Raw genomic sequence first — 72,089 nt, forward strand, 5'->3', positions numbered from 1 at the left:
ATGGGAGGGAGGGAGAGAGTTAGGGGGAGGGGGAGGGGCACAGAGAACTAGATAGAGGGTGACGGAGGACAATCTGACTTTGGGCAAGGGGTTTGCAACATAATTTGATGACAAAATAACCTAGACATGTTTTCTTTGAATATATGTACCCTGATTTATTAATGTCATCCCATTACCATTAATAAAAATTTATTAAAAAAAAATAAGATACAACATAAAAACAAATATAAAGTGCATGAAAAATACAACTCACCATTGTTATGAATATTGTAAGTTAAGAGTTATTTATTATAATGTTTATATAGAATGAGAGATAGTAACCTATCTCTCAACAACCATAACACTAAATCAGTGGGAGCCCTGAGCTTGTTTCTCTGCAACGAGACAGTCCCATCTATGGATAATGGGAGACAATGACACCTGAAGTGTGTTGCTTATGTCCAGTCTATTCCATAATTTTGTTTTGGTTGCTGTCACTGCAGAAAATCCTGCTTCACAGAAATAGGATGTCAGAAATGGCAACAGGGTTTTTAGTGCTTTTGTGGCGATCTTGGAGTATTCTGCCATGACTTTAATTCAGAACACCGGCAGAGTTGTAGTCTCGAACATATTTTTAAGGCCGCCATCATTTGTGATCTCTAGTAGTTGATCCTCTTCTTGCATAGACATGCTGGATTCACCTGGTTTGTTGACAAATGGATCACAGATTTATTCCTTGGAATTTGTGGGTCTTTTGTGGTTGTAAAGTAGTGTTCAAACTCTTTTAAAAGCAAATACAGGTGATCATGCACTAGCTGGGACAATGAAGGCTTGGGCTCAGTCTCTTCCAAAATTCCCGCGAATGTTTGAAACATGTCAAATATACCCCTGTTCACGTGTCGTCCCCACAAATCCAGTTTGGCTTTAAATGCAGCTACTTTATTTGCCAATTTGAAGACAGTTGTCATTTTCCCCAGAAGTGACTGATTGAATTCACTGAGGAGGTTAAATATGTCGCACAAGTGAGTTTTGCGACCCATTCCTCATCACTGAAATGTGCTGCTAGCAGTGACTTTTTTCTGAGAGAAATCTCTGCAGCGGCTCTTGTAATTCAAACACTCTGTCCAGGGACCTCCTTTGGGATAACCATCTTATTTCTGTGTATAAGAGAAGGTGTCTGTGCTCCACATTCCTTTCCTCACAAAGCTACTCGAACAGGCGCAAGTGAAGGGCGTGTGCTTTGATGTGGTTAATAACTTTAATGAAATCATTCAATACACTGTTAAGTTCCAGTGGTATATTTCAGCTAGCCAGCATTTCCCTATGAATGACACAGTGTGTAGACTTGCATTCAGGTGCAACCTCCTTAACCTGAGTAGTTAAACCAGACATCCTTCCGGTCCTGTCAGCAGCTCCATCTGTGCATACGCCGACACAAAAAGACCATTTCAGTTTTCCTGATATATAGTCATCCAGTGATTTAAATAGTTATGTGGCTATGGTTTTGGTTGGCAATGATAGTGCACATAACATATCCTCATGCACATCCTCTTGATAAAGATAACACATGTAAACAAGTAGCATTGCCTTGTTGTCAATATCTGTAGATTCGTCAACCTGGAGAATGTACTACAGTGATTTATTAATCCTTTCCAACAATTGTGATTCAATGTCCTCTGCTATTTTCTCAATGCACCGTGTGATGGTGGTAGCCAAAAGAGGCATCTGTGCTATCTTTTTAACTGCAGCTTCTCCTAGAAGTTTACAACAAATGTCTTTAGTGGCTGGAAGGATCAATTCTTCACCAATGGTGAATGGCTTCTTAGCCTTAGCAATACGATTAGCCACCAAGTCTGATGCTCTCAGTGCACCCACATTTATTGATGTAGTTGCCACCAGGGATTGTTTCTGTCCTTCTTGTTCATGCTTTTTTCTTTTGAAATACTCAGAAGGCTTGTCTTTTAAAGTAGGGTGCTTTGTCTCCAAGTGGCGAAGCAGTTTTAAAGGCTTCATTGCCTTGTTACTTAGCTGGTCACCACACATTATGCAGAGCGGCCTTGGTGCACAAGAATCATGAGTTGTGATTAATCCATACTTTAAGTAGGACTCCTGGTATTGTCTGTTAAATGAAGCCTTCTTTTTCTTCGAGGTTGTAGGTTCTTCTTCTGTCTCCTCACTGGCCCTTTTCCACTTCGCAAAAAAACTATTGATGAAATTTTGTTTTCCACTCATTTTGCTAGTTTATGGGTTTAATTTTAGTGGCAACATATCATGTGACTGAGACAAGTGTCAGGAGTGAGTCTTAGATGGATGTAACAGAGGGAATCTGGTTATTTTTAAAAAATAAAACATTGTTCAGACTTAAATATAAATAAAATAAAAATAATGTAAGTTATTTATTCTTTCTCTGCAGACCGGTACCAAATGGCCCACGGGCTGGTACCAGTCCATGGTCCAGGGGTTGGAGACCACTGCTCTATAAGAAAATGGAGAAAGGGGTGGGGCAATACACTTCTTTAACTTCATGCATATGAGCAAAGCAAGAAAACTTCTGGAATAGTATATTTATACATACTGCATGGTAGGAACTGGACAGGAATCTTAGACTTTAAGGCTGGAAGAACTGACTGATCTGTGATGGTGTTTGGAAGTCCCAGATATATAGTTTTCTCTTGCCATCTGATAGATGCTTAGAGGCAAGAATGATATAATCAGCTTCTACTGTCTCTCAGGGTCTCAAATTGCCTTTATTGTCACTTTGTTCTCAGGAGTGATTTGCTTCTTGTGCTATAAAATCCATGCAAATTTATTACCTCAATGTACCCACCAGTCACAAAACTTTTTTTTCTCTCCAACTGATGCTTCATTTGGCTCAAAAATCACTGATTAATTTGTTTAATTCCCTGGCAATAGGTTCTGTCAGTCTTTGGTGCAGGCAAATATTGCCTAATACTTTTCATACTTGTTTTATACAATAAATACCTACCTAGAGGATTTCATCAGCTCACTTCTTCTAATTTCTAAAATTCAGAAACAAAGGTCATTTTTATCTGTGGTTTACATTATTTATAACATTGGCCCTTCTTAGAAGCAAAAATAAATATGTAAGAACATACTCATAACCTAAAAGAAGAGTTATTCAAATACCTTTTTTATGAAAGGGCATGTAGTACAGAATTGAGAATGAAGAAAATTCTGTAAGAGAAAAAGTTGGGGATGGGAAAGATCAGAGCAGAAGCTGGTCAGTGAACTACACAGAAAAGAATTGAGATATGTGTCTGGGGCAGTGAATAGGGATTTGGTCACAGAGCAGGGACAGAGGCCTGCCGGATTAGAAGAGAGAGAAATTGGATAAGAGCTCTGGGTAGGTTTGAGCCTTAGCTGAAAGGCACGACATGTTTCTGAAAGGGGAGTTACAGTGAAGACTGTTGAATGGTGGCACAATCAGAATAAAGAGAGAAATCAAGATAATGTAATACTTCTGAATTGAAAGATAAAGAACTCCTCAAACTGTTCAGTGAACAGGACTGACAATATCACAACTACAGAGGTGGAGTGGATTGAAAGAACTTCTCCTGGACTTTATTTCCTTGCTCTCCTTGATTCTCTCACCAAAGACTCTAGTGATTACTTGTTGCTCTCAATACCCCCACCACAGAACTCAGAACATGAAATTCAAAAGATAATGGAATTTATGGGTAAGAACCTAGATAAGGAGACTGTGAAAAGATTGTTCAGAAAACTTCATTTGAAAGTATACAGAAAAACTCAGTGACCAGCTAACAATACTGCCTTCTGATAACATGGACCACTCCATCTCCTCATTTATGAGAAAAGGTACTTAAATCAACCAAGCCTTTTGAGTTTCAGAATGTTTCAGTTGTATAACTAATATTTCAGGAAAGAATATTAATACATTCTTTTAATTTTTAACTACCACTGTGCTGCCAATAATTTCTGAGATTTTCTCAATGTATTATTCATTGAAGGAAATAGATTGGATGTATATTTGTTATAAAAATTAGTACTCTTTATTTATTTATAAAATTTTACTCCAAAAATAAAGCATTAAGAACAGACTTCCCATCTAGTCTCTCAGATATGACTTCCTTGCCTTTCAGAGACTTTGGAAGACTGGAAGAATTATTTCAAAGTGTACAGAATGAGAGATTCAATGAAGATTATAAGAGGAAACTGGTTGACATTTCTCTGACCTTCCACACAGGACTCTAAAAAGACGTAGAAAAGAATCTAGACTCTCCAGGCACAATTTTTTTTCAAGGTTTTTTTTAAATTAATTAATTTATTTATTCATTATTAGAGAGGAGAAACAGAGGGAGAGAGAGGAGAGAGAGACAGAGAGAGAGGAGGGGGGAGGAGCTGGAAGCATCAACTCCCATATGTGCCTTGACCAGGCAAGCCCAGGGTTTTGAACTGGCGATCTCAGCATTTCCAGGTAGATGTTTTATCCACTGCGCCACCACAGGTCAGGCTCCAGGCACAATTTTATTACCTTATCTCATGCTTTCTGTGTTCATGATCACTGATTTTTCCTAGGAAATGACTTTCTGAACTTGTTCAAATTTTTCAGGTAAGAACTAGAAATCATGCACACTTTTTCTTTCTGCATGCACCTGGGAAACAAAATCATTTTGTTAATTAAAGGTCTGATCTTACAGGTCCTCAATCATAAATTGCATAGTTGTAAGAGAAACTGCATAACTTAGTTAAGGAACTGTGTTTATGTCTCTAAGACATGGTACAAAGTTGCTGGAGCCAAATTGCCAAGTTGCTCCATTCCATCACCTGGCCCTGACTTTCCCAATAGGAGTATTTTCTCTAACAGTGAAATTGGCTCCAGAATTCCCCCAAAAGCTTTGCTAAACTTTTTTAGAACTGAACTACAATCTAAGACTTTTCTGACCCAGCCTTTATTCTCTCCCTCTCTCCTCCATTGTGCCATGCTCTGACAGTCCCTTTCTCATTTTTCCTTCACAAGCATGTCCCCCAATACATCTATCTGCAAATCGTCTGCTTCTCACCAGAAAAGAGATGGTTATTCTTTTTTTGTTAGAGTGATCAATATATTTATGATGTACTATTACATTCAGATGTATAAGTAATTATTAGTTTAAATCAATTGAAATGGGCCAAAGAAAGAACAAAGGGAAGGAAGGAAGGAAAGTAAGAAGGAAGGAAAAGAACATCTCTGGGGCCCTGTTTACAGGAAGAAGCATGTCTATGTTCTTCCTCTTGTCCCTAGGTATTTTTATTAGTAGCTACTCAGAGTATCCAGCTGACTGAACAGAAACCTGGAATGCAGAGTTCTAGTATCTCAAAGAAAATCATGGAGTAGTGGACTTGAACATGAGAGGCAATAACTTAAAAACTGGGCCAGACAATATTTGACCTTTTTATATCTCAAAAGTGTCAAGGTAAGTCAGGTGGTCTTTTGATGTTATTCAGCTCTATTCTTATCTATGTGTTGGGAAACTGGCGGTTTCTACCCAAGTTAAACGTATCTATGACATAGCAGTTCAAATCCGAGACATACACCTAAGAGACATGAGTGTATATGTTAACACACAAAAAGAAAGTACTAAAATTTCATAGAAACTTTATTTATAATCACCAAAAACTGGAATCAGTCCATATGTTCATCAAAAGAAAAGTAAATATATTGTAGCACATTCATTCAGTGATATGGTATACAGTAATAGAAATAAGTTAACTACAGATGCTTGCAACCATATCAATAAATGTCAAAAACACTATGTTGAAAAAAAGAAGAGGGGATACATAATGATATAATATTGTTATATAAAGTTCAAGAATAAGCAATATTTATTCATGGCAATAAAAGTAAGAACACTGCTTGTCTTGGGCATGGGTTGGTGGTGAGAAATTGACTGAAAAGAGGCTAAGGGAACTTTCTGAGGTGACTGAAATGTTCTATGTCTTGATCTGTGTGATAGTTTCATGGGTGTATGTATAAGTACAAATTCATCAAGATGTAAAGTTAAGGTTTTTGCATTTTATGATATGTTAATTATGCCTTGATTTAAGAAAAAAGCTATCTGGTAATAGTCATCAAATAGCCTAACCTCACACTTACATAAAAAATAAAAAAGCTCTGGGAATTAAGTAACTCTCTAATTCAGACTTGGAAGTTGGAAGGGAATTCCAAGCTGAAGTATCCCAACTGGTGATATCAACACACACCTCTAAAACATGGCATGTTAAAAGAAGCTCAGTTCTGCTCATTTTAGGGAAGGCATTCCTTCAAATGTTCATGGATGACCAAGCTCAGAATGCAGAATCACTAACTCCAGCTGAAGAGAGGAAGAAAGAGTGGTTCCTGGAGACTGCTCCACATTTTTCCTTCAGTGACACCTCTCAATTCCCTATATTTGTGGGTAACCCAGGACCAGGAAGTGACTTCAGGGATTTGGGTAGGCACTTTAGCTTAGCTACCTTCCCACTGTTCTTCCTTCTGGCAGCATCAAGGTGTTGTCCTGCCAGAGCCTTGCCGTAAGGAAAGCATATTCTGGCGCAATCTGTGCATTTTGTTCAGTTCCATTCAGGATGTACAGAGCCATGCAAATGAGATCTCTTTGTTTGCTGGAACATATGTACCTATCATAAACAACTAGAGCTGCATGCCTAAGCACTGAGGACATAAAACCTATAGGAAGCCTTTCATTTACTTTTCATTTTCTCCTGCTTGTGCCCAAGAGAAAGATTTCAGGAATGGCTAAAAATAAGGTGGAAGAAACAAGGGAGTCAGAATGGAACTTGATAACCCCAGGAGAAATTTCCCAAGTTGATGGGATTGTTCTAGAGAAGAATCTGTGCAACATCTGGGATAAAATCTGGGACTTTCAAGCCAAGCCTGATGACCTGCTCATTGCTTCCTATCCTAAAGCAGGTAAGTAAATAGGTATGAGAAGGTGAAATGGAAATAACAGTGTGTGTCAGCTCCTTTTAGGAGGATGCAGTTAAGTTCAAGGATAGAGTAAAGCAGTATACTTGCTTATACATCAGATAAAAAGGCAAAAGATTTGAAAATTTTCTACAAAAATATAAGGGTTTTTTATAGAGATAGAATAGTTGATTTATTAAAAATATATACCTAGCCAAATCAGATTCCACAGGTCAAAGCACCCATACCAATCACTTTTTTTCATTCAATAATAATTTATCATGAATCTTATAAACACCAGAGACCAGCACCAGGCATAGTGATAGATAAAATGTTCATTATCTCTGCCCTGCTGACATTTACAATACAGTCTGGAGGACATTAAATCATTAAATAAATCATTGCATAGATCTTTGGTTACAACATGTGCTAAATGCTAAGAAGAAAACATGGAAGGGTTAATGAAAAAATACTGGCAGGTCCTAATTTAGATTAATGCAAGTATAGTAAAGAACTTCTGAACTACTGTGATCATTGCACAGGGAGTTTATTAATTTTCTAGGTAATTACAACCCAGTACCTGGTGGCTTAAACACCAGAACTTGATTGTCTTACACTGCTGGGTGTTGGAGAGCATCAGGGTTGGCTGGGAGAATAGATCCTTCCATTCAGAAGGGAAATCTGGGCAGCACATCCCATATATGGACTTAGGGCATAACTCTAACCACAGCTTGCCTGATCTAGAATACAACTTGCTGAGATTCTATTCAGGTCAACAATTATATATGGGAGGTTATTGAGTAGCAGGTAAAGTTCATGAAAGGGCAAATATCATATTGCAGTGGAAGTCCAGCAGTATGGGCACAGAATAGTGGAATTCAGCTCTCCTAAGGCTAGAGGGAATAGTTAGTGGTAAGTGTGAATCATGATGTGAGACCCCTATAAACAGGCTGGACTGCAAGGCAAATCCAGAGTGTGAGGCAAGGAAGTCTGGCAAAACCCCTTGGATGTTCTGGGCCAGTCACAGATGGAGTTTGTGTTTCTTGAGATGCTCTCGGTATCTACAACAGCAAAGCCAAGTCCAGCAGCAGAGTCTGCATGAAGAGTGAGCTTCCTTTGAGAGGCACAGTCACCCTCAGAATCCAGGAAAGGAAGCAGATCCAGCAGCCTGGACTGGGCAGAGGAAAACATATGGAGTTAGGATAACAAATTGACAGAGAGGCAACAAAAGTGTCAAGGATAAAGCTAATTCTGATTCCAAGGAGACAAAAGGAAAAATTGGTTCTCATGAAGAGTAGGAATCAACTAGGAGCTGAGCAGATATGGTACCAGAATATAGTCTAGAAGGGGAGCCATGGTACAGCACCCAGGAAGTGCTGGTACATCAAGGTACTAGCATCATCAAGGCCAGTGGTGGGATTCAAATAATTTAACAACCAGTTCTCTGCTCTAATGACTGTTTTAAGTATAAAAAAATGATTTGCCAAAAGGTAGTTAATTATTTTATGCATTTAATACTTAAATAAGAACAATAAAAGAGGTATGCAAAATTTGATTATGTTATAAGAGTTTTAAAATATTAAATAACACCTGACAAAAAACAATTAAACTGTTACTTAAGGTATTTCCAATGACAGCTTGTCACACCCTGGTTGTTTGTCAGTTTCTATTTATATTATATGTTTGTTTACTGAAATAAAAAAGGTAAGGGAATTAAAATGTAGGATTTTATCAAAAGTATAATGAGTTTTATGAAATGAATAAATAAATATTACAAGCATAGTTCCGTAAAATATGGACAGAATTAACGGGCACTTAGAATACACTATTGTGCAGATGAACATTAAAAAAGAATAAGGAATGTTAATTTGTGATTTCCACATTGGGTGGATACCAGGGCCACCTTGGAGAGAACTCTAATTACAAGTGCCATTTTAACAACCAGTTCACCAAACTCAACAAAAAATTGGGTATCAGTTCTGCCGAACCAGTGCCAACTGGTTGAATCCTACCACTGATCAATGTACTAAGGAAAGGGGAGCCAGGATCACAGGAAACCTGCATGAGGGTACCATAACAAGAATGGCATCTTCTTCCCCCCAGGTTACCTGAGCAAGATGCTCTCACATGTACTGGTTCTGGCCTTCCAGGTATACTAGCACCAAAACAGTAAAAAAAATTAAGACACTTAATGTTTATTTAGTGCTGACTGTAAGCTGGATTCTGCCCATTTTCTAAGTCTCAAAACACATGAAAATAATTGATGCTCAGTGGGACTTATATGATTTATCCAAAACCACCCAACTCATGCTTCCCAGAGATAGAATTAGAGCCCATTTGATTCCACAGCCCCACACAGATCCAAACCATCATGCTTCCTCCCAGAGAAACAAGACCAGGTCAGCCTCAGAGACCAATCATGGGGAGACTTCCTGGAAGCCTAAACAATGTAGAGCCCAAGAGTACTGAGATGTGAGGGGAACACCTCCTCACACCCCAATCACTAAAGAGCTAGTAGATGAGACTATAGAGAGAAACAAATATTACACTGAAATGTAGCAAAGGTTATTTTTCAACTTAAAAAATAAGTGTCTCCATACTTCTCACCAAAGAAATTAAATTGTTAACCCAGTATTAATTGCTTTCCAATATGAATGGCCCTAGTTTATCAAGTACTGTGCCCTCACGTGCACACTTCATTGTGTCTGAATATAATTATGTTAAAAAATAAATTATAATAAAATTTAACCAATTAAACTTTGTTGTAGAAGTAGTTTAAGATTACATTGAGTCTTTCTTTGTTTTTTTTAAAAAATTTATTTAGAAAATTAACTTTAACAGGGTGACATTGATCCATAAGAGAACATAGATTTCAGGTAAACATTTCTATAGCATTTGAACTGTTGATTATGTTGTGTACCCATCACCCAAAGTCAAATCATTTTCCATCACCTTATACTTGTCCCACTTTATACCTTTCCCCCCAACCCCTTCCATGTGGTGCTGTGCTCTGGCTGCTTTGATTTATCTTTTCCTCTGTCCCTCTATCTCACCACTCCTCCCAGCAGAAGGAGATCCAGTCACTCTAGGTTTTCCTCTTCATACTCCTCAGACAAAATCCAAACAGTCTGAGCTTCCCTCCTCCCCAAAGTCCAGTAGAGAGAAAAAAAAAAGTCACTCTGGGTTTATCTCCTCTCCGGAGCCCATGGTGATTGTGTTTCATCTTCTGCCCCCCTTTTCAACTCCTCTCACCTTTAGTCCATTTGTTGTGGGGATCTGTCAGGCATACCTGCAAACTCAGCTGGGGTTCCTTTGCTGTGTTATAGTTATTTAATTTGTTGACATATCAAGGGATGAGATCAGGGGTATATCTCATGCCATCATTATTCTGATGTCCTATTTCTTTACCTTTTAAAGAGAAATTAATTCCATCTAGATTTTTCCAGTTTGTGAATTACTGGAAGTTTTTAGATTTCTTTTTTACATGTCCTTTTTTATTTTCACATTGGATCAATTTCATGGTTCTAAAAGGAAGAATTAACAAGAAGGGTAAACAAGATTATTTACTAGCGGCAAGGGTTTAATTATAAAAGTGAGTGATTGTGAATTTCTGTGCTTTTTCTCAAACAGAAATCTTTTCTAAATTAACTCTTGTTACATATAATAATTATTTATATTATCATTTTCTAGAAATACCAATGTATATTCAGATCTTTAAAATACATCATTGGCCTGACCAGGCGGTGGCGCAGTGGATAGAGCATTGGACTGGGATGCTGAGGACCCAGGTTCAAGACCCCGAGGTCGCCAGCTTGAGCGCAGGCTCATCTGGTTTGAGCAAAAAGCTCACTAGCTTGGACTCAGGCAAGGGGTTACTCAGTCTGCTGAAGGCCTGCAGTCAAGGCACATATGAGAAAGCAATCAATGAACAACTAGGGTGTCGCAATACACAACGAAAAACTAATGATTGATGCTTCTCATCTCTCTCCCTTTCTGTCCATCTGTCCCTATCTATCCCTCTCTCTGACTCTGTAAAAAAAATAAAATAAAAAAAAATAAATAAATAAAATACATCATTGGAAGATAAAAACAAATGTCACAATTCTTCTCTTAAACTTTCCAGTGAGGAGAAGATAATCTTAATTTTTGGTTTCAATTCAATGTAGGAAGTACCATAAGTGTGATACTGATAGACAAATTCTTTCTTAGCATAAGATGTTTCTGAATTGTAAATTGCAGAAAATTTATAATTGGTTTCTTGGTTCTTTATTCTACTTTCTGTCAGGAACTACTTGGACACAGGAAATTGTAGATTTGATACAGAACAACGGAGACATTGAGAAGAGCAGACGGGCTCCCATTCACCTTCGACAACCTTTCTTGGAGTGGGTAAGAACAGCAAACTCTGGTAAGTCTCCAACTTAAAAATCATAATCTTCACATAAAGATGGACACTTTGGAAGTGAAGACTCTGAAAATCTACCACACTGAAAAAATAAAAAAACTTCCTTTGATCCCCAATTCCAAAGACTGAATGAAAGTTATCTTTTCTTGTGCAAATCTAGATAGGTCCCTTCACTTAAAAACTTATTTAGCCCTAATACTTAACAAAAGAAAGGTACTATTTCTCTATTAAATGAAGTATCGCCTGACCTGTGGTGGCGCAGTGGATAAAGCGTCGACCTGGAATGCTGAGGTTGCTGGTTCAAAACCCTGGGATTACCTGGTCAAGGCACATATGGGAGTTGATGCTTCCTGCTCCTCCCCTCTTCCCTCTCTCTCTCTCTCTCCCCCCTCCTTCTCTCCTCTCTAAAATAAATAAAGTCTTAAAAAAAAAGAAGCCTCAAAAAAAAAATGAAGTATCAGTGAGTTACAAGTGCCAAGGAATATCTACCTAGTCCTCCCACAATGGAGTTCCTGTTTTCACATGTGGGACCCCAGTGCCAAGGAATCTGGTGTCAAGGACATCAGTGTTCAAAATAAGAATTCACAATGCACTTTTCATGTAAAACTATAAATGGTATGGCCACAGCTAATACATTTATGGTACCTACCACAGGCCAAGCATCATTCTCAATACTTTCCATGCATTAATGTATTTAGTCTTTACAGCACACTTGTGAGGTAGCTGTTTTGTTGTTGTTGTTTTTATTTTATTTTTAGTGTGCATGCACACATGAGAGAGAGAGAAACAGACAGGACAGGAGAGAGGTTGAGAAAGATCAACTTATAGTTGTGGCCCCTTAGTTGTTCATTGATTGCTTTCTCATATATGCCTTGATGGGGGGCTCCAGACATGCCAGTGACCTTGAGCTTCAAGACAGTGACCTTTGGGTTCAAGCCAGCAATCATGGGGTCATGTATATGATTCCACACTCAAGCTGTGACCCAGCATTCAAGCTGGTGAGCCTGCACTTATGCTGGCAATATTGGGGTTTCAAAGCTGGGTCCTCAGTGTCCTAGGCTGGTGCTCTGTCCACTGAACTACTAGGACACTGGTCAAGCATAGGTGGCTGTTATCTTATACTCATGTAGCAGATAATGAAACTGGAGACCAATTCTGAAAAGTGTTTAGGCTACACTAAGTAATTTGGGTTTGCTCTTAGAGGCCACTTGTGGGCACATTTTTAGGATTCTTCAAGACCTCTACAACAATTTCTTGATTATTTTATTTAGAATTAAATGTAATTTATAAATATAATGTAGGCATGCTCTGGAACATCTAGATTAGTGTTTTTCAACCACCAGTCTTCAGACCTGTCAGTCAGCAATTTTGTGCTGATCCGTAAAAGAGTTAACTACCCTGATGTTGTATGAAGATTATAGACTCAATTATCTTAGTTGAATTTGCTTATGCTCAGGGTGATTTTTGCCTTAGTCGTCACCAAAATATTCTTCTATTTTTACCAGTCCCCAAGTATAAAAAGTTTGAAAAACACTAATCTAAATGATCAATGTAACCTGCCACGCAGTCTCAGCATCCTCATTTGTATCTGTGTCAACAACCCCTGATGCTGAGTGGTAAAGCTATAATTATTGAAGGTTAATAGGATGAGAAATGGAGAGGAGGACTCAAAGTAAATAAGACACCAAATGAAAGCCAATATATCAGAAGATTTTAACATACAAAATGAAAATAAATTACAAAGTACTAAAATTAAACAGGAAAGAATGTTTTTATCATCTAGGAGTGAAAAAGGGCTAAACATGACCTAAAACCCAAAAGCTGTAATTGAAAAAAAAAGACACAATCAATTTCAAAAGAAATAAAAACTTATTAAAAATGAAAGAATAAGCCAAAACAATTTTTTCAGGAATTGACCAGGCTAACGCAATGCCTTCCCCAAGGACGCTGAAAACTCATCTTCCTGTGCAACTACTGCCTCCATCCTTCTGGGAGAAAAACTGTAAGGCAAGTTTGAAGCAAAACACATTCAGAGATGAATTTTCTTCAGAGATAAATTTTCTTCATAAGAATATTGTGTTAGAACCATGGCCAGTCATCCCCATGCTATGTCTATCAGGAGCACTGAGGAATAGATTATGGGTCCTGTAATTATCTTTCATGTTAATCTTTCATTGATAAGGATGAGCTCAGTATATACCTACATTGAGAAAAGAGAGAGGACCAACATCTATTAGGCTTGGTTCTGAGCATCCTCAATCCCTGAGTAATGCTACAAGAGGAAAATGCAGCTCAGAGATGTTACATAATTGTCCAGTGATAAACACCTGGAAGATGGGCTGCAAATCCAGGTCTTCCTGACCTGACAGGCCATGATCTTTTCACTACCCTATGCTGACTATGTTATGCCTCCTACAACCACAATATTCTTCCTAAGCTTATACACAGTTGGTCAGCTCCTAGCCTTAAAGTAATGAATGTTTAGTTATTAGAAGATTCCACTGGAGGAATCTTAGGAACCATGTGTTCCACCATTCTTTCACTTTATTTCACTTGTGGCTAAATTGTTGTTTTCAAGCATCTAAGGGTGCTTACAACTTCTAATCATTCTGAGACTTGATAAAGCCAAATAATTTTATCAAATTTTTATAAACAAAAATTAATTTCTACATTGATGTCTATAGATTTATTTTTATATACATTTTTAATTACAGTTGAAATACAATATTATATTAGTTTCAGATGTATAACAGAGTGATTAGAAATTTATATAACTTACAAAGTGATCATTCAGCTAAGTCTAGTATCCATCTAAGACCACACATAATTACTACAATACTATTTATTATAATCCCTATGCTATACTGTACATCCCTGTGACTGTTTTTATATCTGGAGATGTCATAAATCTTGAGTTGGTCACAGAAGAACTCATCTCAAGTCTTTCAGAACCCCAAGAGACCATTTAGCCTTATAGTCTGAAGGAATGCTTACCTACAGAGACAATCTTCAGGTGGGCTCTTGGCACTTAGCCAAAGCACCCTTTGGCCTTTCCTCTCCATGGAACAGTTCTGTCTATGCTACCAGTCTAATAATACTTGCCTTTGGTCATTACTTTTCTATCCCTGGACCCAGATCTACAGAGGAAGATATGCAAGGGAGAGTGATTAAGTCTCTGGATACACTTTAGAAAACTAAGGATGATATAAGGTTAAAGGGCACAGAACTGTTCCATGGAGAGAAAAGGCCAAGAGGTGCTTTGGCTAAGTGCTAAGAGCCAGACAGAACCAGCCCTGGGTTGGGCCACAGTAAAGCAGCATCAGCACTTTGTAGAGTGCTCTGGAAAGCAGAAAGGTAGGAGTATATAACTCCTTGACCAGGAGGTTTGGCAAAGGTGATAGAGAAGTGGGGTCATGAAGCATAAATAGGGAATTGCCAAGTGGTAAGAGAGAGGAGAGCATTCTAGTTTACCAGACGAGCAGAAGCCATGACTTTTGCATGCAAGATTAGAAATGAGGCCTGGAAGGTCTGAGCCAGATGTGAAGGGCCTTGTTGCTGTGCTAAGTTCCCCTGAGGACATGGTAAGGTGGAGTACAAAAAAAAAAACCAAAAAAACTTCAAAACTGGGGCAAGACTGAAAGGATACCAATGAGGAAATGGTGGTAATATTCTAGAAAAAGAACTAGAAAATCTCAAATTAAGGTGAAGAGGGTAACAGGAGTCAAACACATGGTAACATAATGGTGAGTGTACAAAGGGTATGCAGTTGACATATTATAGAATGGTACACCTGAAATTTATTTTATTTTTTAATAAATAAACTTTTATTAATTTTAATAGAGTGACATCAATAAATCAGGGTACATATATTCAAAGAAAACATGTCCAGGTTATCTTGTCATTCGATTCTGTTGCATACCCATCACCCAAAGTCAGATTGTCCTCCGTCACCTTCATTTAGTTTTCTTTGTGCCCCTCCCTTTTCCCCTCCCCCTCTCCCTCCTTCCCTCCACCCACCCCCCGTAACCACCACTCTCTTGTCCATGTCTCTTAGTCTCGTTTTTATGTCCCACCAATGTATGGAATCCTGCAGTTCTTGTTTTTTTCTGATTCACTTATTTCACTTCATATAATGTTATCAAGAATCCACCATTTTGCTGTAAGTGATCTGATGTCATCATTTCTTATGGCTGAATAGTATACCATGGTGTATATATGCCATGTCTTCTTTATCCAGTCTTCTACTTTTTTTTTACATTGATTAAAGCCTTTAAGCAAACTCTTGGCCAATACAGCAAGAATCCATAAAAGAGTAGTGTCCTTAACATGTTCACCAAGTCCAAGTTGGCCCCATCACCATGCCAAATCCCTGATAAATGCAACCCAACCCCAGTTCAGTCTATTAGGAGCTGTCACTAGGAGCAGGAGTTCAGGAAAAGTCCACATCCAGGAAAAGTCCGCACAGCACTGGAATTGTTGTCACAATTCTATACTTTGCAGCTCATGTCCAATTCCCAATGACCACTGCTTTTAGCTGGTAATGATTCAGGTAGATTGGAAAAGCCATCTGCAGCATGTGTGGAGATGGAGCTTCTGTTCTCCTCTGCCTGGAGAGATGAGACCAGGTTGCTTTTCCCTGGAGCTCTGCAACTGTGGCTTTGTAAAGAGAACCTTGGGATACACTAAGCTGGATTCATAATAGAAGTTAGCAAAAGGGGGAAAGAGAGCTCTAAATTAGGAGTAGGTCCCAGCCTGAAATATGAGTGGGGCATTGAGGTAGGAGGAATAAAGGAAACACTATATATTAAACAAAGCAACAGAAAATAGGACTATCAACACCCACAACAGAGATTTTCTAGGGAAGAATGAAAAACCTGACTATTCAGGCAAGACATAGTTAAGTGGCCCTTGTGCAAATGAGATCAGTTTACCTGCTTCTAGGAAGAAATACCCTAGGCTTGTCCACAGTGTCATAGATGGGGCCAACAGTCCTGGGCACCTTCAGCCTTCAGTGCCAAGCCCCAGCATTCTGGGCAAGGTTAGGTCATAGGTGGCTGGAGCAGGGCTGGAAGAGACTGAACCCTCCCTTAGAGGAGCGAGGGGGAAGCCTACCTTCCAGTGTCCCTTTTTTCTCACAGCAGAGGCATGGAAGTCTGGCAGGCTTTAGCTCAATGACCTTCCTTTCCACTATTGAAGCAGGAACCAGATGGCATCCTATGAGACCCCTTTGGGGTGTTGGAGCCTTTAAGGGTGTATCCTAAAAGCTGGTAGTTCCCCTGATCTCTGTTAGGCTTTTTCTGCTTCTTGGTATCTTAAAAGACATGCTCAGAAGAGTAGTAGTTTGCAGGAGAAAAAGATTTGTTCATCAGCATTGAAAAGAAATTTAAAAATTTTTTAAGTAAAAAGCATGATATGGTAGACCTGTACGAGTTTCAGGATATGACTCCCCCCTTTTAAATTTTTTAAATTGACCTTAAAATATTTGCTGGTACACTTTAATAAAACCTTGACTTTAAAGATTGTAAGAAATACACGTAAATCGAAAGGTTTGACAAAATACAGTAAATGCTTTTGCTCCATATGCAGGAGCATTGTCAGTTTAACCAGTTTAGGAAATCCAATAATAGAAAAATGCATACAGAAAATAAGCTATAACATGCTTAGCAGCCTCTTCTGTTCTGACAGAGGTTACTATAAATCCAGAATATGTATCCACTGTAATGTGGACATAGGACTGTTTGCCAAATGAAGGTAAATGAGTAACATCCATTTGCCAAAGTTGTCCTGGTAGGGGCCCTTGAGGGTTGTTAACTCCAAATGAAGGGGCAGATTGTAGTATAGGACCCCTTGGACAGGATTTCCCAATCTGCCATACTGCTTCTCGAGAAAGTTGAAACTGTTTACACAGGGCTGCAGAGTTCTGGTGATGAATAGTATGAGATTGAATTGCTCAATCTGTTATGGTTGCTCCAAATAATTTTCTTTTGGGTAGCTTGATCAACAAGGGCATTCCTAGGCCCTGGCCAGTTGGATCAGTGGTAGAGCATTGGCCTGGCATGCAGGGGTCCTGGGTTTGATTCCTGGCCAGGGCACACAGGAGAAACGCCCATCTGCTTCTCCACCCCTCCCCCTCTCCTTCCTCTCTGTCTCTCCCTTCCCCTCCCACAGCCAAGGCTCCATTGGAGCAAAGTTGGGCCGGGCATTGAGGATGGCTCCGTGGCCTCTGACTCAGGTGCCAGAATAGCTCTGGCTGCAACAGAGCAACACTCCAGATGGGCAGAGCATACCCCACTGGTAGGCGTGCTGGGTGGATCCCAGCCGGGCGCATGTGGGAGTCTGTCTGCCTCCCCATTTCCAACTTCAGAAAAAAAATTAAATAATAAAAAAAAAGAAACAAAAGAAAAAAGGACATTCCCTTGTGCTAAATCTCCAGGGAGCATGGAGTGAGCTCGAGTATGTCCTATAAAACATGAAGCTCTATGTTGACATACAAGTCTTTGAAGAAGGAGGAACTGCTGAAATAGTTCATCAGCATTTGTCCCTAAGACAGCAGTCTTTATAGTGAAAACACCATAAGTAAATATTTGCTTCTGTATATAGATTAAAGGGGGAATATGGCAAATGCTGAAAAGCCATGATAATGGCATATAATTCTAGACTTTGAGCTGATTTTAAGTTCACAGTTTCAGTATAAAGTCCATTGATTTGCAAGAGTGATTTGCCATTTAGTGGAAGTTTCCCAGAGCCATTGTTGTCAATCCTTTGAAAAAAGGAACAATAATAATTTTGAGGCTCAAAACCTATAAGCTGTAAGGGTTGCCTATGCCCCTTGATAATTCAGGAGACAACAAGATCAAAATATAGAAGTGTATTCCATGGGCTATTAGATGATTCAATGTGCCCAAGCTGTAGCTGCTCTTATACCCATTGAGCAGCTGCCCTAAGTTTCTCCTGAGAAAGGGGCCATTGGTCTACCCACACAGGATTATCTGATTTCCAAGTAATTGGGTCTGCACAATGCATTTATTGAGGTAGCAGGAGCTACCAAGTCCCCTATGCTAAATTTTGAAATCTTAATCCACACCTTCTGGTATTGGGTGCCACTTCTATGGGGGTGAGAATTCCTTGCTCTTCTTTCCCTAGTCCCTTGGTGGGAAAAAATCCCAGATCAAGCATCTGAGTACTGACTAAACCATTAGGACTGACAATCAACACTCCCATATTTTTCAAAACATCTCTACCTCACATATTAATTGGCCATCCAGGGAGCACATAAGGCTTAAAAAAATCCAGAATGGCCTCCAATGTAGAAAACTAGAACTTTGTTGAGGGGATTTACTCTGCCCTATGCCTTGTAATTCTGTGGCTGCTGCATAAGTGGGCCAGGAACGAGGCCAATGTAGCTTAGCAATAACAGATACATCAGCTCCAGTATCAAAAAGTCCTTTAAATTTATGCTCATGAATTGTTAGTTCCATTTCAGGGAGTTCCTGACCTATTTTTTTAAAATCCAATTGACAAAATCAGAGGAGCAAAATGAATAATTTTCTTGGGGCCCCTTTTGCAAAATGTGGCCGAGAAGCAGAATTAGCATCCTTATATTATTCTTCTAACTGCCTGAATTAGACATGAGACACATTCTTTTTTTTTAATTAATTTTGAAGGGGTGACATGGATAAAATTGTCTTCTGTTACCTTCTAACTGGTTTTCTTTGTGCCCCTCCCCTCCCCAAACCCCCTCCCTCCCCTCCCCCCCACCCTGTAACCCCAACACTGTTGTCCATGTCTCTGAGTCTCATTTTTATGTTCCACCTATGTATGGAATCATATAGGTCTTAGTTTTTTCTGATTTACTTTTTTTGCTCAGTATGTTATCAAGATCCATCCATGTTGTTGTAAAAGATCCAATGTCATCATTTCTTATGGCTGAGTAGTATTCCATAATATATATGTACCAAAGCTTTTTAATCCACTCGTCCTCTGATGGACACTTGGGCTGTTTCCAGATCTTTGCTATTGTGAACAATGCTGCCATAAACATGGGGGTGCATTTCTTCTTTTCAAACAGTGCTATAGTGTTCTTGGGGTATATTCCTAACAGTGGTTTAGCTGGGTCAAAAGGCAGTTCAATTTTTAATTTTTTGAAAAATCTCTATACTGTTTTCCACAGTGGCTGCACCAGTCTGCATTCCCACCAGCAGTACAGGAGGGTTCCCTTTTCTCCACATCCTCACCAGCACTTATTCTGTGCTGTTTTGTTGATGAGGGCCATTCTGACTAGCGTGAGGTGATATCTTATTGTGGTTTTAATTTGCATTTCTCTAATAATTAGTGATGTTGAGCAATTTTCATATGCCTATTGGCCATCTGTATGTCCTCTTTGGAGAAGTGTCTGTTCATTTCTTTTGCCCATTTTTGGATTGGATTTTTTGCCTTCCTGGTATTAACTTTTACATGTTCTTTATAAATTTTGGTTATTAACCCATTATCAGATGCATTGTCAAATATATTCTCCCATTGTGTAGCTTGCTTTTTTATTCTGTTCCTATTGTCTTTAGCCATGAAGAAGCTTTTTAGTTTGATAAAGTCCCATTTGTTTATCCTGTCTTTTATTTCACTTGCCTGTGGAGACAAATTGGCAGATATATTGCTGCGAGAGATGTCAGAGAGCTTACTGCCTATGTTTTCTTCTAAGATGCTTATGGTTTCATGCCTTACACTTAAGTTTTTATCCATTTAGAGTTTATTTTTGTGAATGGTGTAAAGTTGGTGGTTTAGTTTCATTTTTTTGCAGGTAGCTGTTCAATTTTCCCAACACCATTTGTTGAAGAGGCTGTCTTTACTCCAATGTATGCTCTTACCTCCTTTGTCAAATATCAGTTGTTCATAAAAGTGTTGGTTTATTTCTGGGTTCTCAGTTCTGTTCCATTGATCTATATGCCTGTTCTTATGCCAGTACCAGGCTGTTTTGAGTACAATGGCCTTATAATATAACTTGATATCTGGAAGTGTGATACCTCCTGCTTTATTCTTTCTTTCCAAGATTGCTGAGGCTATTCGTGTTCACTTTTGGTTCCATATAAATTTTTGGAATATGTGTTCTATATCTTTGAAGTAAGTTATTGGTATTTTAATCGGTATTGCATTGAATTTATAAATTGCTTTGTGTAATATAGACATTTTAATAATGTTTATTCTTCCTAACCATAAGCATGGTATATGCCTTTGCTTGTTTGTAACTTCCCTGATTTCTTTTATCAATATTTTATAATTTTCTGAGTACAAGTCTTTAATCTCCTTGGTTAAATTTATTCCTAGGTACTTTATTTTTTTGGTTGCAATGGTAAAGGGGATTGCTTCCTTATTTTCTCTTTCTGACAATTCATTGTTAGTGTATAAAAATACCTCTGATTTCTGAGTATTGATTTTATATCCTGCCACCTTACTGAGTTCATTTATCAGGTCTAGTATTTTTTTTACTGCAACTTTAGGATTTTCAATATACAATATCATATCATCTGCAAATAATGATAGTTTTACTTCTTCTTTTCCAATTTGGATGCCTTTTATTTCTTTTTCTTGTCTGATTGCTGTGGCTAGGACTTCCAGGACTTCGTTGAATAAGAGTGGTGAAAGGGGGAACCCCTGCCTTGTTCCTGATCTTAAGGGGATTGCTTTTAATTTTTTCCCATTGAGTATGATATTGGCTGTGGGTTTGTCATAGATGGCCTTTATCATGTTGAGGTATGTTCCCTGTATTCCCACTTTGCTGAGAGTTTTAATCATGAATGGGTGCTGGATTTTATCAAATGCTTTTTCTGCATCTATTGAAATGATCATGTGGTTTTTCTCCTTCCTTTTGTTTATGTGGTGAATCACATTGATTGATTTGCAAATATTGTACCAGCCTTGCCTCCCAAAAATAAATCCCACTTGATCATGGTGTATAATTTTTTTCATATATTACTGGATCCGGTTTGCTAATATTTTGTTGAGGATTTTAGCATCTAAATTCATCAGGCTTAGTAGCCTATAATTTTCTTTCTTTGTGTTGTCTTTGTCTGGTTTTGGAGTCAGAATTATGCTTGCCTCATAAAAGGAGCTTGGAAGTCTTCCTTCCTCTTGAATATTTTGAAATAGCCTGAGAAGTATAGGAGTTAGTTCTTCTTTGAATATTTGGTAGAATTCACTTTTGAAGCCATCAGGCCCAGGACTTTTCTTTTTTGGGAGTTTTTTGATAACTGTTTCAATATCATTTGTTGTAATTGGTCTGTTTAGGTTTTCTGATTCTTTCACATTAATTTTTGACAGATTATATGTTTCAAAAAATTTGTCCATTTCATCTAGGTTGTCTAGTTTTTTGGCGTACAGTTCTTCATAATATTTTTTTACAATATTTTGTATTTCTGTTGTGTTAGTTGTTATTTCTCCACTCTCATTTCTAATTTTATTTATTTGAGTCCTTTCTCTTTTTTTCTTGGTGAGTCTGGTTAAAGGTTCATCAATCTTGTTTACCTTTTCAAAGAATCAGCTCCTGGTTTCATTGATCCTCTGTATTGTTTCTTTAGCCTCTATGTCATTTATTTCTGCTCTGATCTTTATTATTTTCTTCCTTCTACTAGCTCCAGGCTTTACTTGCCATTATTTTTCTAGTTCTTTTAGATGTAGGGGCAAGTTGTTTATTTGTGCTTTTTCTAGCTCTTGAGGTATGCCTGTAATGCTATAAACTTCCCTCTCAGGACTGCTTTTGCTGTGTCCCATAAATTTTGAGTTGATGTATGCTCATTACCATTCATTTCTAGGAATTTTTTAATTTCTTCTTTGATCTCATTGTTTACCCATTCATTATTTAATAACATGCAATTTACTTTCCATGTGTTTGAGTATTTTTCAGTTTTTCTGTTGTGGTTGATTTCTAGTTTTATGTCATTGTGATCGGAGAAAGTGCTCGATATGACTTCAATCTTCTTAAATTTGTTGAGACTGCTTTTGTGCCCTAGCATATGACCTATTCTAGAGAATGTACCATGAACGCTTGAAAAGAATGTATGTTCTGCTGTTTTAGGATGAAAGGTTCTAAAGATATCTATTAAATCGAGTTGATCTAATATGTCCTTTAAGTCTGCTGTTTCTTTGTTAATTTTCTTTCTTGAGGATCTATCTAATGATGTTAATGGGGTATTGAAATCCTTTGAGCATCCTAACAATATTATAATATTGCTGTTAATCTCACCCTTTAAATCCATCAAAATCTGCTTTATATATTTAGGCGCTCCTATGTCAGATGCGTAGATATTTATAACGGTTATATCTTCCTTTTGGATTGCTCTCTTTATCATTATGTAGTGACCTTCTTTATCTCTAACTATAGTCTTTGTTTTAAAGTCCATTTTGTCTGATATAAGTATTGCTACCCCAGCTTTTTTTCATTTCCATTTACGTGAAATATTTTTTTCTATCCTATTATCTTCAGTCTGTGTGCATCTTTTGATTTAAGGTGTGTCTCTTGTAGACAGCATATGTATGGGTCCTGTTTTTTTATCCACGCAGCTACCCTGTCTTTTGATCAAAAAGTTTAATCCATTTACATTTAAGGTTATTATTGATATGTAATTGTTTGTTGCCATTTTATTCTTTAAAACTGTATTCCTCTTTTGCTATATTCTTTTTTCTCCTTTGATCTGTTTACAACAGGTCCCTTAGCATTGCTTGCATCCTTGGTTTGGTTTTAGTGAATTCCTTGAGTTTTTTTTTTTTTTTTTGTCTGTAAAGCTTTTTATTTCTCCTTCAATTTTAAATGATAGCCTTGCTGGATAAAAAAGTCTTGTTTGTAGGTTCTTGTTCTGCATTACTTTGAATATTTCTTGCCATTCCCTTCTGGCCTCAAGTGTTTCTGTTGAGAAGTCAGAAGTCATTCTTATGGGGGCTCCTTTGTAGGTGATAGTTTTTTTTTTCTCTAGCAGCTATTAATATTTTCTCTTTATCACTTAGCTTTGGTATTTTAAATATGATGTGTCTTGGTATTGATTTCTTGGGTTTTTCCTTAATGGAGTTCTCTGTGCTTCCTGAACATGTGAGATGTTTTCCTGCCTTAATTGAGGGAAGTTTTCAGCTATGATATGCTTGATCAAAGTCTCTATCTCTTGTTCTTTCTCTTCTTCTTCAGGAACCCCTATGATGCGGATGTTGTTTCTCTTCATGTTGTCACAGAGCTCTCTTAGAGTTTCCTCAGACTTTTTGAATTTCTTTTCTTTTTTCTGCTCTGCTTCCATGCCTTTATTTATTGTGTCCTCTAACTCACTGATTTTATCCTCCGCTTCATCTATCCTGCTTTTAATTTCTTCCATTGTGTTTTTATTTCAGATATTGTATTTGTCATTTCTGACTGATTCTTTTTTTATTATTTCCATGTCCTTTTTTATATTTGCTATCTCTTTATTTAGGTGTTTGTAATGACCATCTATTGTTGTTCTAATATCTTTGAGCATCCTAACAATCGTTATTTTAAACTCTGCATTTGGTAATTTGGTTATATCTGATTCATTTAGGTTCTTTTCTGGGGATTTCTCTTGGTTCATTTGTGTTGCATTTCTTTGCCTTTGCATTTTTTCTGTGTAAAGGAAGGTTTTGGCAACTGGAGTCCACTAATTATGGTCTCTGTTCCCTAGGTATGGTCTGTCTGCAGGCCCACCACCCCCTCTTCTGTTGCTGCCTAGGGCTTTTGGGTTTGGGCGTTGCCGGTACCTGCCCACTGAGGCTGTTGCTGTGGTTTCCACCTCTCCTTCATGGGAGTGACTGTGATCACATGCTTGGGTGTACAAGCCTTGTTGGCCTTGGCCTTTGCCCTGCCCCCATCGGTGGCATTATGCTCAGCCCTGAGGTCAGTGAAAGCACCTTTGCTCAGCTGCAGGTCTCTGCCTGTTTCCAGGCTTTTGCCCCACTCTTGCAGGAGGAGTCTTCTCATGGACCAGCTGCTAGCCTTGGCACTACTGGCCAGTAGCAGAACTCCACCTATTCTGGGTTTTTGGCTCCACCCTTGCAGGAGGAGCCGGCTCCCAAGTCAGGCCACAAGCCTTGGTTCCATGGGCAGGGCAAGGCTGTGCTCCTGTGCCCTTGCTCAAGGGTTGGTCTCCACCCCTTCCAGGTTTCCCGCCCTTCTTTTGCAGGCTGGATTACATGCTGCGGGCAGCTGGGCTTGACCGCTTTTGCCCACCTACTCCTCCCCTGCCGGGCAGGACTGAGCTCACACTTGGGCCCAGTGGCGGCCAGCAGGCTTCCACCCCTGCCAAGAGAACTGCGCCTCCATGTCCCACCACCACCTGCCCTCCAGCAACCCTCAGCCATGTGGGGTGCGAGCGCTGCAGCTCAGATCCTAAGACTCACTACTGTAAACCCGAAAGCTCCCTCCTTCTAAGCAACTCTGCTCTGAGTGCCGTGGGAGAACTTGTTTGGCTGCTCTCCTGCTTCCCTTTGCTGGTATTGCTGTTTCTGGGGGAAATGTTCACTTCAGATTTGGGGAGTGACTTGTCCCAGGGGTTAGGGTGGCTGTCTCCCAAAATGTTTCTCCCTGTGCCTCCTAGATTACACTCTCTTTTTGCTACTCTGGTATTCTCTTCTCTCCCCATCCCCTGGAGCCTCAGGTGAGTTGTTGTGGGAGAGGTTTTCTGCATGGTCCCTTTAAGAAGGATCCTGGGTCTGAGAAATCAGTCTCTTTCTCACAAACAGTATCCTGACTTGTTTCCAGCTAAATATTATCCTTATGCCTCTTCTGGGCTCTGGGGCTGCAGGCTGGGGCTTTGTTCTTGGGGCTCAGGACCCTCCCCTCTCTGCTAAACTCACTTCCCACCATGTGAGTCTCTCCCAGCTGCTGTTTGCTCCAGAGAGCTGGGCAGCCCTCTCCGCGTTTTTGCTTTTCCTACCAGTCTCGGTGTGGCTTCTTCAGTGTTCCTTGATTGAAGAGTCCTCTTAGTTTAGTCCAAAGTTGTTTTTTTCAGATGACAGTTCTTAAAATTATTCTGTAATCCACTTTGGTTCTGGGAGGTGGATGTTGGTATATCCACCTCCTCCAGCACCATCTTGTCTTTTTTTCTACCTGAAATTTTTTTGTTGTTGTTTGTTTCTTTAAATTCTGAAACCGGAAACGGGAAGAGACAGTCAAACAGACTCCTGCATGCGCCCGACTGGGATCCACCCAGCACGCCCACCAGGAGGCGATGCTCTGCCCACCAGGGGGCGATGCTCTGCCCCTCTGGGGCGTCGCTCTGTTGCGACCAGAGCCACTCTAGTGCCTGGGGCAGAGGCCAAGGAGCCATCCCCAGCACCCAGGCCATCTTTGTTCCAGTGGAGCCTCGGCTGCGGGAGGGGAAGAAAGAGACAGAGAGGAAGGAGAGGGGGAGGGGTGAAGAAGCAGATGGGCACTTCTCCTGTGTGCCCTGGCTGGAAATCAAACCCGGGACTTCTGCATGCCTAGCCAACGCTCTACCACTGAGCAACCAGCCAGGGTCTACCTGAAATTTATATAATGTTATTACCCAGTGTCACTCCAATAAATTTAATTTTTTATTGAATGTATTAGGGTAAAACTGATGAATATAATTATACAGGTTTCAGGTGCCCAATTCTATAGCACATCTCTGTATACCATATTGTGTGTTCACCTCCCCTCCCCGCCAAGTCCAATAAATCTTTTTTTTTAATAAATGAAAAATTAAAAAAGAGCCAGTGAGGAGATGAACAGCAAATGTAAAAGGACTGAATCTACAGATTTGGTCAAGGATTGGCTTGGAAAAGATGGAAAAAGAAACATCTAATACAATTTTGTGATTTTAATTGTTTGATGGTAGTACCATTAATGGGAAGAGTAAACGCAGAAGGAAGAGTAATTTTTTTCTGAAGATGAATTGAATTTTGAGCCCATTAAGTCTGAAATGCCTGCAGGGCATTTAGGTAGAAATATATGAGCATGTAGCTTAGGAGACTGGTACGGGTTAGGAATTAACTTGTCATAAATATATAATATTTACAGCAATGGGGAAAGATGGCAAAAAAAAAATGAAAAGTAAAAAAATGAGCATAAAATGTAAGCCTCAAGCAGAGCTCTAAAGAAAACAAACATTTAAGTTAAAGTGATCACTAAACTTTCAGTGATCACAAACCCACTGAGAATCTGAAGGAAGTTACTTCTTCATTTCTGGCAGAGTCTACACCTGCCCAACATTTTTTATGCTACTTTACAGAGAGGCACAGTCCTCTTGATGTTCATCACTGTAATACCTTCCGGTTTAAGAGAGGAATGGCAGAACAGGACACAGAAAAACGTTGGCCAGAAAGATTAGGAAACCACAAAAGAAGTTCTACTGTTGAAAGAAGTAAGATAAAGTGTAAGCTGCAGGCAATAAGCAAGAGGAAGTTAGAGACCTGGCTGAGAGCCAGTAATGCAGGGCCTTGTACATCAGGTTGAGAAATTTTACTTAATCTTAAAAGCAATGAACAGATATTGAAGTTTTATATAGGGGAGTCATCTGATCAGATTTGCATGTCTACAAGATTATACTGGCTGCTGGATGATGAATGGAAGAAAACAAGGATGTATTTGTGGCTTCCAGGACTTGCTTACTATAAACACAAACAGATGCTATGCACATTAAATGCTTGATTTGTAAATCCTTCTATCATTTACATTTTGGTATTTTATTATTATTATTATTTCTTCTGACAACTTTAGATAATTTATGTGGCAAGGAATATCAAGGACAACATGGTGTCCTACTACTATTTTCAAAAGATGAACAAAGGACTCCCTGACCCAGGAAGCTGGGATGAGTACTTTGAAACATTTCTGTCAGGCAAAGGTAAGCCAAATGGAAGGAACTGGTCTTCCCCTATGTCTGCAGAGGATAAGGTTTCTCTATAAAACTCTCCTTTCTGTAAAATTCTCCCCATAAAATTCATCCACAGAAGGAGCTCTGACTTATGGGGTTGGAAGATGAGAGGCAGCATCCCTGAGAGATGTGACATAACTCTGGCTACCTGTCAGTGCTGGTCAGTGGCTCTGTGTCCAATGATGATATACCCACTAATAAAGCCAAAACTGTATTGTGGGGAAACCAGCTATAATAAAAGGCAATTCCTACTGTAAGCCTGTGCTAAATGTTTCTCTTCCATTCACTTGTTTAATCTTTAAAGCATGGTAATACTATCCATAATTTACAGGTAGTGAAATTGAGACTCTTGGTTTGTGAAAATGATGATTCATTACACTATTAACAAGAGTGGGGGTTAGAATTTGAACACAGGCAGGACTAGGTAATCTTAAATCTTGTGTGCTTGGCCCTGGCCGGTTGGCTCAGTGGTAGAGTGTCGGCCTGGCATGCAGGAGTCCTGGGTTTGATTCCCAACCAGGGCACACAGGAGAAGCACCCATCTGCTTCTCCACCCCTCCCCCTCTCCTTCCTCTCTGTCTCTCTCTTCCCCTCCCACAGCCAAGGCTCCATTGGAGCAAAGTTGGCCTGGGCACTGAGGATGGCCCTGTGGCCTCTGCCTCAGGCACTAGAATGGCTCTGGTTGCAACAGAGCAATGCCCCAGATGGGCAGAGCATCACCCCCTCGTGGGCATGCCGGGTGGATCCCGGTTGGGTACATGTGGGAGTCTGTCTGACTGCCTTCCCGTTTCCAACTTCAGAAAAATACAAACAAATAAACAAACAAAATCCTGTGTGCTTGGCTGCCATGTTAAAGTCTTCCTGATTGCCTACATGTTCAATTGGAGGGAAAGGTTTTGTGCATAAGAAGTTTTCAACCAAAACTATCATGAGTTGGTGTTAGGCTGGCCCGTGGTGCTTTGGAATCATAAACTATCATGTGAAAAAATGTATGGCCTTGCAATCATGCTTCCAGTGTCAGAACCAAGTTTCTGCAAGTTTCCTGCAGTTTTTCTAAATTTCAAACACTATTAGAGCTTTAAATACATCAGCCCTTCTCCTGAAGAATATTAAAAAGTGATTAAGTTATTGAAACTGGGTAATGGGTTCATGAAGGTTCATTACACTATCCCCTCTACTTTTGTATATGTCAAAATACTTTCATAAGAACAAGAGTTTTCAAAAGTTAAGAAAGATTAAAAATATGGGTTCAAGGGAGGTACAATATAAATACTATATCAGATTGGTTTGCACTATAAAGTTGAATGACAGCTTTACATGATTAAAATGTAAACATTTGCACTAAATTATTTGATTATTCAAGCTCAAAATTTATGTATATTTGAAACCCTTTTCCTAATTATTTATCTTGCTATATGGCAAAATAATTGGCCTCTACAGTCCTATTCCTCTAAAGTAATTATGAATAAATTTGATAAAGTGTTCTTTTCCATTAGTTTATCAGTAAAGTATGGAAATATGATGCTTTTAAATGCTATTTAATTTTCATAATCCTAAATGACAAAATTTATTATTGAAATTTGCTTCTTATGAGATATATTTTGAGAATGATCCATTTATACCCCAAGGTATTTTTATGGCTTTAATGTCTTCAACAAATTTTATGGTAGATGTTCTAACAATGATTTTGGATACCTATGACAAAGAATGGGCCACAAAGAAGTTACCTATTTGAACAAGTTCAGAACATGGGACTGGGCTGATGTATAAATGGACCTTTCTAATCAGAGCTGAGTATAGTTGCAGCTCCTTGTCCTGCATGAGGTTAAGTTGTACACCATTCTGAAAGCTTGGAAATCAAAACCTTGGAGAGTACACCTCTAGAGCTAGAACTAGAGCTAGAGCTAGAGCTAGAGCTAGAAAGAGAAGAAGAAGGAGAAGGAGAAGAAGGAAGAAGAAGAAGAGGAGGATGAGGAGAAAGAGGAAGAAGAGGAAGAAGAAGGGAGGAGGGAGGAGGAAGAGGAGGTGGAGGAAGGAGAACTCCTGATGAATCAGATGATTTGGGGATATCCCAATCATTTTATGGATTCAAATGTCATCTATCTGCTGTTGACCCACAGATTTGCACTTCTGTTCCTGACCTTGGCCCTGTGCTGGGTGCATAGACCCAGCTGCTTCTCTGACATCTCTATTTGGATGTCTATAAGGCATCTCTAACTTCACATATCCAAATTCGAACTTTTGTCTTTCCCCCTGGAGGCTTCCACATTTTAGTTAATTGTAACTTTCTTTATTGAGTTGCTTATGCCTAAAATCTTGAACTTACCTTAACCTCTTTTCTTCTTACACACACCATATCCAATTCATCAGCATATCTGTCAACCCTACTTTCAAAACATATCTAGAGTATCACCAATCCTCAACACTTCTACCACTCTGGTCCAAACTACCATCACACCTTCCCTGGAAAAATTAATAGCCCCTTTCCTATCCCTTGACTTTTGACCATTCCAAGCTCCAATCTACTTTCCACAGAGAAAACAGGGGGATTCTATTAAAAAGGAAGCCAGACCACCTCACTTCTCTGCTCAAAGCCAACAAATGTCATCCCATTTCACTCAGAGTGAAAGCCAGAGCCTGAACTGTGACCCATAAGTCCCTCAGGGTTAGGTTTTCTCACCTCTCCCAGTTTTCTCCCTCTCCTCTGCCTTTCTTTTACTCTATCCTAGTCCAATTAACCTCCTTGCTGTACCTCAAACACCAGGCACTTCCTACCCTGTACTTTACCTTGCTGTTCCCTCTGCCCAAAAATGCACTTTCCTTCTCTTTCTTCGAGTTTTTACTCAATGTTCCATTCTCTGAGAGCCCTTCTCTGGCCAGCCTATGAACATTTCATCCTTCTACATAAACCCAACTCTTTCCCTCTCCTTCTCTGGTTTATTTTTTCTCCTAAACATGCATTTTGTTCTCACATACCACATATTTCACATTTATCTCACTTGTCCCCCCACAAGATGAACTTTCAGAATAGGGTTTTATATGTGCTTTGTTCACTGCTTGATCCCCACTCCCTGGAATGGTGCTGAGCACAGAGTAGGCTCTGTGGAATAAATGAATGCATACTAATATTACCTTTTGAGGTAAGTAGTATTACTGATTCTTTCAGAAATGAGAATTTAAAAAACTGAGGCTAAGAGATTATGTAACATCCCAGGGTCACACAGTGGTGTCAGAGCTAGGATTCAAACTCAGCAGGCTCTAGAACCTGAGAGTAATCTATCTCACTAGTTTTCAAAGAAAGAAATGTCGTGCAGAAAATGGATGTGGGAGGTGTGGAAAGTAAGTTCTTCTGCCCTGGAATAGGACCATCAGCTTCAATTTCTATCCTGAGGAAACAACTCATTTTCTTTTCTGGCTTTTCTTCCTCTCACTTCTATGACCCAAATACACATGTGTCTTTCTTCCAGTGGTATGGGGCTCCTGGTTTGACCATGTAAAAGGCTGGTGGAAGAAGAAAGAAAGTCATCCCATTCTCTATCTTTTCTATGAAGAAATGATGAAAGTAAGAAATATACTTAAATTTTGACTTCACGGGATTTTTTTTCTAAGTTAGAGATCCATGACAGAAATGACGAAAAGTAATGTATAAAAGTTTATCTATGCAGAATATTTTGCATGCCACCTTCAACTTTCCCAACCACCTTTCCATATGACATACTAAAATCCAAACATGGTACCAGACATAGTTTGTACCTGTTTCTTTCTGCAGGCCTCACTGTACTCTAGGGCCAATTCCTACCTCATCCAGCAGCGTGGGAGAAGTCTCCTGTTTGAGCGATGAGTTTTCTCCCTCTTTAGCTCTCCAGGTTCCTTCTCCCAGGATCTATACCAACCCCCATCATTGGCACTGACTTTCAAGGAAAAGAATTAGGACTCTGAACAGAAAAGAACTACTGAGAAATAATAGAGCTGTTTTGTTTGCTTTTTAAAAAAAAAAAACACTAAAGTGTTGTCATTTTAAATAATAACAACATGTATGAGCTCTGGTTCAAAGTCTGTCTCATAAATGTATTTGCAAAATAAATGTATGGCAAAATGTAGCACTGGCTGGTCCATGGTTCTCCAAACCTTGGCATATGACATGGCTTTCCAAATTGTTTCCTTCATTAACAATGGCCTCTCGTTTCTCCTTCCCCTCTGGGTAGAAATAATGCATTGCTTCCATCTGTTTGTCTGGGCCATACTTGCTCTCTGCAGCTTTCCTAAGTAGCCTCCTGCTTTGCCCAGCCCAGTGACTTTTTGAGAAAGCCACAGCAATGGGTAGCTGGCAGGGAGGACATGAAAATTGGATGCAGGGATAAGGGGAGAGATCTGCAAGGGGAGCCTGGAGACTTCTAAACAGGGCAACCCCACACTAAACTGGATCTCTTTTCTTCAGTTTTGGATGAAGCAGCAGCCCATGTCAGAGTGTAAGGAGCTCTCATAAGATCTATCAGTAAACAGGACATCTCCAACATGTCCAGAGTCAGGAATAGCCCTGATCCAGAGTCATCAGATGTCAAAGCTAAAGCCAAGGGAGAGAAGCCTTACAAATCCTCTGTTCTGTGCCAGAGAAACATGGGCTCTGCATGCTTCTGTTTTTTCTATCACAAGGAGAAAACATCTTGTTTATTTTCAAAGACTGCCACTTGTTCTCCAAACTAGCTTCTTATCTGCTACCTGTAAAAGTGAAGTAAAATAATAAGCTTCCCAAGCATGTCTCTTAGCATCAACTATCGCACAGGAGGAAACACAATTGTTTTGATACGATGGCACTTTATATTTTTTAAGTGAGAGGAGGGGAGATAGACTGATTCCCACATGCACCCTGACCGAGATCCACTCAGCAATCCCCATCTGGAGCCAATGCTCTAATCAATCAAGCAATCCTCAGCTCCTGAGGCCAACATTCAAACCAATCAAGTCACTGGCTGCAAGAGGGGAATAGAGAAAGAGAAGGGGTAGAGGGTCACTTCTCATGTGTGCCTTGACCAGGGATTGAACCCTGGACATCTGCATGCTGGGCTGACTCTCTACCCACTGAGTAAGCTGGCCAGGGCCTAAAATCAGAGGCAGATTTAATGGCGGGTGCACTGGATGCACACCCTGGTCCCTGACTTCTGAAGGGCCTCACAAAACCCCACCTTTACACTTTCTAATGACACCAAGTTTGGTTTCATATGTGCAATTTTAACATTAATAGTACATAATATTTTTTATCTATTTAGAAATATGGTTAACATGTATTTTTATTTTTCTGTTTTTCTCTTTTTTTAAGAGGCTCAATATTTTCTTCTGCACCTGGGGCCGCAAACGACTTTGATCCGCCTCTGCCTACAATTGCACTTTAAATTTCCCAGCTTACTGTTTTGACATTCAGAACTCTAAATATAAAATTACTTTTGTTAGAATAACTTTTAAACATAACCTAATAGGCTTTTAAATGGTTTAACCATTATTTCCATGCTTAATTATCTAAGATTTGTTTATCGTTACATTTTTTTTCCTTAGACAGAAAAAAAATACTATTTTTCTTCTACTTTTGCCACAGCACCCAAAACATGAAATTAGAAAAGTGATGGAATTCCTGGGGAAGAACCTAAAAGAAGAGATTTTAGAAGAAATCATCTATAACACATCATTTGACGTAATGAAAAAGAACCCCATGACCAACTATGTGAATGATGTTAAAATGAATCATAGTCTTTCTCCATTTATGAGGAAAGGTGATGTATGCATGCTCTTTGTACTTTCTCTGATAACAGAAAAAAACATTATCAATTCACAAACAGTTTTCTGACTTTCAAGCTCAGTGAATCACTATTTACAGTGTCTCCTGAAGTGAATCTCTTAAAGCCTTCCTCTACGAGCTAGCCCATACACATGTTTCACAGAAAAATGTGGGAAACTTTGAAGCACATGAGCATATTACATTGTATTAGAAGAAACATATTTAATTCTGTCTAACTCAGAGCTTCAAAAATGTATTTGACCAAAAATTCTTTCTCAAGTAAAGCCTTTAATCTCTGGGAAACTCGTGTTTCTCCCAATATATTATGGAGGACATTGGCTTTAAGAGCTAGAAGACTGGGAATTTAGATATCACTAAGTCAATATCATTTCACAGAGAATAATAACAGGGCACAGTAAGTCATTGGAGTTTGGCCAGAACCAGGACCTTCAGCCACCAAACCAGAGTATATCCTGTGCTACCACATTGTCGATTCCTTAATAGAGACATTTGTGAAGTTGTAATTATTTGGAGAAAATTAAAAACAATATTCTAATACCTCTTGTTTGATAAAATAAGCAAAATTCTATGCCTTGAAAAAGAAATTTTCTGATTTGATTATTGATTAACCTAATTTTCTTTTTTACTGGAAAAATTTCATTGTCTATTTGAACAGACACATATATTTATATGCACAACAACATACTATACATGCTGAACTTTTTGAGGTTTGGGGGGTTATTTTTCCCAGCTTTATTTAAGTATGATTGAAAAATTAAAATGGTATACACTTAAGGAATATATGATGTTTAGATATGTGTATACATTGTTAATTGATTAGTACAATAAAGCTAATTAATGTATTTATCACCCATATAGTAACATTTTTTGGTGGGGAAGTAAGAACATTTGAGATCTACTCTTCTAGCAAATTTCAAGTATACAATGTTATTAATTATAATCATCATGATGCATATTAGGTCTTCAGAATTCATTCATCTTATAACAGAGTTTGTACCCTTTGACCAGCATCTCCCCTTTTGTTCCACTCAGTAACCCCTGGTAACCACCATTCTACACTGTTATGAGTTTGACTTTATTTTTAGATTTGACATATAAGTGAAATTCTATAGTATTTATCTTCCTGTGTCTGGCTTATTTCACTTAGCATAATGTCCACCAGTTTCATCCATGTTGTCACAAATGTCAGTATTTTACTCTTTGTTAAAGCTGAGTAATATTCCACTATACATATTACATTTTCTTTGTCCATTCATTTGTCAATGGACATTTAGGTTGTTGCCATACTTTGGCTATTGTGAATAATGTAATGAATACAAGAATGAAATTGTCTCTCCAAGACAGTAATTTTACTTTTTGGGGGGGGGGTATAACCCAGAAGTGGGAGTGCAGGCAGGTCTAGCTTCAATTTTTTGAGGAATCTTTATAATGCTTTCCATAATGACTGTACCAATTTACATCCCCAACAATAGCACACAAGCATTCCTTTTTCTCGACATCCTCATCAACACATGTTATCTTTTAACTATTTTAATTAAAATATAGTTGACAGCCTGTTTTGTGGAGGTTCAGTGGATAGAGCATCAACCTGGAATGTTGACATTGCTGGTTCAAAACCCTGGGAATGCTTGGTCAAGGCACATATTACAAGCAAGCAATGAACAACTAAAGTGAAGCAACTAGGGGTTGATACTTCTTGCCTCAATCCCCCCCTCTGTAAATAGATAAAATCTTTAAAAAATACAATTGACATACAATATTATATTAGTTTCAGGTGTACAACATAGTGATTCAATGTTTATATATCTTACAATATGATCACCACAATAGGTCTAGTAACCATCTGCTACCATACAAAGTTATAATATTATTGACTATATTCCTTGTGCTGTATTATACAGTACATCTCCATGATTTACTTATTTATTTTGTAACTGGGAGTTTGCACCTCTTATTGCCCTTCACCTTTTCACCCATGCTTTTCCCCATCCCCTCTGTCAAATATGTTTGTTCTCTGTGTCTATAAGTCTGTTTCTGTTTTTTGTTTGTTCATTTGTTTTTTCTATATTTAGATTCCACATATATGAGAGTTTTCCAGTTAGTTTTATACCATTATGATTAGAAAATAGGTTTGATTTTATTTCAATCTTCTTGAATTTACTGAGGCTTGTTTTGTGGCTTAACATGTGATATATCCTGGAGAATGTTTCCTGTGCACTTAAATAGAAAGTGTATTCTGCACTTTTTAGAAGAACTGTTCTGTGAATATTAGCTACATCCCTCTGGCCTAATTTCTCATTTAAGGCCAATCTTTTCTTATTGCTTTTCTGTCTGGATGATCTATCCATTGATATAAGTGGGGTATTAATGCCACCTACTGTCATTGTATTACTGTCTATTTCTCCCTTTATGTGTTAATATTTGCTTAATGTATTTTAAGTTCTCCTATGTCAAGTGCATAAATATTTGTGAATGGTCTATCCTTCTCTTGAATTGACCCCTTTATCCTTATTAATGCCTTTCTCTGTCTCTTGTTACAGTCTTTGTTTTAAAGTTTATTTTGTCTGATAAGAGTATTGCTGACCAATTTTCCTTTTGTTTCTATTTGCATGGAATATTTTTTCCATCTCTTCACTTTTAGTCTGTGTGTCTTTTGATCTGAAATGAGTGTCTTATAGGCATCATATAGATGGGTCTTCATTCAGCCACCCTATGTCATTCAATTGGAGCATTTAGTTCATTTACATATAAATATAATTATTGATAGGTATGTATTATTGCTACTTCATTAATTCTCCTTTGGCTGACTCATTATTTCTATCTTATTAATTATTTTCTGGAAATTTTGTAGTTCTTTTCTTTTTTTTCTTATTTAGACAATTAAATTTAACATGGTGACATTGGATAATCAGAGTACATAGATTTAGAGAAAATATCTCCACATCTTTTGGACAGTCAATTATGTTGTACACCCATCACCAAAAGTCAAATCATCTTCTGTCATCCTATATTTTGTTTCTCTTTAAGCCCCTCCCCTTCCCCCATCCCACTCACTATCCACCCTTCCCTTCCCCCTGGTAACCACTGCACCCCTGTCTATGTTCATGAGTCTCAATTTTGTGTCCCACCTATGTGTGGAATCATACAGTTCTTAGCTTTCCCTGATGTACTTACTTCACTCAGTATAATGTTATCAAGGTCCATTCATGTTGTAAATGATCCTATGTCATCATTTCTTATGACTGAGTAGTATTTCATAGTATATATGCCCCACATCTTCTTTATCCAATCCTCTATTGAAGGGCTTTTTGGTTGTTTTCATGTGTTGGCCACTGTGAACAATGCTGCAATGGACATGGTGGTGCATGTGTCTTTATGTATCAATGTTTTTGAGTTATAGGGGTACATACCCAGTAGAGAGATTGCTGGGTCATATGGTAGTTCTATTCTTAATTTTTTGAGGAAACACCATACTTTCTTCCATAATGGTTGCACTAATTTACTTTCCCACCAACAGTGAATGAGGCTTTCTTTTTCTCCACAGCCTCCCCAATACTTGTTGTTACCTGTATTGTTGATAATAGCTAATCTAACAGGTGTGAGGTATTATTTCATTATAGTTTTGATTAGCACTTCTCAAATAGTGATAATGAGCATTTTTTATATATCTATTGGCCATATGTATTTCTTCTTGGGAGAAGTGTCTGTTCATGTCCTCTTTCTATTTCTTTATTGGCTTGTTCATTTGTTTGTTTTTTGCTGAGTTTTATGAGGTCTTTATACATTTTGGACATTAGTCCCTTATCTGAGCTGTTATTTGAAAATATCATCTCCCATTTAGTTGGCTGTCTGTTTGTTCTGTTGTCAGTTGTTTTTTTTTCTGTTCAAAAGCTTCTTAGTCTAATGTGGTCCCATTCACTTATCTTTGCCTTCACTTCCCTTGCCTTGGAGTCAAATTCATAAAATATTCTTTATGACCAAGGTCCATGAATTTAGTACCTATGTTTTCTTATATATAATTTATTGTTTTAGATCTTATATTTAGGTCTTTGATTAATTTGAATTAATTTTTTTTTAATTTTATTTTTTTAATGGGGCGACATCAATAAATCAGGATACATATATTCAAAGATAACAAGTCCAGGTTATCTTGTCTTTCAATTATGTTGCATACCCATCACCCAAAGTCAGATTGTCCTCTGTCACCTTCTATCTAGTTTTCTTTCTGCCCCTCCCCCTCTCCCTTTCCCTCTCCCTTTCCCCTCTCCCCCCGTAACCATCACACTCTTATCAATGTCTCTTAGTTTCACTTGTATGTCCCACCTATGTATGGAATAATGCAGTTCCTGGTTTTTTCTGATTTACTTATTTCACTTTGTATAATGTTATCAAGATCTCACCATTTTGCTGTAAATGATCTGATGTCATCATTTCTTGTGGCTGAGTAGTATTCCATAGTGTATATGTGCCACATCTTCTTTATCCAGTCATCTATTGACGGGCTTTTTGGTTGTTTCCATGTCCTGGCCACTGTGAACATTGCTGCAATGAACATGGGGCTGCATGTGTCTTTACGTATCAATGTTTCTGAGTTTTGGGGGTATATACCTAGTAGAGGGATTGCTGGGTCATAAGGTAGTTCTATTTTCAGTTTTTTGAGGAACTACCATACTTTCTTCCATAATGGTTGTACTACTTTTACATTCCCACCAACAGTGGATGAGGGTTCCTTTTTCTCCACAGCCTCTCCAACATTTGCTATTACCTGTCTTGTTAATAATATCTAATCTAACAGGTGTGAGGTGGTATCTCATTGCAGTTTTGATTTGCATTTCTCTAATAACTAAAGAAGATGAGCATCTTTTCATATATCTGTTGGCCGTTTGTACTTCTTCCTGGGAGAAGTGTCTGTTCATGTCCTCTTCCCATTTTTTTATTAAATTGTTTGTTTGTTTGTTATTGAGTTTTATGAGTTCTTTGTATATTTTGGATATTAGGTCCTTATCTGAGCTGTTGTTTGAAAATATCATTTCCCATTTAGGTGGCTTTCTGTTTATTTTGTTATCAGTTTCTCTTGCTGAGCAAAAACTTTTTAGTCTGATGTAGTCACATTCATTAATTTTTGCCTTCACTTCTCTTGCCATTGGAGTCAAATTCATAAAATGCTCTTCAAAACCCAGGTCCATGAGTTGAGTACCCATGTCTTCTTCTATGTACTTTATTGTTTCAGGTCTTATGTTTAGATCTTTGATCCATTTTGAGTTAATTTTAGTACAGGGGGACAAACTGCAGTCGAGTTTCATACTTTTGCATGTGGCTTTCCAGTTTTCCCAGCACCATTTATTGAAGAGGCTTTCTTTTCTCCATTGTGTGTTGTTGGCCCCTTTATCAAAAATTATTTGACTATATATATGTGGTTTTATTTCTGGATTTCTATTCTGTTCCACTGGTCTGAGTGTCTATTTTTCTGCCAATACCATGCTGTTTTGATTGTCGTGGCTCTATAATAGAGTTTGAAGTCAGGTATTGCAATGCCCCCAGCTTCATTCTTTTTCTTTAGGATTGCTTTGGCTATTCGGAGTTTTTTATAGTTCCATATAAATCTGATGATTTTTTGCTCTATTTCTTTAAAAAATGTCATTGGAATTTTGATGGGAATTGCATTAAATTTGTATATTGCTTTGGGTAATATGGCCATCTTGATTATATTTATTCTTCCTAACCAAGAACAAGGAATATTCTTCCATCTCATTATATCTTTTTCAATTTCTCTTAACAATGGTTTATAGTTTTCATTATATAAGTCCTTTACATTCTTTGTTATGTTTATTCCTAAGTATTTTATTTATTTATTTATTTATTTTGCAATCGTGAAGGGGATTATTCTTTTGAGTTCATTCTCAGTTGTTTCATTGTTGGCATATAGAAAAGCTATTGACTTCTGTATGTTAATTTTGTATCCTGAAAACTTACTGTATTGGCTTATTGTTTCTCGTAGTCATTTTGTGGATTCTTTGGGGTTTTCGATGTATAGGATCATATCTGCAAAAAGTGATACCTTTACTTCTTTTCTGATATGGATGCCTTTTATTTCTTTGTCTTGTCTGATTGCTCTGGCTAGAACCTCTAGTACCACATTAAATAAGAGTGGAGAGAGTGGACAACCCTGTTTTGTTCCTGATTTAACGGGGAAAGCATTCAGTTTAATGCCATTTAATATGATGTTAGCTGATGGTTTATCATATATGGCCTTTATCATGTTGAGATATTTTCCTTCTATACCCATTTTGTTTAGAGTCTTAAACATAAAATTGTGTTGTATTTTATTGAAAGCCTTTTCTGCGTCTATTGATAAGATCATGTGGTTTTTGTTATTTGTTGTGTTGATATGGTGTATTACATTGACCGTTTTACGTATGTTGAACCATCCTTGAGATTCTGGGATGAATCCCACTTGATCATGATGTATTATTTTTTTAATATGTTGTTGTATTCGATTTGCTAGTATTTTGTTTAGTATTTTAGCATCTGTGTTCATTAGAGATATTGGTCTGTAATTTTCTGTTTTTGTGCCATCCTTGCCTGGTTTTGGTATGAGGGTTATGTTGGCCTCATAAAATGTGTTTGGAATTATTGCTTCTTCTTCAATTTTTTGGAAGACTTTCCGTAGAATAGGAACCAAGTCTTCTTTGAATGTTTGATAAAATTTGCTGGTATAGCTGTCAGGGCCTGGACTTTTATTTTGGGGGAGGTTTTTAATGGTATTTTCTATTTCTTCTCTACTAATAGATCTGTTTAGGCTTTCTGCTTCTTCTTGACTCAGTCTAGGAAGGTTGTATTGTTCTAGGAATTTTACCATTTCTTCTAAGTTGTTGAATTTAGTGACATAAAGTTTTTCATAGTATTCTACAATAATTCTTTGTATATCTATGGTGTCCGTGGTGATTTCTCTTTCATTTTGGATTTTGTTTATATGAGTTCTTTCTCTTTTTTCCTTGGTAAGTCTTGCCAAGGATTTGTGAATTTTGTTGATCTTTTCAAAGAACAAGCTCCTTATTCTATTAATTTTTTGTATAGTTTTTCTGTTCTCTATTTCATTTATTTCTGCTCTGATTTTTATTATCTCCTTTCTTTGGCTGGTTTTGGGTTGTCTTTGTTCTTCTTTTTCTACTTCCTTAAGGTGTGAAGTTAAGTGGTTCACTTGGGCTCTCTCTTGTTTGTTCATATATGCGTGAAGTGATATGAACTTCCCTCTTATCACTGCTTTTGCTGCATCCTATAGATTCTGATATGTCATACTGTCATTTTCATTAGTCTGTATATATCTTTTGATCTCTGCACTTATTTCTTCTTTGACCCATTCATTTTTTAAAAGTATGTTGTTCAGTTTCCACATTTTTGTGGGAATTTTTTCCTCTTTTTTGCAGTTGAATTCTAGTTTCAAGGCTTTATGATCAGAAAATATACTTGGTACAACTTCAATTTTTCTGAATTTGCTGATGTTGTTTTTGTGGCCCAACATATGGTCAATTCTTGAGAATGATTCATGTACACTGGAGAAAAATGTATACTCAGTCACTTTGGGATGAAATGTCCTGTAGATGTCTACCATATCCAGGTGCTCTAGTGTTTTGTTTAAGGCCACTATATCTTTGTTGATTCTCTGTTTGGATGACCGATCTAGAGCCGTCAGCGGTGTATTGAGGTCTCCAAGTATGATTGTATTTTTGACAGTTTTTGTTTTAAGGTCAATAAGTAGCTGTCTTATATATTTTGGTGCTCCTTGGTTTGGTGCATATATATTAAAAATTGTTATGTCTTCTTGATTCAGTGTCCCCTTAGCCATTGTGAAATGGCCATTTTTGTCTCTGAGTACTTTTGCTGTCTTGTAGTCAGCATTATCAGATATGAGTGTTGCTACGCCTGCTTTTTTTTGGATGTTATTTGCTTGGAGTATTGTTTTCCAGCCTTTCACTTTGAATTTGTTTTTATCCTTGTTACTTAGATGAGTTTCCTGTAGGCAGCATACAGTTGGATTTTCTTTTTTAATCCATTCTACTACTCTGTGCCTTTTTATTGGTGAGTTTAATCCATTTACATTTAGTGTAATTATGAACACTTATGAGTTCCCTATTGCTATTTTATAGATTGCTTTCTGTTAGTTTTGTGTCTTGTTTGATCCTTCTCTTTTGTTTTTCTATCTTTTGTTTTTATTTGGTTGTATTCCATACATCTTTCCTCTGTTGCTATCTTTTTTATCTCATGTGCTTCTGTGGTGGTTTTTTCAATGGTGGTTACCTTTAAGTAATGAAAACAGTTTCTACCCTGTTCATTGTAGCGCACTATTTTGTGAGTACTTTTGCACTTCATCGTCTTTTGCTACTTTTAATCTCCATCCTCTCCCCCCTTTCTTTTTGTTGTTGTCACAGTTTAAATTTGGTTTTATTGTGTTCTTCTTGGAGCTTTTACTTGTGGCTTTATTTTTTTTTTGTTCCTTGTATCTGATTGGAGAACCCCCTTTAGTAATTCCTGGAGTAGGGGTTTTCTGATGATAAATTCCCTCATCTTTTCTGTATCTGTGAATGTTTTTATTTGTCCTTCATATTTGAAGGGTAGCTTTGATGGGTATAGTATTCATGGTTGAAAGTTTCTCTCTTTCAGGACTTTAAATATTGGGGTCCACTCTCTTCTAGCTTGTAGAGTTTCTGCTGAGAAATCTGATGATAATCTCATGGGCATTTCTTTATATGTTGTATTCTTCTTTTCCCTGGCTGCCTTGAGAATTTTTTCTTTGCCCTTGGTTTGTGCCAATTTCTTTATGATGTGCCTTGGAGTAGGTTTGTTGGGGTTAAGAAAACTCGGTGTTCTGTTTGCTTTATGAATTTGAAGCTTTAGTTCTTTCCACAGGCTTGGGAAGTTCTCATCTATTTTTTGTTTGAGTATGTTCTCCATTCCATTTTCTCTCTCTTCTCCCTCTGATATACCTATTATTCTTACATTATTCTTTCTGATAGAGTCAGATAATTCTTGTAGGGCTATCTCATTTTTTTTAATTTTTGAGTGTCTTTCTTCTTCTCTCTGTTGTGCCTCAAGTTGCTTGTCTTCTATTTCACTAATCCTCTTCTATCTGGCCTGTTCTATTAGCTAAGCTTGTTACCTCGTTTTTCAGCTCGTGAATTGAGTTTTTCATCTCTGTTTGATTTGTTTTTATAGTTTCAATTTCCTTGGACATATATTCTTTGTATTCATTGAGTTGTTTTCTGAGCTCCCTAAATTGCCTTTCTGTGTTTTCTTGTATACCTTTGAGTATTTTTAGGATTTCTATCTTGAATTCTTTGTCATTTAGCTCCAAGGTTTCCAATATATTAAATTTTTTCTCCATAGATTTTTTCCTCATCTATCTGTGTTACCTCTCTTTCTTTTGTATCCATGATATTCGATTTTCTCTTTCTTAATGGCATCTGAGGGTGGTTTTGTTGACAGTATTAATGAGATTTAATAAAGAATAAAAGTTAAAAAAATAAAAAATTGAAAAAGTTGTTTTTAAATTAATAATGAAATAAAGAAAAATAAAATAATATAAAAAATTTTTAAAAATTAAAAAAAAAGGAAATTATTCCCCCCTTCTTTTTTCCTCTCCTCTCCTCTCCCCTCTTTCTTGAGAAAATCTTGTGGTGAACTGTGAATTAGATTGTATTTAATAGAACAAACAATGCCTGTAATGGAGGGCCTGAATTGGGGAAAAGTAATAAAGGGGCAAAAAAAAATAAAAAAAATAAATAAAAAAAGGGGGGGTGTATGGACCTACAAAAAGCAAATAATGAAAAAATTTGGATCAAGAATAAAATAATTTGCGTTTAGGTGTTGGTTGACTAAGAGTTATGATGAGAGGAATAAGAGGGAAACAGGAAAATGTGGGACAAATTAAAAAATTACTATTGTATTTAGTGGAACAAGAGCTTGATAAAATGGAGAGCCAGGGATGGGAGCACTGCTAGTGAGTTAAAAAGGTGAAGTAAAAACCCCCCAAAATGCCACAAACATAAATTTGAGTCCCAGATAAGATAATTTGTTCATTATTGAAGTTTGAATGAGAGGAGATGTAAAGGAGAAAGGAAGAAACTAATATAGAGGGAGAAAAGAAAGAGAGAGAGAGGGAAAAAAAGAATAAACCACTAAATGAAGAAAAAAGAAAAAAGAGGAGAGAGGGAGAGAGAGTTAAGGGTTTTTGGAGTGCATCCCTCATAGAGAGAAAGGAAGAGGAAAGAAAAGATAATGGGAGATGTAACACTTATGGATAGTGTAGTTCAAGGAGAGGAGAGAGTAAGACTGGTAGAGGGTTAAACGACCAAATTGGAGGAGGAAAAAAAAATCAAGAATGAAGATAAGAGAAACAAATGAACAAATATAATAAAATGGGATAGGTTATAAAGTCTGCGTATTATTCTTGATTTTGAGAGGTTATCTCCTTGTCTTTTCTTTTCTCTCCCTCTTCCTGGTTGGTGACTCTGTATCCCAGGTTCTGCCCCTTTGGGACACTCAGGTAGAGGTTTGCAGTTGATAAGTCCCTATGGCGATGTCATGTATTGTGCTTTAATCACGTTGACAGTCGAGGCTCATTAGCATTTATAGGCTCCGACAGTGAGAGAGTTCGTGTTCCTGGAGCCTCTCTCCTAGTCTTTCCTTCCTCAATTAGTAGCCTGATAATCCAGCTATGGGGTTGCTGCTGCCTCTGCCTGGATAGTAAGAGGCTCAAAGAGTTGGCCACTTTCCACTCTATTCCCAGTCAGCACAGGGCTCTGGGTAAGGCTCAGTCAGTCAGAGATGCTAGCATAATCAGCCGGGGCTTCCGCCCATCAAAGACCTCTGGCTCTGCCACTCTGTCCGGTAACACGGACAGGCACCCACTCCCGGGGCGCTCAGAGGAAACTCTTGTTCACTATCTGCGCGTGCAGACCAGGATGTCAGACCGGAAGTCTCACCCCCTGAGTGAAACACCCCGCCCACACTGAAAAGTTCCAGCGTTGGAATTCGCTCTCGCTCCGTCCCCTTGTGCGGCTTTTTCAAGGCGCTGGGGCAGCCTGAGATTCCACTTTAGGCCCACACAAAGGCCCCTGACTTTTCCTCTCTGTGAGGATAACATGGGCAGGCACTGCTGAGGCACTGGGAGGAATCTCTCGCTCAGTATCTGCACGCGCAGACCAGGATATCAGAGGGCCTCACCCTCTGAGTGAAACCCCCTCTCGCACGGAAAAGTTCCAGTTTTGGAATTAGTTCTCGCTCCCTCCCCATGCGCGGCTCCCCTTGGGCGCTGGGGCGGCCTGGAGATTCCACTTTCGGCCCACACAAAGGCCTCTGACTCTGCCTCTCTGTGGTACAACACAGGCACACACTCCCGGGGCTTTGGAAGGAATCTCTTGCCCACTATCTGCGCGCACCGACCAGGATATCGGGTAAAATGGCTGCCCCGCTTGTCTTTTTTTGTCTGGGTTTGGCGCGAGTGTTAGCTGTATTGCCCCGGTTGTCACAGGAACAGTTTTTCCTCGGCCTGGATCTCTGTGCCACAGTCTGGTTCGGCTGTTTGTGCCGCGGCCTGGATCTATTCACCCTCTTTGCCTGCCTTAGTTTATATATTCTCAGTTTCCAGTGAAAGCCGCCCTGTTTAGGTTAGTGAGGAAGGCAGAGCATTTCTTACTCCCTATTTCCTTCGGGGTTTAGTTATATATTTAGCCAATTTTTCGCTCGATCATACCTTTGGGTGTATTGTGAAACATCTGGAGGCTCCAAGGATAGGTTTTTCTGTTTCTGGTTGAAGATCTTGTTGAGTTTTGGGGGAGATTTATCAGTATCGCTTCCTACCCTGCCATTACTCTGATGTCATCCCTTGAATTAATTTTTGTGCAAGGAGCTAAACTGTAGTCAAATTTCATTCTTTTGCATGTGGCTTTCCAATTTTCCCAGCATCATTTATTGAAGAGGCTTTTTCTCCTTGTGTGTTTTAGCTCCTTTATCAAAGATTATTTGACCATATGTGTGTGTGTGTGTGTGTGTGTGTGTGTGGTTTTATTTCTGGGCTCTCTATTTTGTTCCATTGTTCTGAGTGTCTATTTTTCTGCCAAGACCATGCTGCTTTGATTATTGTGGCTCTGTAGTATAGTTTGAAGTCAGGTATTGTAATGCCTCCAACTTTGTTTTTTTTCCTTAGAATTACTTTGGTTATTCAAGGTTTTTTTATGGTTCCATATTAACCTGATGATTTTTGTTCCAGTTCTTTAAAAAAAATGACATTGGAATTTTGATGATAATTGCATTAAAATTTTATATTGCATTTGGGTAGTATGGCCATTTAAACTATATTCTTTCTATCCAAGAGCAAGGAATATTTTTTCATTTCATTGTGTCTTTTTCAATTTCCTTTAATAATGCTTTGTAGTTTTCAGTATATAGGTCCTTTACATTCTTTGCTGCTATGTTTATTCCTAGGTATTTTAGTTAATTTTTTTGTTGTTGTTGCTTCTCATGAGATAATGCTTTCTGCTTTCTGATAGCTTTTTGTCTTGTTTGGTTCTTGATTTTTGTTTTTCTGTCATTTGTTTTTGTTTGGTGGTATTCCATACTTCTATGTTCTCTTTCTTCTTTTGTTAAGCTATGTGTTTCAGTAGTGGCATTTTCAGGGGTGGTTACCATTGGGTTATTAGAAGAGAAATTATCATAAAAGGAATTTTTTTAGTTCTTCTTTTGAGGTTTCATTGTTGGCATATAAGAAAGCAATAGACTTCTGTATATTAATTTTGTATCCTGTGACCTTACTGTATGGGTTTATTGTTTCTAATAGCTTTTCTGTGGAGTCTTTGGGGTTTTCTATATACAGGATCACATCATCTGCAAAAAGTGAAACCTTTACTTCTTCTTTTCCAATATGAATGCCTTTTATTTCTTTCTCTTGTTTGTTTACTCTGGCTAAAACTTCCAACACTATGTTGAATAGGATTGAAAAGATTGGGCAGCCTTCTCTTGTTCCTGATTTTAGAGGAAAAGTTTTCAGTTTTTTACCATTTAGTATGATGTTAGCTGATGGTTTGTCATAAATGCCCTTTATTATGTTGAGGTATTTTCCTTCTATACTCATTTTGTTGAGTGTTTTAAACATAAAAGGATTTTGCATTTTATTGAATGCCTTTTTTGCATCTATTGATAGGATTATACAATTTTTGTTCTTTGTTTTGTTGATATGGTGTATTAGGTTAATATTTTTACATATGTTGAACCATCCTTGTGTTTCTGGGAGAAATGTCATGATGAATTACTTTTTTGATGTGTTGTTCTATTCAATTTGCTAGTATTTTGTTTAGGATTTTAGCATCTGTATTCATTAGAGATATTGGTCTATAGTTTTCTTTTTTTGTGTTGTCCTTGCCAGGTTTTGGTATGAGGGTTATGTTGGCCTCATAAAATGTGTTTGGAAGTATTGTTTCTTCTTCAATTTTTTAGAAGACTTTGAGAAGGATAGGAACCAATTCTTCTTTGAATTTATGGTAAAATTAACTAGTATATCCATCAGGTCCTGGACTTTTATTTTTGGGGAGGTTTTTGATAGTTATTTCTATTTCCTCCCTGCTTATCAGTCTATTTAGGCTTCCTACTTTCTCATCATTCAGTCTAGGAAGATTGTATTGTTCTAGGAGTTTATCCATTTCTTCTAGATTGTTGAATTTGGTGCCATATAATTTTTCATAGTATTCTGGGATAATCCTTTGTATATCTATGATGTCTGTGGTAATTTTTTCTCTTTCATTTGGATTTTATTTATACGAGTATTTTCTCTTTTTTCCTTAGTAAATCTTGCCAGGGGTTTGTCAGTTCTATTGATCTTTTCAAAGAGTCAGCTCTTTGTTGTATTAATTTTTTGTATAGTATTTCTGTTCTCTATTTCATTTATTTCTACTCTAATTTTTATTATTTCCTTTTTCTGCTGGTTTTGGTTTGCTTTTGTTCTCCTTTTTCTAGTTTCTTAAGATGTGATGTTAGGTTGTTTACTTGGACTCTCTTGCTTTTTTATATGAGCATGTAATGATATGAACTTTTCTCTTATTACTGCTTTTGCTGTATCCCAGAGATTTTTGCACTTTTAGATCAGTTAATAATTGTCTTATAGCTTTTGGTGTTCCTTGGTTTGGTGCATATGTATTAAGGAGTGTTATGTCTTCTTGATACACTGTCCCCTTTATCATTTTGAGATGTCCATCCTTGTCTTTGGTTTCCTTTGTTGTCTTGGAGTCAGCATTATCAGATAGGTATAGCTACTCTTGCTTTTCTTTGGATATTATTTGCTTAAAGAATCGTTTTTCAACCTTTCACTTTGAATCTATTTTTATCCTTGTAGCTTAGATGTGTCTCTTGAAGCCAGCATACTGTTAGGTTTTGCTTCTTGATCCAATCTGCTACTGTGTGCCTCTTCATTGTTGAGTTCAATTCATTTACATTTAGTGTAATTATTGACACTTGAGAATTTCCTATTGCCATTTTATATACTGCTTTCTGATAGCTTTGTGTCTTGTTTGATGCTTGGTTTTTGTTTTTCTGTCATTTGTTTTTGTTTGGTGGTATTCCATACTTCTATGTTCTCTTTCTTCTTTTTTTAAGTTATGTATTTCAGTAGTGGCATTTTCAATGGTTGTTACCATTGGGTTATTAGAAGAAAAATTATCATATTTATTAGAGTCCATTATCTCATGTGTGCTTATGCACTCCATCCTCCTTTGTTACTGTTGATCTTTATCCTCTCTTGTTTCATGTTAACAGATTATCCTTGTTTTTATCGTGGTTTTGTTAAAAAAAAAATTTACTTGTAATTTTGTCTTGTTTTGTTTTTTGTATCCAGTTGGATAACCCCCTTTGGTATTTCCTGTAGTGAGAATTTTTTGGTAATAAATTCCCTCAGCTTATGTATGTCTGTAAATGTTTTCATTTCTCCTTTATATTTGAAAGATAACTTTGATAAATATAATATTCTTGGTTGGTAGTTTCTCTCTTTCAGTACTTTGAGTGTTGGGATCTACTCTCTTCTGGCTTCTGCTGAGAAATCCGGTGATACCCTAATGGGCCTTCCTTTATGTTATATCCTTCTTCTCCCTAGCTGCCTTGAGGATTCTTTCTTTGTCATTGATTTGTGATAATTTCATTACGATGTGCCTTGTAGTAGATCTGTTTAAGTTGAGGTAACTCGTCGTTCTGTTTGCTTCTTGAATTTGAGGCTCTAAATCTTTTCACAGGCTTGGGACATTCTCATAGATTATTTGTTTCAATATGCTCTCCATTCCCTTTCCCCTCTCTTCCTCTTCTAATATAACCATTATTCTTATATTGCTCTTTCTGATGGAGTCAGACAGTTCTTGTAGGGCTCTCTCATTTTTTTTTAATTTGTGAGTCTCTCTCTTCTTCTCTCTGTAGTATCTCTAGTTACCTGTCTTTAATGTCACTGATTCTCTCCTCTATCTGACTTGTTCTATTCGCTAAGCTTGCTACCTCATTTTTCAGTTCATGTATTAAGTTTTTCATTTCTGTTTGGTTCTTTTTTATAGTTTCAATTTCCTTGGTGAAGTACTCTTTTTGTTCATTAAGTTGTTTTTTGAGCTCACTAAATTGCCTTTCAGTGTTTTCTTGTATCTTATTGAGTATTTTTAGAGCTTCAATTTTGAATTCTCTGGCATTAAGCTCCAAGGTTCCATGTAATTGAGATTTTCTGGGGATTTTTCATCATTTATCTGAGCTATGACTCTGTCTTATATATTCATATTTGATTTTTTCCTTGGTGAGGGGTATTTTTAATAACTCCAATAAGAGATAACTATTCCTTTTCCTGGCAAAGGGTGCTGCACTGCAATATTTGCCTCTGTGAGATTCTTGGGTGATTTGTTAAAGCTTAGCTGTCTCCTTTGTAATGACAAAGGCAGAGTCACCATGTTGGTAGGAGGGGCTTATTGCTATGGCTTTGCAACTTTATGATACAGGCACTGGCTGACCATGAGTCCTCCAGTGCCCTTTCCCATGTCCCCACAGAGCAGGGGATCTAGTCTCTGGGTGCCCCTGCCTCTCACAGGAGAGAAAAACCTGGAGACCTAGTGGAGAGGGTCCACCACCACTGCTGTTTTTACAGCAAGGGGAGCAATGAGAAACTGGGAGGCTGGGGTGACAGAGTCCAGTCTCTCCTCCAATATCACTCTAAGCTCTCCAAGCACAGCCCTGCACTGGGCAGGGGTGCATGCCATGAGCTGGTGTCCCTGAGTTTTGGGGCTAATCACAGACGAGGGGCTTTCTGCCCACACATGCTAAACTCCTTCCAGCAAGCTGATGTCTGAGCTTCAGTCACTGGTGCACAAATCCCAGATCTGAGATCCAGTGCATCTGGCACCACAAGACTAAATTGTGCCGGTCAAGTGGGTTGGTCAAGTGCGCCCCAGTGTCCTGTGGGCTGATCTCCACAGCTATTCACCTGCAGATTTGGGGAGCTTGCCACTGTCTTTGTGTGTGCCCCAAGCCTGTAATAGCTCAGCCCTGCAATCACGGGTAGAGCAGATGCTGGGAAACCACCTTGCTTCCCGTTCTTGGTTGTCACCCCTTGCTGTGCTCCTTCCTCTGACTCTCTTCTTGGCTCCTCTGGATCTGAGACAAAGCCTTCACAAATAGTGCCTCCTCCCTCAGGTCTGTGAGGAAGGAGAAAGACTCAGTCCACTGGTATTATTCTTTCTTCTGTCCTTTGGCCCGCCTTCTTGCACGATCATACCTTTGTCTATCCAGTGTGTGTATATTTCAGGTTCATGTGGGTTTTTTTCTCTGCATATAGTTGTAGAATTTGTTGAAATTTTAAGAGGAGAGATGAGGAGTATTTCTCATGCCACAATTTCTCTCTCAAACTCACAGTTCTTATTTCCTTTCTTCTTCTCTTTCTATCTTCATTTGTGATTGTTTGTGTAGGTTTGCTTTGAATTCCATGAGGCTTACAGAAGACATCATATAGATATAAGCATTTATTCTATCCTAATAACAACTTAACTTTGATTGCATATAAAACTCTACCCTTTTCCTCCCTCTGTCACATTTTACATTTTTTATGTCACAGTTTACATCATTTTATATTGTTTCTCTTAACAAATAATTATAGCTATAGCTATTTTTAATACTTTGTTTTTTAATCTTTATCCTGGTGTGAAGATGTAAGACACCACTATTACAGTTTTAGAGTACAGTTGACCCTTAAACAACATGTAGGTTGTTAATGGTGCCAACCTTCTACTCAGTCAAAAAGCCACAAAAAGTCAAAAAAAACTTTTGAATTCCCAAAACTTGAATACTGATAGCCAACTGTTGGCCAGAAGCCTTACCAATAACATACACTGTCAAGTAACATATTTTCTGCATGTATTATACACTGTAGCCTTACAATAAAGTAAGCTATAGAAGAGAAAGGTCATAAAGAAAAAGAAAATACATTTACAGTACTGTCCATATTTATTGAAAAAACAAAAACCTGTGTATCAGTAGATCCATGCAGTCAAGTGCAAATTTAATGGCAGGCACACCAGGTGCGTGCACCCTGGGCCCTGACTTCTGAAGGGCCCTGCAAAACCCCAACTTTACACTTTTTTCTAATGACACCAAGTTTGGTTTCATATATGCAATTTTAACATTAATAATACATATTTATTTATTTAAAAATATGATAAACATGTTTTTTATTTTCCCTTTCTCTTTTCTTTTTTAAGAGGCTCAATGTTTTCTTAAGTGCCCAGGGCCTCACCAGACCTTAATACACCTCTGCATGCAGTTGTCCACATTGTTCAATGGTTAACTGTACTCTGAATTTGACTATCTACTAAGCCTTACCAGTGAGTTTTTACTTTCACAGTGTTTTCATGTTACAAATTAACACATTTTTGTTTCAGATTGAAAATTTTCCTGTAGCAGTTCTTGTATAGCAGATCTAGTGATTAACCCTCTCGGCTTTTGTTTGCCTGGGAAAGTCCATTCTCCTTCATTTTTAAAAAGCAGTTTTTCCAAATAAAGTATTCTTGTAACAGGTTTTTTTTTCCTTCCAAAATTTTGAATATATTATACTGAATATATTTGAATATATACTCTCTCTTGGCCAGAAAAGTCGAAAATCTGTGCTAACAAATCTGTTGATAACCTTATTAGGATTCCTTGTGTGTGAAGTCTCTCTTCTCTTCTTGCCTTCAAATTCATTAATTTTTGTTTTTTGATGATATAAATACAATGTGTCTTAATGAGAACCTCTTTCTGTTGAAACTCTTTAGGGACCTTTGAGCTTCCTGTCTCTGGATGTATATATCTCTTCCCAGTTTAGCTCCAGTTAACTTAAATAGAATGTTAGATGTACTGAGGGTTCATAGACCACAGATACATCAAAGAGCTCATCAGTGTAATGCAGAGGATTAGAGAACCCATGATCTAGATTTCAGCCCCTCCCCAAATGTTTCAGAAGAAAGCTTTCTCTTTATAAGTACTTTACTTGTGCTCATTTCTCATCAATGTCAGGAGGACAATGAGCTAATGTCTATGTAAAAAACTTTAATATTTTTTAACTGACCAAACAGTTTTTATTTTATTTTTTTGATTTTTTTAATTATTAATTTTAATGCAGTGACATTGATGAATCAGGGTTCATACGTTCAGAGAAAACATCTCCAGATTATTTTGACATTTGATTATGTTGCATACCCCTCAGCCAAAGTCAAATCGTCTTCTGTCGCCTTCTATCTGGTTTTCTTTGTGCCCCACCACTCCCCCCACCCCTTCTCTCTCCTTCCTCATCCCTTCGCCCTCCCCCTCCCCTCTCCCCTCACTACCATCACATTCTTGTCCATGTCTCTAGGTCTCATTTTTATGTCCCATCTATGTATGGATTTGTATAGTTCTTAGTTTTTTCTGATTTACTCATTTCACTCTGTATAATGTTATCAAGGTCCATTCATGTTATTGTAAATGATCCGATGTCATCATTTCTTATGACTGCGTAGTATTCCATAGTATATATGTACCAAAGCTTTTTAATCCACTCGTCCACTGATGGACATTTGGAATGTTTCCAGATCTTTGCTATTGTGAACAATGCTGCCATAAACATGGGGGTGCATTTCTCCTTTTGAAACAGTTCTATGGTGTTTTTAAGGTATATTTCTAAAAGTGGGAGAGCTGGGTCAGAAGGCAGTTTGATTTTTATTTTTTTGAGGAATCTCACACAGTTTTACACAGTGGCTTCACCAGTCTGCATTCCCACCAGCAGTGCAGGAGGGTTCCCTTTTCTCCACATCCTCACCAGCACATATTCTGTGTTGTTTTGTTGATGAGCGCCATTCTGACTGGTGTGAGGTGATATCTCTTTGTGGTTTTAATTTGCATTTCTCTAATGAATAGTGATGTTGAGCATTTTTTCATATGCCTATTGGCCATCTGTATGTCCTCTTTGGAGAAGTGCCTATTAATTTCTTGTGCCCATTTTTTGATTGGATAGTTTGTCTTCCTGGTGTTCAGATTTATAAGTTCTTTATAAATTTTGGTTATTAACCCCTTATCAGATGTATTGTCAAATATGTTCTCCCATTGTGTAGTTTGTCTTTTTATTCTGTTCTTATTGTCTTTAGCTGTGTAAAAGCTTTTTAGTATGATATAGTCTCATTTGTTTATCCTGTCTTTTATTTCACTTGCCCGTGGAGATAAATCAGCAAATATATCGCTGCGAGAGATGCTGGAGAGCTTACTGCCTATGTTTTCTTCTAAGATGCTTATGGTTTCACGGCTTACATTTAAGTCTTTTATCCATTATGAGTTTATTTTTGTGAATGGTGTAAGTTGGTGGTCTAGTTTCATTTTTTTGCAGGTAGCTGTTCAATTTTCCCAACACCATTTATTAAAGACGCTGTCCTTACTCCATTGTATGCTTTTACCTCCTTTGTCAAATACCACTTGTCCATAGAGCTGTGGGTTTATTTCTGGGATCTCTGTTCCATCGATCTATATGCCTGTTTTTATGCCAGTACCTAGCTATTTTGAGTACAATGGTCTTGTAGTATAATTTGATATCAGGAAGTATGATACTTCCCACTTTATCCTTTTTTTTTTTTTAAGATTGCTGAGGCTATTCGTGTTCTTTTTTGGTTCCATATAAATTTTTGAAATATCTGATTTATGTCTTTAAAGTATGTCATTGGTATTTTAATTGGTATTGCATTGAATTTATAAATTGCTTTGGGTAATATAGACATTTTAATTATGTTTATTCTTCCTAACCGTGAGCACAGTATATGCTACCACTAGTTTGTATCTTCCTTGATTTCTTTTATCAATGTTTTATAATTTTCTGAGTACAAGTCTTTAGTCTCCTTGGTTAAATTTACTCCTAGGTACTTTATTTTTTTCGTTGTAATAGTGAAGGGGACTGTTTCCTTAATTTCTCTTTCTGACAGTTTATTGTTCATGTATAAAAATGCCTCGGATTTTTTAGTATTAATTTTATATTCTGCCACCTTGCTGAATTTATCAGATCCAGTAGTTTTTTGATTGAGACTTTAGAGTTTTCTATATACAATGTCATATCATCTGCAAATAATGATAGTTTTACTTCTTTTCCAATTTGGATGCCTTTTATTTTTTCTTCTTGTCTGATTGCTGAGGCTAGGACTTTCAGAAATATGTTGAATAAGAGTGGTGAAAGGGGGAACCCCTGCCTTGTTCTTGATCTTAAGAGGATTGCTTTTAATTTTTGCCCATTGAGTATGATGTTGGCTGTAAGTTTGTCATAGATGGCTTTTATCATGTTGAGGTATGTTCCTTGTATTCCCACTTTGCTGAAAGTTTTGATCATAAATGGGTGCTGGATTTTATGAAATGCTTTTTCTGCATCTATTGAAATTATCAAGTGGTTTCTTCCTTTCTTTTGTTTATATGATTAATCACATTGATTGGTTTGCAAATATTGTACCAGCCTTGCCTCCCAAAAATAAATCCAACTTGATCATGGTGGATGATTTTTTCCCATATATTGTTGGATCAAGTTTGCTAATATTTTGTTGAGGATTTTAGCATCTAAATTCATCAGGTATATTGGCCTATAATTATTATTCTTTGTGTTGTCTTTGCCTGGTTTTGGAATCAGAATTATGCTCGCCTCATAAAAGGAGTTTGGAAGTCTTCCTTTCTCTTGAATTTTTTGAAATAGCTTGAGAAGGATAGGAGTTAGTTCCTTTTTAAATATTTGGTAGAATTCACTTGTGAAGCCATCAGGCCCAGGAGTTTTCTTTGTTGGAAGTTTTTTGATACTTGTTTTGATCTCATTTGGTGTAATTGGTATGTTTAGGTTTTCTGATTCTTCTAGATTGATTTTTGGAAGTTTGTATGTTTCAAGGAATTTGTCCATTTCATCTAGGTTCTCTAGTTTTTTGGCATAGAGTTCTTCATATTATTTTCTTACAATCCTTTGTATTTTTGTTGTATCAGTTGTTATTTCTCCACTCTTATTTCCAATTTTATTTATTGGAGTCCTCTCTCTTTTTTCTTGTTGAGTCTGGTTAAAGGTTTATCAATCGATCTTGTTTACCTTTTCAAAGAACCAGCTCCTGGTTTTATTGATCCTCTGTATTGTTTCTTTAGCCTCTATGTCATTTATTTCTGCTCTGATCTTTATTATTTCCTTTCTTGTACTACATTTGGGCTTTACTTGTTGTTCTATTTTTAGTTCTTTTAGAAGCAGGGTTAAGTTTTTTATTTAAGCTTTTTCTAGCTTCTTAAAGTGTTCCTGTAGAGCTATGAACTTCCCTCTCAGTACTACTTTTGCTGTGTCCCATAAATTTTGAGTTGTTGTATGCTCATTATGATTTGTTTCTAGGAAATTTTTTATTTCTTCTTTGATCTCATTTTTAATCCATTCATTATTTAATAGCCTGTTATTTAGTTTCCATGTGTATGAAAATTTTTGAGTTTTTCTGTTGTGGCTGATTTCTAGTTTCATGCCATTGGGATCAGAGAAAGTGCTTGATATGATTTCAATCTTCTTAAATTTGTTGAGACCACTTTGTGCCACAACATGTGGTCTATCCTAGAGAATGTACCATGAGCACTTGAAAAGAATGTATATTTTTCTGCTTTAGGGTGAAAGGTTCTGAAGATATCTATTAAATCGAGTTGATCGAGTTGTCCTTTAAGTCTGCTGCTTCTTTGTTAATTTTCTTTCTTGAGAATCTATCTAGTGATGTTAGTGGGGTATTAAAATCCCCTACTATTATAGTATTGATGTTGATCTCTCCTTTTATATCCATCAAAGTCTGCTCTATATATTTAGGTGCTTCTATATTAGATGTGTAGATATATATAATAGTTATATCTTCCTGTTGGATTGCTCCCTTTATCATTATGTAGTGGCCTTCTTTATCTCTTACTATACCCTTTGTTTTAAAGTTCATTTTGTCTGATATAAGTATTGCTACTCCAGTGTTTTTTTCATTTCCATGAAATGTTTTTTTTCCATCTTTTTACCATCAGTCTATGTGCATCTTTTGTTTTAAGGTGTGTCTCTTGTAAACAGCATATATATGAGTCCTGTTTATTTTTATCTATGCAGCAACCCTATGTCTTTTGATTGGATCATTTAATCAATTTACATTTAAGGTTATTATTGATATGTAGTTGTTTTTTTTTACATTTTACTCTTTAAAGCTGTATTTCTCTTTTGCTATATCCTTTTTCCACTTTGATTTGTTTACAACAGGCCCCTTAACATTTTCTGCAAAATTGGTTTGGTTGTAATGAATTCCTTCAGTTTTTTGTTTTTTTTTTTTTGCTGGGAAGCTTTTTTTTTTCTCCTTCAATTTTAAATGATAGCCTCACTGGATAAAGTAGTCTTGGTTGTAGGTTCTTGTTCTGCATTATTTTGAATATTTCTTGCCATTTTTTTCTGGCCTCAAGTGTTTCTGTTGAGAAGTCTGATGTCATTCGTAAGGGGGCTTCTTAGTAGGTGATAGCCTTCTTTTCTCTCGCAGCTTTTAATATTTTCTCTTTATCACTTAGCTTTGGTATTTTAATTTTCATGTGTCTTGGTGTAGGTTTCTTGGGTTTCCCTTTAATGGAGTTCTCTGTGCTTCTTTAACTTGTGAGAGTTTCTCCTGCATTAATTTAGGGAAGTTTTCAGCTATGATATGATTGAACAAAGTCTCTATCCCTTGTTCTTTCTCTTCTTCTTCAGGAACCCCTATGATGCAGATATTATTTCTCTTCATGTTGTCACAGAACTCTCTAAGAGTTTCCACAGACTTTTTGATTCTCTGTTCTTTTTTTTCTTTGCTTTCATGCCTTCATTCAACTTGTCTTCCAACTCACTGATTTGATCATCAGCTTTTCCATCCTGTTTTAATTCCTTCTATTGTGGTCTTTATTTCTGCTATTGTATTTGTCATATCTGACTGATTCTTTTATAAATATTTCAATATTCTTTTTTATACTTGTTATTTCTTTATTTAGGTGTTTGTAATGACCATCCATTGTTGTTCTAAGATCCCTAAGCTTCCTTACACTCATTATTTTGAACTCTAAATCCAGAAGTTTGGTTATTTTCATATTACTCAGTTCATCTCCTGAAGGTTTCTCTTGTGTTTTCATTTGAATTGCACTTCTCTGTCTTATTATGTCTGTGTGTTTGGGTGTTTTGTTTGTAGAGCTGGTTGAGTCTAGGCTTGGTGTTGTCTGCCTCCAGTTTTCAGTTGTGTTATTTCTAGGTCTTCTTGGGTTGGCATCAGCTGTTAGTTGCAATCCACTTTCAGATTTGGGATGTTTTGAAGTCTTGATTTGTTTGTTTTCTTAACAGGTGATAGTCTTATTTACTGATCTCATCAGGGGGGCTTATTTGAAACTGTATCCAGGAATGCAGTGGGTGTTACCTGAGAATCTGAAGGCCTCTTCTGCCAGTTTTTCTCTCTGGGAGCAGGGTGTTTTCTCAGCTTCAGTAGGGGGAGATGTAGCTCAGATCTCCATGGAGACCTGAGTTACTGCCCTTCCTCCCCACTTCTTGTTTTCAGCTGTGTCCTGTTGTGCTGATTGGAGCTGAAGAGTTGTTTGGAGATCTGTGTCCTGGAAGCACTTTAGTCTTTTGTTTTGTAGAAGAAACAGCCGCTCCCTCAGCTATGTCGGCCTCCAGCACTGGATGATTCAGCTTCTCAGGTCATCCTCTGCATTCTTCTGCCCCTCACTGTCTGTCTCTCTCTCTCCCTCTCCCCTTTCTTTTTGGAAGACAAGCCGGCTCTTTCAACACACCTTGCTCCCTGGTTGCCAAGCAAGTGGCTGTGAGCAGTATTTTCTGCTCTTTCCCTTGGAATGAGAGCCCTTCTGGGTTTCAGTCTCACCCCCCTCTTCTCCTGTAAGCCAGGGAGATTCAGGCGCTCCATACCAAGTTTTTTATGGCTTCTTCTTTGCTCTTGGTTTTTGAGAGCTGTTCTTGTAGACCAGAGTTGGTTTTTCACACTGATTGTTTCTAAATTAGTTGTAATCCAGTTTGGTGGTGTGAGCTGGGAGTCTGTTCATCTGCCTACTCCGCTGCTATCTTTAGGTCTCCTCAAACAGTTTTGTTTTTTTTTACTATTTTTTTTTTTTTTGGTATTTTTCTGAAGTTCGAAACAGGGAGGCAGTCAGACTGACTCCCTCATATGCCCGACCGGGATCTACCTGGCATGCCCACCAGGAAGCGGTGCTCTGACCATGTGGAGTGTTACTCTGTTGCAACCAGAGCCATTCTAGCACCTGAGGCAGAGGCCACAGAGCCATCCCCAGTGCCTGGGCCAACTTTGCTCCAGTGGAGCCTCGGCTGTGGAAGGGGAAGAGAGAGACAGAGAGGAAGGAGGGGGGAGGGGTGGAGAAGCAGATGGGTGCTTCTCCTGTGTGGCCTGGCTGGGAATCAAACCTGGGACTCCTGCACACCAGGCCGATGCTCTACCTCTGAGCCAACCGGCCAGGGCCCTCAAACAGTTTTTAAAGGGTCTTTTTTTTAAATTTATTTACTCATTTTTAGAGAGGAGAGGGAGAGACAGAGAGAGGGGGGAGAGACAGAGAGAGAGAAGGGGGAGGAGGTGGAAGCATCAACTCCCATATGTGCCTTGACCAGGAAGCCCAGGGTTTTGAACTGGCGACCTCAGCATTTCCAGGTCGATCGATGCTTTATCCACTGTGCCACACAGGTCAGGCCCCAAAACAGTTTTTATATAGAATGATGTATCTGTAAGGAACTTTAATATTGAGAGAAAAAGGGTTATCTAAATGTAAAACAGTCAAAGTTTATAAAAATATCATTGAATGTACTGTACATTACTCTTTTTAGGAATGATTGGAGATTGGAAGAATCAGTTTACTGAAGCTCAGAACAAGCAATGTAATGAAAGCTATGAGAAAAATATGGCTGACACCTCTCTCTCATTCTGCATGGAACTCTAAAAACCAGAACATGAAAAATAAGACTTATTCTCTGTGAAGTAGAAGATAAATCTATCTCCAAATACCATTAATGGTTTGTGTTATTTGATATGAGTGTTTTTGAACAATGACTTGGACACTCTTTTTCTTGAATTTATGACTTACATTTTTGAATTAATCCCAATGTGACTTCTTTTACCTAGTATTCATAATCACCATTTTTCTTTTTTTCCTGCACATTTGTAGTGGTTAGGTTAATTTCAGTACACCTACATGCAAGAAATAATATAATATATTTAATAATTTCTATTTCTTCTAAATATCCTCCTTTCATCTTCTGTTATAATTTTTTTAATTGAAAAATGTATTTCAAAAATTCTACACAATACAATCTTACCCAGAAAATATGCCAATTCAATTCATTTGATGACAGAAATATACTTAGTTTCTTACTTATGCTTGGAAATGGAAACAGCAAGAGATGATGAAAACAAGGTTTCTTCCCCCCAAAATGGTGCAGCCTAGTAGAGGACTGCAGCATGGGTACAAGTAAACTGTGTTATTAAACAAACTGTGATATACAATAACATGGACTGAAAGGTGCAGCAGGGTCAGATAGTAAAACAAAACCATGTGGTATGAAGCCACAGAAAAACCGAAGAAAGTAGAAACATGACATCCTGAGTATTTCACAATAGCCCACTCCCTGGCCACAAAGCACATGCATCACACTTAGCACAGTCATAATTCCTATCTCCACATTACACAAAAGTCCAAGATTGTCCTATTTAAAAATTTATAGCTGACCTTTAAACAAATCTGGTTTGAATTGCACAAGTCCACTATGCCCAGTTTTTTCAATAAATATTTTATCACTCTTAAGATTGCCTTAATAACACATTATTTTCTCTGGCTTAGTTTATTATAAGAATACAGTATATGATACATATATCATACCATGTGTTACCTGTCTACATTATGGGTAAGTCTTCCAGTCAACAGTAGACTATTAGTAGTTAAGTTTTGGGGAGTCAAAAAGTTATATGCAGATTGTTGACTGTGCAGGAGTGGGCAGCCTTGTCCCTTGCATCATTTAAGGGTCAACTATATTTCTAAAACCTTGGTGACACATAGTTTACAAGTTTTCTGAGGCCCAGAAGTATTTCAGGACCCTCTGGAATAACTCTTTAATGAAAAAGCCCAAAGGCAAGAAGTGGAGTGAGATTCAGGAGAGAGAGGAGCATATCTCTATCTTGTCCTCCACCTCCACCTCTATGGCCAAAATGCTAGGTCTCTTTTCATAACAGATACTAGTTAATTCTAAGTCAATAAGACTCAACAGTAGTCACTCGTGCTATAAAAATATGAAGTTCAAAACCTCTGGATAATACCTGGAGAAAAAATGAAAACAAGAAAAAAATATATATTTTACTTTGAATTATCTATTTTTTCTGGCAAACTGTAAGTTATACCAGTGTCTTAGGCAGATTTCTTAGAAGGATAAACTGAGACAAAGATTCATGGGCACTATAACTTTCTGGGGACTAAGTCAAGCAGGACAAAGAATGAAAGGAGTCACACAAGAATATGATTACAGGGAAAAAATCCAGGATAGGGAGATGGGAGCAAAGAGAGGAACTGAGAAACTGTTCTCTGAGGCTGTATATACCAGTATGGGAAGTAATGGGGTTGTACTTTAATTTCCAGGCAAGGTAGCAGAAGGCTTGGAGCTGAGCTATAAGCTGAAACACCTGCAGTAGCTGAAGATGGGCATACTTTCTTAACCAGGAAGTACCCCACAGGGGATTTGGGCAGCAAATCCTCAACACCTGCTATAATCAGGCATTTCCAAAGACAAGAAAGTATAAGAACCATGCACAGAGAAGGTAAAGTACATTAGTTAACAGGAAAAGAAATTTGACTCTCCATGCTGCCTGAGTCTATAATTATATATTCAACAAACCACGTGCCAGGAAATGAGAACAATATGTAAATGAGACCTGTGTGAGGGCACATAAGTTCGGTGGCTCTGGTGGCATCAGTCCTTGATTCCAAAGGTAGACTATTATCACATTTCAACCATGTACTTCTTGAAATCTTAACTTCCCTTAATAACCAGACAGCAGGTAGAATGCTCTCTCATCTCCAGCAAACTTTCTGTTACCACTGTCTTATAATCTCATATATCCCATTAAAATCTTCCCTTGCGAGGGTCACTGTCAGTTGCCTGCAGGCATAATTCCCCATTAACACTGTACCAAAAGAATATATCACTTAATAAATATGCACTGAAACAGGGAGCACCAAAATATATAAGATATCAACTACCTGACCTAAAAATAAAAGCAGACAAAAACACAATCATACTTGGAGATCTGAACACAACATTGATGGCTTTAGATAGATCATACCAACAGAAAGCAATAAAGAAATATTGGCCTTAAGGACACACTAAACCAAATGAACATAATAAACATTTACAGGACATTTCATCCCAACATATCAGATTATATATTCTTCTCCAGTGTGCATGAAACATTCTCAAAGATAGACCATATGTTAGGCTACATAACTAACATCAACAAATTCAGGAAAATTGAAATTATACCCAGCATATTTTCTGACCACAAGGCTTTGAAATTAGAATTCAACTTAAAAAGGATGTAAAGAAACTTACAAAAATGTGAAAATTAAACAATATACTTCTATAAAAAAAGACTAGGTCAAAGAATAAATAAAAGTGGAGCTCAAAAGATATCTATATGACAAATGAAAATGACAACATGACGTAACAAAATTTCTGAGATGTAGCAAAAACAGTAATAAGAAAGAAGTTTATATTATTATATGCCAGGGTCCCGCCCCGGGGGGAATCCAGGGGTCCCACAGGAAGAAACGGCATTGGCACTAATTGAGTGAGAGAGCCGGATTCCTTTTTCTCTTTAGCATTTACTGCCAGGCATCTCTGCCAAATGCTGGTCTAGCTTTATTTTTATACACACAATGTTACAATCACATGGTATTCAGAATACATTGATTAATAATTGTTTTTGTTTCACTATGGTTACATATTTCTAGGTAACAGTTAATTCATTTCTATAAGCTATAAATCAGGTGGTAAGTCATTCAAAGTACAGTTATACAATAACTTGAATAGCAATAACAATATTGGTACAAACTTCTAAAAGGTCAGTACTAATTAATAACTCTACCTAAGATCCTATTGTCTAGTCAAATTTTATTTATCTACTATATTCATACACTAGCTAAGTTCTAACCTTATTTTTCTCAGAGTGTTCCACCACCTGCAGGTCAGGTATGCAAGAAGAAAGGAAAGTTTCTTTACTCTACCACATGAAAAGGCTAGGGAGGTAAAGTAATGAATTAAGTGAAGGCTGTAAGGTGCTTCTGTGTATAGTTAGTGTTTCCTACCTATTCATAAGTCACAATCTATTTTTTATAACATGATTAATAAGAAGGAATTCTCCTACAAACTTAACCCTTTTTGAGGAATATCATAGCCAGCCTCTTATGTCTATGAGCCCAGGCAAGGGGGCTTACAGGCTTTTCTGTGGAACTCACACACTCTGTCTCATTTCCAAAGAAATTATTATGAATCTACAGGAAAAGCACAGTGCTATTATCCCTGTGCCATAAATGATAGCACACACACCCAGAAAAGGGGGGATATAAGGCCAAATTAATTCAAAAGGTCAAAGGGGGAAGTATTATTGTGCCTTTTCCCTGCTGTGACGTTGTCAACCAGGAGCCATTGATCTTCACTGCGGTGACTTTGTCAATCAGCAGTTGTTGATCTTCTTCTGCTGTGACCTTGTCAGCCAGCAGTTGTTGATCTTCTTCTGCTGTGACCTTGTCAGCCAGCAGTTGTGGATCAGCTCCCGACAATTATAGGCTTATATCAAGAACAAGAGAGATCCCAAGTAGACAACCTTACATCACATCCTAAGAAACTAGAAAAAGAAGAACAAATGTAACCTAAAGTCAGCAGAAAAAATGAAATAGAAAAAATTAGAGAACTAAATAAAATAGAGAACAAAAATCTATAGAAAAAATAAATACAAAAAAGAGCTGGTTCTTTGAAAAGATCAATAAAATTAACAAACCCCTGGGTAGACTCACTATGAAAAAAGAGAAAGGACTCATGTAGACAAAATTTTAAATAAAACAGAAGAAATTACCACAAACATTATAGATATATAAACAATCATACCAGAATACTATGCAAAATTATATGCCACCCAATTCAACAATCTAGAGGAAATGAATAAATTACTAGAACTCTACAATCTTCCTAGACTGAGTCATGAAGAAATGGAAAACCTAAATTGACCTAGAAGCAAGGAGAAAATGGAAACAACTATAAAAAAAAAACCTTCCCAAAAATAAAAGTTCAGGACCAGATGACTACACTAGTGAATTCTACCAAACATTCAAAGAAAACTTGGTATCTATCTTTCTCAAAATCTTCCAAAAAGTAATAAAAGAAGCAATACTTTCTGACACATCTTATGAGGATGACTTAACCTTAATATCAACACTGGCAAGGGCAACACACAAAAAAAACTACAGACCAATATCTCTAATAAATAAAGATGCAAAAATTCTAAACAAAATACTAGCAAATCAAATACAACAACACATTAAAAAATAATACATCACAATCAAGTGGGATTTATTTCAGGAGCACAAGAATGGTTCAGTATACATAAATCAAACAACATAATACACCACATCAACAAAACAAAAATCATATGATCCTATTAATAGTTGCAGAAAATGCATTGGACAAAATACAACATCATTTTATGTTTAAAACACCCAGTAAAATCAGAATAGAAGGAAAGTACCTCAACAAAGGAAAGACCAAATATGATAAACTATCAGTATTAGTATCATACTAAATGGTGAAAAACAATGAAGACTTCTCTAAAGTTAGGAACAAGACAAGGTTGCTCACTCACTCCACTCTTATTCAACATAGTTCTGGAAGTATTAGCCACAGCCATCAGACAAGTAGCAGAAATAAAAGGCATCCAAATTTAAAAAGAAGAAATAGGACTCTCACTATTTGCTGATGACATACAGTGGTACCTTGAGATACAAGCAGACCAACATACAAATTTTTAAGATACAAGCTGTGACTAAGTTCGTATTTTTGTTCAAGATCCCAGAAAAATTTCGAGATACAAGTTGTGATTTGGGAAGCTGCAGCTAGTTGGCATGTTGGTGCATGGGTCCAGTATCCAGCAGCACAACACCAGCATCTCATTCTTTCTCACATGTTACCCTCAGAATGAAGTCGAATCTCGTGCGCTGTACTCATTCTTACATCATTTTTGCATTTTTTACTAACTTTTTTGAGTGCTATTATGGGGCCAAAGAAAGTAAGTGTAAAGGACAGTGGTGAGAAGAAGATAATGATGTTTAAAGAAGTAAAGCAAGAAATAAAAGAAAAACATGAGCATGGTGTACAAGTGATTGAATTGGCAAGGCTATACGACCACAATACATCCACAATTTGTACAATCCTTAAACAAAAGGATGCCATCAAAAGTGAAAATCCAGTGAAAGGAACTACAATTCTGTCCCAATTAAGGACAAATATCCATGAAGAAATGGAGAAGATTCTGCTGGTGTGGGTGAAAGAGAAAGAGCTGGCAGGAGATACAGTGACAGAGACTGTAATATGCAAAAAGGCACGTATTATTTATGGCGACTTGAAAAAAGAACCATCAACCTCAAAAGAGGCAGCAGCAGATATGTATAACGCAAGTCACGGCTAGTTTGAAAATTTCAAGAAGAGATCTGGCTTCCACTGAGTGGTGAGGCATAGCGAAGCTGCGAGTGCTGATGTTAAGGCAGCTGAGGAGTACATTGCAGGTTTTGCTGTGCTTATCACAAAGGAAGGCTACATCCCTCAAAAATGTTCAACTGTGATGAAACAGGATTGTTTTGGGGAAAAAAATGCCCTGGAGGACTTTCATCACCATAGAGGAGAAGAAGCTGCCAGGTCATAAACCCATGAGGGACCATCTGACCCTTGCATTGTGTGCAAATGCTAGCAGTGACTGTAAAGTAAAGCCACTGCAAGTGTATCATTTCAAAAATCCTCAAGCCTTTAAGACTCACAAGAGTCTTAAAGAAAAACTGCAGGGTTATGTGGTATGCCAATGCTAGGGCATGGGTTATGCAGCAGTTTTTATTTAATGGGTAAATCTCATCTTTGGTCCTGCAGTGAAGAAATATCTTCAAGAAAATAAACTCCTCATGAAAGCATTGCTAATCCTTGATAATGCTCCAGCCCACCCACCTGGTCTTGAAGATGATATTCTCAATGAGTTCAAATTCGTGGAAGTCCTCTACCTCCCAGCCAACACGACTTCAATCTTGTAACCTATGGAGTAGCAGGTCATTTTTAACTTTACAAAGCTTTACACAAAGCACTTATTCCACCACTGCTCTGAGGTGATTGAGAATACAATTCTAATCCTTCAAGAGTTTTTGGAAAGATCACTACAACATCGTGATATGTTTATGTATTATTGACTTGGCATGGCAAGAGGTTACAAGAAGAACCTTGAACTCAGCATGAAAAAGGTTATGGCCTGATGTTGTTGCAGACAGGGACTTTGAAGGATTCGAACCAGAGACCGAGACCAAGGTAGACACGTTGGAGGTGACTGTGTCCCTCAGAAAGTTGATGGGTCTGGAAATAGATGGGAGTGACGTTAACAAGCTCGTCAAGGAACATGAGGAGGAACTCTCAACTGAGGAGTTGAAGGAGCTACAGATGATGCAACATATGAAGCTTCTGCAAGGGATTAGTAGTGAGGAGGAGGTAGAGTTGAAGGAAGTGATTTCTACAAGTGAAATTAAAGACATGCTGGCAATGTGGAGAAGCTTTCCAGTTTCATTAAAAAGAAACACCCAGAAAAAGTTTCAACTGGTCAGTCTTCATGTTTTAATGACACTTGTTTGTCACATTTCAATAACATTTTAAAAGGCAGGCAAAAACAAACCTCTTTGGATAGATTTTTATTCAAAAGTTGTGAAAGTGCCAAAAGTGCAGCCAAAAAGGCAAAAATAGGTGATGATTAAATTAAAAATATGTAATGTTAAGCTTAGGTTAAGTTTAAAGTTAAGAAAGTGCATTTTTTTTACAATTAAGTTTTTGTGGTTTTATTTTAAGTAAAGAAAGTACAGTTTTAGTTTTGTTTAAAGAAAATGCATTTTTAGTTTACATTTAGTGTTAAGAAAGTGCAATTTTAGTTTACGTGTCTACAGTGCCTGCATCCCTTCCTCCCTCCTCCTCTGCCATTCACCTTCGTTAGCCACACTCGTCTGTCTCCAAGGTAAGAATATAGTACTAAATAACACTTTTTCCTTTTATTTCATATATTTTGTTAAGCATTGGTAAATTATACACGTGTGTTCCTTAATTAAAAACATCTTTTTTCATAATTTAGAATGGTTTGGGGATGTTTCACAGAGCTGGAATGAACTAAATCTATTTTAGTTATTTTAAATGGGAGAAATTTGTTTGATATATGAATTGACTGACTTACAAGCTCAGTTACGGAACAAATTCAACTTGTATCTCAAGGTACTACTGTAATACTATTCATAGAAAACCCTAAAGTCTCAGCCAAAAACTACTAGACCTGATGAATGAATTTGGCAAGGTGGCAGGATATAAAATTTATATTCAGAAATCAGTGGCATTTTTATATACCAACAATAAACTATCAGAAAGAGAAGTGAAGGAAACAATACCCTTCATTATTGCAAAAAAAAAAAAAAAAAGAATGAAGTACCTAGAGATAAATTTAACCAAGGATGTAAAATACTTCTACTCAAAAATTATAAGATATTGAAAAAAAAATTGGGGAAGATACAGTGGAAGCATATACTGAGTTCATGGATAGAAAGAATTAACATAATTAAAATGTCCATACTACCCAAAGCAATGCAAGTCAATGCAATTTCTATTAAAATACAAATGGCATATTTCACAGATCTAGAAACAATATTCCAAAAATTGATATAAAACCAAAAAAGAACCAAAATAACCTCAGGAATCTGCAAAACAAAGAACAAAATGGGAGGTATCACACTTCTCGATATCAGGCTCTAATACTTGGCCATTGTAATCAAAACAGCTTGTTACTAGCATAAGACTAGGTACTCAGGTCAATGGAGCAAAACAGAGAACCCAGAATTAAACCTATGCCTTTACAATCAATTCATATTTGACATAGGAGGTAAGAGAATACAATGGAAGAAGGACAGTCTCTTTAATAAATGGTGTTCAGAAAATTGGACAAGTACATGCAAAAATAGAAAATAGACTACCAACTTATACCATTCACAAAAAAACTCAACATGATAAATGACTTAAATGTAAGTCATAAAACCATAAAAAGCTTGAAAGAAAACCTTAGCAGTAGACCAGTGGTTCTCAAACTTTTTGAAGTCCCAACACATTTAAAATCCTACAAATAATTGTAGGTGCACTATATACAAATTTCTGAGAAATATGTTATAATAATTAAGTCAAATATTAAAGAAAAAATATAAAGTTCAAGCATGCTTTTATGTTAATTAAACAAAATAAATTCAACAAAATTACATTTATTCTAACATTAAAAACATTTTTATATTACATTTTTTTAGTTATGCTATTTGGAATTAATAAAAAGAGGAGTTAAAAATAAAAAACCCAAAAGGTTATCTTTATATATAGATAGATAGATAGATACTTTCTTAGTAAGATTTAGTAAATTCAGCAGGTTCCTGCGTGAATGTGTTAAATTTTTTCATTTTTGTATTTATGAGAAACATGAACCTGATGTATTCTAGTGATTTCTTCAATGTTTGGGCATATATTTGAGAGGCAAACTCACATTTCCTCATCAATACATTGAAGAATTCCTCTCTTTTTACTCTTAATTGTGTTGAGGGTAGAAAATCCTAATTCCCATAAATAGGATGTTAAAAATTGTAGTAAAATGTTCAAAGCTTTTTTAGATATTGCCACATATTCTTCTTTTATAGAAATCCAAAAGGCTTTAAGAGACAATTCCTTATGTTTAATCATCAATCCACAATCAGTGGATATAGCTGCTGGTTCTTTTTCTTCTGTTAATGTTAAACCAAAATCACTTGAAGTTTCCATGAATGGGTTTCTAATCCAGTTGGATTGTTCAGTATTAAGTGATGGAAAATAAGAACCCAGTTTTTCTTCTAATTTATTAAATGTTCAACTATTATTGAAACTATTTCATTTATGTAAGTGTTATTTACCAATGGAAATATTTCCAAATTACCTTTAACAGTTTTTCTTTTCCAAATCTATAGTTTTCTCTGAAATGCTTTCATTTTGTCAGTGGATGTGAGAATATTTTCTTCTTTCCCTTGCATGCTAGTATTCAAAATATTAACCTGCTGAAATATATCAGCCAAATACTGTAACCTGGCAATCCAAAATTTGCACTGAAGGAGGTTACAAAAATGTAACTGTTTTATCTCTTCAAAAAATGCAAGAAGTTCTTGTAGTAGCTCGTGTACATGGATAAGTACTTTTCCCCTTGACAACCACCTCATCTCAGTGATCTCAGTGTGTAAAAGCAGCCATCTGTGTTGTGAATCCATATTGATACAAAGCTTTCAAATAAGCACAATTTCACAGGTCTTATTTTAATAAAGGTTACCATCTGAACAACTTGATCTAAAACTTCTCTTAATTTTTCTCCTAAATGTTTTTGCCATCAAGGCCTCCCTATGAAGAAAGCAGTGAGTTACAATAACATTCTCATTTTGTTTTTTTTACAAAAGATGTAAGACCCTTAACACAGCCTACCATGGAAGGGGCGCCATCTGTACAAATGCCTACACAGGACTTCCATGTTATCTGCCATTTATCAAGATAGTTTTTCAAAATGTTAAAAACATCTTCACCTTTTGTAGACACTCCTAATTTTTTGCAAAAAAAACCCCAAAACTGATTTACTATTTGATCTTCACTAATGAAACGGACAAATGCTAAGAGACAAATGCTAAGACATTACCATGTTGGTAATGTATGTTGACTCACCAACTTGCAATGCAAAATTTGAAAACTAAAGCATATTACTAGATACATTTTTCTCGATATCAGAAGACATTTTTATAATACGCCTGTGAACTGTATCATTGGACAGAGGAATCTTGCTTATTTTCATTGCTGCTTCATTTTCTAGCATTGTCATGACCACTTTTTTGCATGCAGGCAAAATAAGTGACTCACCTAAAGTATGAGATTTCATAATTTTTGCTATCAGTTCTGAGACTTGATAAAAAGTGATTTAAGCTTTATCAGAAATAGTCATTATAGTTTTAAAAAAATTTGTCGCTTTTGTTTGCTGTTCATACAATCTCTTGAAAAAACTTACAGATTTATCTTGTAAATTAGAGTTTATAGTTTTAAAATGTTTACTCAGTTCAATAGGAAGCAATGATTAATTTGCTATTTTACATCCATATACTAAATATAGCGGTAAAGGATGATCTTCACTTCCAAGTGAAACCAAAGCTTAAATAGCTTTCACTATATTTGTGAGTAGGCTGCGATTTTGCTTTCTTACTTGCACTTCACTTTTGCTCACTTCCAGAATCAGATTCTTTAATATCACACTTCTTTTTGAGAAATCTATCCATTTTTGGGGTGTATTTATCTAAAAATAATATAATGGTATGTTAATAATAAATATAATAATGATGTGTTAACAAAAAGAGTGGTATTTCCATAATAAAATGGTATAATAGAGTAACTATATTTTTATATCTGGGCACATGCCATGAACTAGTGCAGCTAGTAATTCCAGGTCCCAAGTGGAAACTGTGTGGAATTAAAATATACATGAAATTAAGAAAATAAGGTGTTGTGAAAGCCCTGTAATTGCTGCTGGCAAGAACAAAGTGTGCCCAAAAATTGCATCTTGCTTTATTTATAGGGCAAAGTGAGGCCATTAGCAAATCTTAACTTTACACCAAACAAAGGATAGAAGAATCTTGCCTCCAGTCTTTCCGGGGAACATGGGGGTGTATACAATCCAGCACCACAGCTTAATAACCTTTCGCAACCTAGTCAGGCAAGTGAGGTGGGGGGGGGGGGTTTGGACAGACTGTTAGCTTACAGTCAATTCCCCATACCTCTGTCCCCCTAAAATCTAAACTCCAAAAATCCTGTTGGTTTTTTGGTCCACAACAGGCACATATTTTTCTGGAATACCATAGGGTGCACCTGGAAATCTTCTAGGGTGCACCAGTGTGCCCTGGTGCACACTCTGAGAACCACTGCAGTAGACTCTCAGATATCTCTTGTAGCAATATTTTTGCCAGCATATCTCCATGAACAAGTAAAATAAAGGACAAAATAAACAAATGGAACTATATCAAACTAAAAGATTTGCCACAGCAAAGACAACATTAACAAAATTAAAAAGACAAGCAAATCAATGGGAGAACATATACACTGATATGTCTGATAAGGGGTTAATAACCAAAAATTTTAAAGAATTTATAAAACTCAACACCTGGAAGGTAAACAGTCCAATTTAAATATGGGCAAAGGACCTGAATAGACACTTCCCCAAAGAGGACATACAGGTGGCCAATAGGCATATGAAAAAATGCTCAACATCACTAATTATCAGAGAAATACAAATTAAAACCAATTAAATACAAAATGTTAAAATACAAATTTAAACACATTAAAATGAGATAGCACCTCACAACGTCCACAATAGCTCTCCTTAGCAAATCAACAACCAGTTAGTGCTGGTGAGAGTGTGGAGAAAAGGGAACCCCCAAGTCAAGGGGTGTAGACTTGTGCATCTACTGTGGAAAATAGTGTGGCATTTCCTCAAAAAGTTAAAAATGAAACTGCTTTGGGTGACATCAGAAAAATGGCAGCATGAGAGATACTCCTGATCTCTCCCCTTGAAATTTCAACAAATTCAACATATATAACTCAGAGAAGAAACACCAGCTGGGCTAGCAGATGCACCTAAAATATCCACACACCCAATGGCCTAAAGGTTTGATGAGGTAAAAAGTGGAACAGAACATATGACTCCTTCCTGGAAAAGTCTGGGAAGAACAAAAGCTGGAGGACTGAGTTTTCCCCTTTCCTCGCTGATCTGAGGGAAGGAGGGACTTTTAGTGTGTGATTTGTTTTGGAGCTGAGAGAGGTGGAGAGACTGAGGAGCAGAGGGGAAAGTTCTAGATTAAGGCAGCCACACAACCAAGAGCAGGAACACAGCTGGTTCTGAGATCTACCCCCACTGGGCTACACTTGTAATTGCCAAAGCTAGGTGTCCACACAGCCTGCAGCCTGCATGTTTAATCTGTACACTTAGCCAACAAAGTTTGGTTTTTGCATGCTGAGGCACACTTGATCTGCAATCTGTAATCTGAACCTGTGCCACTCACAGAGTTCGCGGCACCATTGGCTCACAGCATGAAGCCCCTGCCCTGCCCATGGGCTGCACTTTGAGTGGTATTGGAGGTATGAGAAGGATGCAGCCTTGCAACATCCCAGATCCAGCATTGCTACACTCACTGTGCAAAGAGTAGTAGTAGAAGATCCCCCTTGGCTGACTCTCTGGGTCATTCTCTCCAGTGGGGGGTGGAGGGGCTGACTTTTTATTCCTTGGACTATTAGGACATGGGGAGAGGTGCCTGGAGATCTGAAAATTAAACCACCATTACTAGAGCCATAAAATTGCAAAGCCCTAACAACAAGCCCCACCCACCAATGCAACTGTGTTATCACAACGCCTCAGCAAAACTCTGCCCAAGAATTTCACAGAGGTATAACTTATAGTACAGTACTACCTGCTAAAAAAAAACTCTCAGAACAAAAAAATACTTTTTTTTTTGCTATTTCCCTTTTTTCTTCTTTCCTTTTCCCATTTGAACTTCATTATTCTTAGTTGCTCTATCTTTAGTCTCATTTTTATGAAGGTTTTATTTTTTATACTTTTTCTTTTACTTTTTTTTTCTTTTCTTCTAACCTCCCATAAGAACTTCATTTTTTTCAAATTATTATATATTTTACTCATACTTTTTATGGTGTTTTGTTTGTTATTTCATTTTTATCTCTTTCTTTATTCTTCCTCAGTTCTTACTTCTTCATCTCTGTACTTTTTGTTCTATTTATCATTATTTATAGAACTTTCAAATTTTCATTGTATTTGTTCAAATTTTATTTTTTAGTTATCTCTTGTTACTGTTATTAACAATACCACTCTAGAATGCCATCAACGAGGAAGAAATAAAATATCATAGATACACAAGAGAGAGATGTAGCTCAGATAGACAATGAATAAAGGACAAAATAAACAAATGGGACTATATCAAACTAAAAAGCTTTTGCACAGCAAAAGACACCATGAACAAAATAAAAATACAACCCACACAATGAAAGAACATATTTACCAATATGTTTGATAAGGAGTTAATAACAAAAAATTATAAAAAACTTATAAAACTCAATACCAGGAAGGTAAACAATCCAATTAAAAAGTGAGCAAAAGAACTGAACAGATACTTTTCCAAAGAAGACATACAGATGGCCAATAG

General features: G+C 37.3%; 1 protein-coding gene across 1 annotated transcript; it reads left to right on the forward strand.

The window, feature by feature from the left end:
- The first annotated feature begins 5,350 nt into the window (after positions 1–5,350).
- LOC136328920 (sulfotransferase 1C4-like) lies at positions 5,351–58,665 on the forward strand. Its single transcript, XM_066264908.1, has 8 exons — positions 5,351–5,414; positions 6,715–6,907; positions 11,187–11,309; positions 13,216–13,313; positions 27,031–27,157; positions 30,655–30,749; positions 32,778–32,952; positions 58,354–58,665. The coding sequence occupies exons 2-8, from the start codon at positions 6,730–6,732 to the stop codon at positions 58,464–58,466; spliced, it is 909 nt and encodes a 302-aa protein (XP_066121005.1). The 5' UTR covers positions 5,351–5,414; positions 6,715–6,729; the 3' UTR covers positions 58,467–58,665.
- The last annotated feature ends 13,424 nt before the right edge of the window (positions 58,666–72,089 follow it).

This window comes from Saccopteryx bilineata, chromosome 3 (assembly GCF_036850765.1).
Source record: "Saccopteryx bilineata isolate mSacBil1 chromosome 3, mSacBil1_pri_phased_curated, whole genome shotgun sequence".
Taxonomy (NCBI): domain Eukaryota; kingdom Metazoa; phylum Chordata; class Mammalia; order Chiroptera; family Emballonuridae; genus Saccopteryx; species Saccopteryx bilineata.

Excerpts from the sequence above, each read along its gene's own strand:
- LOC136328920 (XM_066264908.1), top strand. The coding sequence starts at position 6,730 with ATGGCTAAAAATAAGGTGGAAGAAACAAGGGAGTCAGAATGGAACTTG. Across the intron at positions 6,908-11,186 it reads TGCTTCCTATCCTAAAGCAG|GAACTACTTGGACACAGGAA; the intron begins GTAAGTAAATAG and ends ACTTTCTGTCAG. Across the intron at positions 32,953-58,353 it reads TTCTCCATTTATGAGGAAAG|GAATGATTGGAGATTGGAAG; the intron begins GTGATGTATGCA and ends TACTCTTTTTAG.